Source organism: Lactuca sativa, chromosome 4 (genome assembly GCF_002870075.4).
Source record: "Lactuca sativa cultivar Salinas chromosome 4, Lsat_Salinas_v11, whole genome shotgun sequence".
Lineage (NCBI taxonomy): Eukaryota > Viridiplantae > Streptophyta > Magnoliopsida > Asterales > Asteraceae > Lactuca > Lactuca sativa.
Window position 1 is genome coordinate 382,879,470 of NC_056626.2, and position 72,089 is coordinate 382,951,558.

Here is a 72,089-nt window from a genome sequence, read left to right on the forward strand (position 1 = left end):
TTCTAGTACACTTAAAAATTGAACTCATAAAGATTGTCTATAGATCTCGCTACTCAATTTAGGTGGACAACAATATCCCTGGTCGTCGTCAGATGAATGGTCCATAAGATATAGTATCTAAGGAATTAGGATCAGATATAATTTTTAGGAACTTAAGTTCACCTTGTCTTGTATCAAATAGTATGTCCTAAATCGGTCACAATTTTTCGTGTTTAAGTGGACAACAATACCGACGATCGACCAGACAAAGATGTGAATATGGAAGGTACCGACAAGTGGATAAAGGCTGTCTAAAAACTTTGATCCCAAATCTCTCTTAAAGTTAGATATCATTTTATTTTTGCTAAATTTGTCATAGTTTCTTCTAATTTAAATATTAGGGGAGAATTAAAAATTAAAAACAATAAAAAAATCAGAAAAATTAAAAATCCAAAAGTAGTGTTATTTCTGTTTTATTTCTTGTTAAAAAAAATCCAAAAATATTTTTGTTTCCGTTTTAATTTGTGTGCTAAGTTTTCTTTTAGTTTTGTTTTGTCTTGAAAAGTGATTTCAGGTAAAGATAAGACTCATGGAGTTTGTGTTGAAGATTTCTGAGCCAAAGCCTCGTCCATGAGCATCGAAGAATTCACATTCGGAGGAGCAAGAAATGAAGATTATTCTTTCGACATTCAATCCTTCAACCCCAGAAGCAAGGTGAAGCTGCAATTGAAGATTATGTGACGGATTGCATTGAAGCCTCCTCAATCAGTCTGCTGCTATCGTTGTACCTGCTGAAGTGATCCAGAAGATTTAGTTCTCTCTGATGTTCTCTCTGAAGATTCTCAAGCTGAAAGCGCTATTTTTTCAAGAATCAGTACGTCAAGCCTCCTCACCCAACGTGCGTTCAATGTCAAATTCTGAAGAAATTCCCAACTGCTCAAGATGAAGTTATTTATTGAAGATTCATCAAGCTCATCTTGAAGTCGTGAAGAATTTGAAGATTAATGCTGAAGTCAAGTTCCCAATGAAGATTGTCAAGAAAGCCAGCTACTTTTTAGGGGGAGCTTGTTGGGTCAATTAAGAAAAGAAAGCTATAAACCAAGGGTGAGATTGTTAGGTCAAAATATGGTTTATACTTTACTTTTCTAGGCAATTATATTTTTGTGTAATATTTTATGAATTTATGGCCTAGTTTACGTCTGAGTTTACGGCCGTAAACTCATTTACGGCCCATTTGTTTCCGGCCCATATCCAACATGTATAAATAGAGGTGTTAGGGTGAGGAGTAGAGATTGATGAACACGAAGTAGTTTACGGACAGAGAGAGAAATTGTGTGTGTGAATCTTTTGTATCCGGATCATAATTCATATCAATACATACAAGATTCATATTAATTATTCTTCTCCTTCTCTTCTATTTTTGATCTTACATCATCCGTTTGATTGGGATTCCGCACCATCAAATGGATCTGACTGATACACGGGCAAATTAGGGACTTACAATACCCAACTGCAATTTTAACAAATAGAAAAAAAAAAAAAAAACACAACAATCGATTTCAGTTCTGATTAGTGTCCACATCCCACCAAAACATAACTCAAATGATAGTTCATGAACAATCAATTTCAGGAAAAAATTAATAAGAATCTAGCAATTGATTAATTAGAATCAGCAGAGATTAATAAGAAAAACTGATTTTAGGAGGATATAATTAATTTTAAAAGCTGATTTTAGGAAAGGAAACATACATGTTCATGAGGATGGCGACGGTGACGGCGAAGGGAGGTTGAGGCAGCGACGAAGAAGGTCGGGCTACCTAAAGATAGTGTTTTGCCGATGCGAGGTAGCGAATTGATGGTTGAATGGAGAATGAAGCTGCAAATCGAAAGTTGAATGAAGAAGGTAGGTGTGACGGATTCGATGGGGGGAAACAAGAAAGCAACATTTGTTTTTATGTTGGGGCCGATTTTTTAGGTTTTAGGTCAGAAGTGGTTTAGAGAGGCAAAGTAAGTGTTGCATGGCGCAGAACACGCGCATAGGTTTTTTAGTCTGAATACGTTTAAAAAACAAACTGTTGCGGGATGGAAAGTGTTGTGATGAGTTATAAAATAACTCTTTGATCGATTAGATCTTCGTAACAGGTAAGTGATGAACGTAAAAACAGTAAACAAAACACAAGTATGAATCAAAATGTGTCGAATGATTAGATTACTCGATCCTCAGCAGAGCTCGACTAAGAACTTCCACTGTAGAGGATTCTAGGGTTACAAAATAAGAACGATAAATAATCTGAACAATACTTCACTAATCGTTTCTAAACCTTTTTTTTCTAGGATGCATGCAAGCATCTATTTATACTAAACCCTACAAAACTCACGGATGGACAGGCCCATACCGGAGATATATATTAGACTAGCTAACGAGCCCAATAGACGCAACACAAAATACGACCCAACAATCTCCCCCTTTGCGTCAATTTGGAGCGAGACTACTTTTTCTTCTTGCTTGGGCCAGCAGCGGGAACCTTCTTTGTTGTATCAAACAGACGTGAGATAAGTGCAAGGATAGTCTGTCTGAACCGAATGTACCATTGAATCATATCATCAAAGTACTTTATATCATCCGCTGTGTTCTGCTTGCATCGATGGATGATCCCTAAAACGTGTTCCAAACAGGCAGTGGTGTAGAGATGTTTGCCTGCCAAGGCAAAAAGACATTTATGTCCTTCGTTCCTGGTAAACATGACAGAGTTTCTCTTTGGGTCAATCTTCCCCATCTGCATCATGTTGAGATCACTGGCAGAGCCAACATGAGATATGGTAGGCTTCTTCTTCAATACGCTCGCTATCTCCTGATCCATCAAAGCAACTTCCATGACATAGCATACAAGCATCCTCTTAAAGTGGTCGATGATCAGACCATATTCTGCTTCGTTTGTAAGAAGGATGTTGTGCAAGATAATCCAGTCATGAGGATTAAGGTTCGGAAGATCTGCAAGTGAGATGGCATGTTCGGTCTTGGCAGATCCCCGTAGTACCTTGAACCGAACGTTGGTGAAGTTGCCTTCCCTGAACGGTTTTAGGACCCGAACATTGATGATTTTCTGAGCGCTCCAAGTTTGGTATTGTGGTTGAGCTGCCCTCAGATAAAAGTCAACTAAGTCCCGATCAACCTGCGGATGAGGATGGGGGAACTCAGCAATGTTGGCAAAGGCATGAAAAACAAACGCCTTTCGGGTCAGTGGCATGTCGAACTGAGAGTCGACAGTGTTAGAACGATCTAAAGAGATCACAGGTTCTAGCCACAAGATACTTGGTGTTTCGATGGCTTCTTTAATCAGCTTCTAAGGAGTCCACGGAGGAAAAAGAGTTTTCCTGCTCTCGAGAAGGTCGTGGGCTTCTTTCTGTCTTCTTTCGGCTTCTTCAGTCTCTCTAGCCACACGAGCATTAATTTCAGCCTCTTTGTCTCGACCCTGTCGCTTTAGTAGGTCGGCGATTGTCTCCTTGTCATCTTCATCGCTCTCCTCAGCAATCTTCTTGCCCTTGTCTTTCACACCGGAACCGGAGGCTTGGCCTACTGGAGGAGGTTCGGTTGTGTGTGTTGATGTTGAAGAAGGAGGCGGTTGAGACATATTCACTTTTTCTCCCCCTTGTTTTGGAATGGACACGAAATCAAGTAGCCCCTCAATTTTGCTCAGTAGAGATAGGGCGGGAGCAAGCTTCTCTGTAAGGTCACGCCTCACAGAATAATTGAGGATCGGGTCATGTGCTTCAAGGATGTTTGAGATTTCTAAGTGGACATCCAAAACACACGACTTAACCACCTCTCTTTCAGATAGAAGAGACTCAATCTCCTGTTGAGAGTTGGAGAGTTGAATACTCTTGACCTTCAGAGCAGTAGTCTTCCTTGCGAGAGCATCCATGAGAGAGTTCTCAGCAGCTAAGTCTTCTTGAAGCTTGGAGAGATGCTCCTCAATGGTTGTTCTGAAAAGCTGAGTTGTCGTCAGAAATGGTTTGACGAAGTGAAGCGAACGACTTCAGCTCTGATGCGACTGAGTTAGCCAGCTGGTTGACAATGGGTTCCAGCTTTGTCGTGGTGGCTTCAGCGGTTTCCTGTAAAGATTTCAACAAGGAAGAAGCATCAGAGAATAGTTTATCGACTTTTTCGGTCGCTGCCTCACAAGCTTTGGTGGAGGCGTCAATAGCTGCAGTGGCGGAATCGATAGAAACTTGATGACCTTTAGAAAAAGCATCAACAATTTTCTGAATAGCAGCTTCAGAGATGGAGGATTGAGAGGTAGAGGAAGAGGCGATGAGCGAATCAATTTTATCATGTAGCTCCTTGAGATGCCTCTTTGTGACAGGAGCATCGTCATCATCGTCACGTTGAACTTGAAACAGACTGTAATAGACCGAGTCAAAGGTCATGTCCTCCCCGCCAAGGAGTGGTTCTTCGTCCTCTGATGCATGAGCAGGAGAAGATGGTGGAGGTGAAGCTGGAGGTTCGGTAGTAGTAGTAGTAGATTCGGGTTGGGTGTTGTGTTCGGTTGTTGGTGTGGGTTCGGGTGCTAAGGTGGATTTTGGTGCGTCAGTATGAACCCCCGTATCAGATACGTTGGTTCTTACGTCTGTAGTGGTGGTGGTGGTTGCTTCGGTAAATATGGGTGGTGGTACTGGGATGGAGGTGGATGGTATTTGAGTGGTGGAGGTTATGGGGGGAATAGAAATAGGAATTGTAACGGGTGGAGAAGAAATTGGAGAATTGGAAATATGAATCTTTGGTGTAGGCGAACGTGGTGGAGTCTTACCATGTTGAGATCCATCTGAATCAGAACCCTCTTCCTCAGATTCGCTTGAGGAAGAAGCGATGATCAGCTTTCGCTTAGGTTGAGTTTTTCGCTTCTTCATAGGAGGGGATTGGGCGGCTCTGGTGGTTTTCCTCTTCTTGGGAGAAGGTCCTTTTGCTCCCTTTGCAATATGCTTTCCCTTATCATCCTTCTTCCCTCTGGGGGCAGGCTTATTAGCAACATGAATCGATTTGAGCATCTCTTGAGTAAGTTCCCTCGGACCAGAACGACGGAACTCCTTGTACGTTTTAATGATCTGACTGTCAACGGGAATAGTACCATACATTGTTTCAGGTATAGAACCGTTGAAGGGAAATTTGGATGCGTCAGAGACAATGATCTTCGTGGTATGGAAAGTACCAATCGAAGACATTGGAGCACCAGCGACAATGGGGATGTGGTACTTGTCCATCACCCATTTAGTGACAAGCGTCCAAAACCGGACATATGAAATCTCTGAGTGTCGTGAAGTGGAAGAAAGACTCTGAATGAGTTGTTGCCATAGGACCGACCCGTAGTCCATGTTGATGCCATTGTAGATCCCGTACATGATTGATAGGAACAGACGACTTGACCCATCGGATCCAGCACTTCTTTCAGAAAAGCCCTTGAAAAGCACAGTGAACATCCCATTCCACTGAGGGTGCAGGCACGATTTCTTGAATTTCGTGACCGTAGTGAGCACATCAGTGTACCCCATGTTGAAGAACATGTTGAACAGATGACCCATCGGAATGGTTTTAGGATTAACCCTCGACGAATCAGGTTCAAACCCTAACAGCGTACAAAACCTCTGCTTGGAAATCGACGCCTTGTGCTCGAAGACATCGAAGAAAATCCTGTCGACAACCTTGTCGTAGTGAGCTGTAGCAAAAATCTGTGATAGGAACTCCATTGGAACAGCATCAGTCCTGGTAAGAGCAGGAGCGATTGGCGAGTATTTCAGGCACTCGATGATGGGAAACATGAAAGCGTCGTATGCCTGAGGAGTAAGATCGATGATCAAACTCTGCTGGGGACGAATAGGCAAGATGTGAGAAGTTGCGTGAACTGATCAAGAATCCGCCATTGTTGTGATGAAGATGGGAGAGATGATGAACAGTAGAGGTTGGAGGATATTCTTGCTCTCTGGAAATATAGGTGCAGTAAAGAGGTAAACGGTGGTTCACATTGCCTTTTATACTGTAGGTAAAGGAGAGAGAAGAATCTTTCCCAAATCTTCGATTGAAAAATGAAGAGTTTTTCGGAGGCAACTGACGCGTGACAGTTGGGGTTGCCGATGATTACGCAGGAGAGAGCGTGTCAGTCCCTAATTACACGCCTTCCCATCAGGCGCCGTTTGGAGATGAAACGGTTCCTATTCGCACGCTTTGCCTTCTTGCGCCGTTTGAAATCAAATCGATTGGACTCCCGCCTGAGTCATCATTTTGTCACCGTATCCCTTTAGAGTTTAACGGCATCTTTAAAATAAAATCGCCCACCTGGATCAATATTAACCACAACCTTTTTATAAAAACCAATCCAATTAAAATCCCTAGAAATTAATGAAACCAGAATTTTGGAAAAAAAAAATTTGTGCTGAGTGTGTAAAAGAAAAAGAAATAAAGCAACACTTTTGAGGGATTATGTGATGTCAATAAAGACACGAAACAATGGATCCCGGGCACGAATCTCTTCCTTCAAAGTCAAGAGAGACCTTAAAGTGTTTGTGTGGTTTCCCGTTGAATAACGTTCAGACACTTATTAAGAAGTGTTGAAAGGCTTCTTTTAATTAGGCTTATGTGGGTGGCTTTCGCTTCAATTCATAATTCCTGATCTTGATATAAGATAGAAATCGAATGAAGTACTTGTAAGACCAGTGTAGTCTGTTGAACAAGTAGGTTGGAGATAATTTAAGTGGCAAGGTAAACTAATGTAAATAAAATCTCAAAAAAAAAAAAAAAAAACTGGATCCTAAGGGAAGAAATGTTATTGGATTTAACAATTTCATAGGAATCACTCAAAAGAAGAATAGAGATTTCATGTTGTACCCCATGGATAAGTCCGTCAATTCATTAGTGAAAGCTAGAGCAAGTTAATTGTTCAGCGTCAATGCATAGTAGGTATTGAATTGTGGGTTTCACTTAGCACGTAGTGACACGAAGCTAAGATCATGAACACAGAAATTGTACAACCATAAACCTCAGTGGTAATGTCTGAGAGTCTCAAGGGTTACGTTTGTGAAGCGAATGATATGGAGAAAAAGTAATGTAGATGGTGTAAAGAGACCAAAGTACCTCTGTTGTGAAAAATAAGGACTAAGCAGAAAACTCTTATCTCATGTGAGAAGAGAGTTAGGTAGCTCATGATTAGAATAAATATGAGAGCCTAATTGGGAAGACAAGATTTGTTTGTACCAAGTCAGTAAGGCTATTATTCAGAATCAAGTGAGGCTTTGGACACATACAGCAGCATGCTTCTAGGGACATTTAGCTAGTGAAATGATTTACCCACAAAGAGACATAAAAAATTAAAATAAGAGCCAAAATAAATAATAAAAAATAAGATAAAAAAAATATTTTTGGAGTTTTTGAATTTACGAAAGAAAGAAAAAAAATAAAAATATTTTTGGAATTTTTGATAAAAAATAAATAAGACATAAAAAAAATTAATACAAAAAAAATGTTGGAACCGAACCCGAGCGTTCGGTTTATTTTGTTTGAGAAAATTTTGGAACCGAACCCGAGCGTTCGGTCTATTTCAGGTGAGAAAAATTTTGGAACCGAACCCGAACGTTCGGTCTATTTCGGTTGCCAAAAAAATAGGTGTGAAAAAAAAAAGAATTTTGACAATAAGATAAATGAATTTGGAAAGAAAATACAGAAGATTTACAACCAAAGAAACTACCTTTGAGTGATAAGCGAAGATCAGATGATTCAACCGAACCCGAGCGTTCGGTTCATTTCGGTACACCAGAACAAGACCCGAACCCGAGCGCTCGGTCCATTTCGGCATACAAGAGACCCAAACCCGAACGTTCGGTCTATTTCGCTTCTTACTTTTGATCATGAGAGATAATTTTTGGTACTGACTCCGATTCCATCATTCCTAGCCCTTGTAGAATTGTGTTGAAAGAAGCTTCAGGAAGAGCTTTGGTGAAGATGTCCGCCAGTTTATCAGTGGTTCGAACAAAATGAATTTCGACGTTCCCATCTTCCACATGATCCTTAATGAAGTGATACCTCAGTGCTATGTGCTTAGTCTTGGAATATTGCACTGGGTTATGACAGATCCTAATTGCACTCTCGGAGTCGCAATATAGTGGAATCTTTTTCATATTGAGTCCATAGTCCCGGAGCTGGCTTTGGATCCAAATCACTTGAGATGTACAGGAGGCAGCTGCGATGTATTCTGCTTCAGCTGTAGACAGAGATACACAAGTCTGTTTCTTTGATTGCCAGCTAACCAACTTCCCGTCAAGGAATTGGCAGCCTCCAGTGGTGCTTTTCCTGTCTAGTCCACAACCTCCAAGGTCAGCATCTGAGTAAGCTTGAACGAAGAATCCTGAGTTTGATGGATACCATAAACCGAGAGAGGTAGTTCGTTTTAGATACCGGAGTATGTTCTTCACTGCAAGCATATGAGGTTCACGAGGATTCGCCTGAAATCTAGCACAGTAACAAACAGAAAACATTATATCAGGCCTGCTAGCAGTAAGGTACATTAAAGAACCGATCATCTGGCAATATAGCGTAATATCGACTGCTGGTTTATCCAAGGATGGAGTGAGCTTGGTGCCGAACGCCATTGGAACTTTAACCTTTAAGTCTCCCATCATGCCGAATTTAGCAAGGAGAGTCTTGGTGTAGGCTTCCTGGTTAATAAAGATGCCTTCGGGTCCCTGTCTAATATTTAAACCAAGGAAAAAGTTAATTGGACCCATTGAGCTCATTTCAAATTTAGTCTCCATGAACTTTCTGAATTCAGCTGTTAAGCTAGGATTCGTTGAGCCAAAGATGATATCATCGACATAGATTTGAACAATCATAAGGTGGTTTCCTTCCTTCTTACGAAAGAAGGTTGGGTCAACCGAACCTTGTTTGAATTTGGACATCTTTAAAAACTTGGTTAGCGTTTCATACCAGGCCCTAGGTGCTTGTTTCAGACCATAAACCGCTTTATCCAAAATATAGCAGTGATTAGGGTACTTTTCATTGACGAATCCCGGAGGTTGCTCCACGTACACCGTTTCTTCAAGTTCTCCATTTAGAAATGCGCACTTTACGTCCATTTGGTAGACCTCAAAGTTCTTGTGTGCAGCATAGGCAAGAAATATTCGAACAGATTCCAGCCCAGCTACAGGAGCAAAAGTTTCCTCATAATCGATTCCTTCCTCGTGGCAATATCCTTTCACCACTAGACGAGCTTTGTTTCTTATCACATTGCCTTCCTTGTCCATTTTATTTCTAAAGACCCATTTCAGACCAACAACCGAGGCATCCTTAGGAGTTGGAATGAGGCTTCAAACCTTATTTCTTTCGAACTCATTAAGTTCGTCTTGCATAGCTTGAACCCAATCAGAGTGATCAAGAGCAGTGTTTACTGTCTTTGGTTCAACTTTTGAGACGAAATAGTTAAACATGCAGAACTCTACTTTTGAGAATAGAGATGTTTGCTTTGCCTTCAGTTGAGATCGGGTCAATACCTTTTCAGAGACATTACCCACAACCTGTGAAACAGGATGATCTCTAGTACATTTGACAAGAGGAGGGTAATTTTGATCATAGGATGGATCCAATTCAGCATTTACCATCTCTTCTAATTCAGATTGACTGTCATCGTTACTAAACCCTACAAAACTCACGGATGGACAGGCCCATACCGGAGATATATATTAGACTAGCTAACGAGCCCAATAGACGCAACACAAAATACGACCCAACATGTTGCGTGTGTGTTGTGCCACACAACAATAAGTGGTTAGAAGAAGGTTTTTATTTAAAAAAAAAAAAAAAAAAAAGACAAACAACACCTTAGTCTTGATTATATCAATCTCTATCTATTTAGATAGCAAAAAGAAAAGTTTGATAGTATATGAGTCCTTATGTTGGATTCTAGTTTGATAGCTAAAAGCAAAGTTCATATCTTCCATTCTTATAAAGCTATTATTATTATTATTATTATTATTATTATTATTATTATTATTATTATTATTATTATTATTATTGTAGTTGTTTCTGGTAGCATTTGAATCAACAAAGAAATCAATTTTTTGATGCTTTTGTGATTTATAGAATACTTGGTTGCAATTTTTTGGGGAAATGACACAAATGTCCTACACTGTTTTCGTGGCTTTATGAGGGATTTCTAGAATCCAGGGTTGGTGTATTTAGTCCCTAAACTATTTTTGTGGCTTTATGAGGGAACAAACTCGTGAGCAGCTTGTCTATTTAGTCCATTAGGCTTGTTTTAACTGGGTGGGTTGCTTGCCACATCCATAATATTTTCCACATCAGCCATGACATGGAAACCATCTTACTATTTTACCTTAATGGAACTTTCTAGGGTTGAGCTGCAAACAACTCCCAGCCAAGAAAATAGCTTCATGTCCATTCAGTACTTCATATACTTCTGAATTTTTTACAGGTGCAAGTCAAAGTCGAATAATTGTTGAGATTTATCTAAAGATTATTCATGGTCATAAGATTTAAATCCACTTCTGTTACAGTAACAATCTCAGAAGACTCGTTTCGTTGTTTGTGTTCAGAATGTATCGTTAAACTGAGTTATTTTTTGTTGACTATAGATTTATAGTAGATGCTTGATCAACTGAGATTTGTATTTGGTTTTTTTATTTTTGATTATAGCCGAAGTTTCAGAGGATGAATCTTTGTGTTCCTGATTTTGAATGCTTCCGCCTACTTCAAGTTTAAAAAGGCACAAGAAATTAGCAATGTAATTTCATTTGTTCAATTCGAATTTCGAATTGATGATTTCTCTATTCATGGTGTTTTGAAATTAGGATTTTATAATTAAAGGTTAATTTCAATATTGTATTGTATGGGCAATAAAGATATAATGGCGTTACTATGGAAAAATGGTCAGGTGGTAATATAGAGCTAAAACTAGAGATTCGCCGTCGGCAACAAAAAGTTAGAAACAATGTCGTCTGCCACCACTCGAGAGATCAGATCTGGTGTTATCGAGGAAGAACCAACACAGTGCAATGTTTTTATGACAAGATAAATATGAGATGGTCTCTTGGCTTCATTATCCAACTGATTACAACTCTTTAGACCTCTACCTTCATAATAACGAGATCATGTAGCATGCTCTTCCTTCGTCGGCTTCGTAGGACATTATATCATTTCCCTAAATTTGTTTTATCAACTTCGATTGTGAATTAGGTGTATTATTAGATATATAAAAACACAATTGATTTAATTGATTATTACTTAGTTATTATGCTAGATAACTAGAATGAATTTCATTTTTGAAGTTGATTTGGTGTTGACTGTCTTATAATGAGACAAATTCTTTTAGAATGAGGAAATGCAATATTCTTTCAGAATGAGGAAGACTTCGGAATATGGATGGCCAATATTCTTTTAGAATGACGAAGACTTTAAAATGAGGTAGACTAATATTCTTTCAGAATAGGGAAGACTTCAAAATAAGGATGACCACTATTCTTTCAGAATGACAAAGACTTTATAATGAAGAAAACTAATATTCTTTCAAAACAAGGAAGTGTAATTTTATTCACAAGCAACTATGCAAATTGATTAGATATAGATAACTAGAAAGAGGAGGGAAGATTCAGTTTTATTCTTTAAGAATATATATTATTTTAGAATTCTTGTTCTTTATGAACACCTCAAATTGTGGATAGAAAGAAGACACATGGGTGCCACCATGGTGCTTTTACTGGTGCTGGATATGATGGACCATATGGTTATTAGTAAAGTCTTGTTCAATTATGTCAATTCTATAAAATATGTATTTTTATTGTATATTGATACTTGTATGTTCATTATTTAATGTTGATTCTTAAAGTTATGTATGTTCATTCTTGCAAATATACATAATTAGAAAATCATGTTATTGTATACTCGATTCCATATTCTTTAAGAATCATTTCTACTGATTACTAGTATTGTTTCTTGATTAAACTTTAATTACTGAGCGAGCGTTCTTTATAAAAAAAAACCTAGGTTTATAAAAGGTTCAACATTATTTTCGATTTTTGAAAATCAACTCTAATTTCATGCTACGGTTGAAAGGGTTTCCTAAATTTAATGTGTGCTAGAATGTTGGGATAATGGGATTAGTTACCAAAATAAACTCATATTGTGTAACATGTAGCGGATGTAAATGTATCATATTACCCTTTCTTAACCGTTTCATTTAATTAGATGATGTTTTCATATTATTTTTAATTTAATAATATATATATATATATATATATATATATATATATATATATATATATATATATATATATATTAATCACTTTTTTAAAATAACTAAGATGATTGGTCTACATTCAACCTTACATCCACACAATACATAACATCCACACTATAACCAAACCATATATATATATATATATATATATATATATATATATATATATGTGTGTGTGTGTGTGTGTGTGTGTGTGCGCGCGCGCTAAATTTAAAAACAAATGCATTTATATGGTTTCATATATAAAAATAATATATTTATATGATTTGAAATGAAAATGGTTTACATTATATAACATGATATTTGATTTGGAATAAAAAATTGAGTATCAAAATGTAAAAAAATAAAAAAAATAAAAATAAAAATAAAAATTAATGTTTCTTGTGCCATGTTTTTTTAATTTTGACATGTCATCATATTATATTAGTTCCAATAATCAAGTAGTGTCATGTTAATATACCATGTCTTGAAAAAATGATACTTTAGCATGCTACTTTAGCGGGTGACTAGATTAAGTGGTCAAATGGTCCGCATCACAACAACTTAAAAAAATTAATAATTAAATTGTAAGAAAAAAATAATATACTCTCAAATTTCATTTTTTTCAAAACGTAGTGAATTTTATATCATTACCCCAATATATTTAGATATGTTAAAGTATGAAAATAAAATACATGTTTTTAATTAATCAAAACCAATCATACTGTTGTAAAAGAAATACAAAATAAATTGCATCTAATTTTTTGAATGGTTATTGTACTTTTATAATTAAGCTATCGATCATGAACGAACGTGATGTGTATTATATAGGGATGAGCAAAAGGACCGAGGAACCGGCCGGAACCGGTCCCGGAACCGGCACCCGATGGAACCGGTCGGACAGGGACGTATACTCTAATTTTGTGATTATTTGGAACCGGGACCCGGTAAGAACTGACTGTTGGAACCGGCCCAAAACCGGGAACCGGCCCGGCTAAAAAAAAACCCACTTCGTTGACATTACTTGGCTGTCGCTTGGACTTCTGCTTGATCTAGTCGGACGTAACAAAAAAAAAATCGATCGTAAATTCAATTGTGAAAGAAACCCATGGCCACAAAATTGTGAAAGAAAAAACGATCGTTACTCCCGATCGCAACTCCCCAAGACGTGTTCGAACTGTAACAACGCAAATTTTCAAAACAAATTTTTGATTTTAAAAATAAAGTATTTCCATCCAAAACAAGGCATAAATAGTTTAAGTATTATGTCAATACAAATAGTCTAAATCCCAAGATCAAGAAAACATCCTTCAGTGTGTATCGATCACGCCGGCGCCTTCCCACGGTCCTCGCTAGTACCTGAAACACGCACATAACAACTGTAAGCATAAATGCTTAGTGAGTTCCCCAATATACAACTTACGCACATACGCCTTTCCAGGCCCGGACCTATCGGTCCATGTGTCTCAGGGGACTTCCGTCCCTGCTGGGTAAACCTTCCGGCCCTACCCACGCCGACCTTCCGGTCCATAACACAACATATCGCCTTCCGGCCCATAACATATTGCCTTCCGGCCCATAATATAATCGCCTTCCGGCCCATGACATACATAGCACACATATAACAAATAGCTTACCACATATAGCATACATATCACATATCATATCCGACCTTCCGGTCACACAGTCAAACCCTTCCGGGTATAGTATTCACCTCGTAAATGCTGAAAGCTAGCAAATCCTGAAATCACTCGTGCACAATCCGACGAGCTACAACCTCCCTATAACATCACATATCTCATTAACACTTATATCTTCTAAGTGTGACTATCCCTAAGAAGTCAGACTTAGGTCAACTCTGGTCAACGGTCAACGGTCAACTCGACCGGACTCGGCGAGTGCCATGGCGACTCGGCGAGTCTAGACGTCCTCCCCAACTTCCCCTGATGTTCCCTTTCTACTCGTCGAGTATCCCTCTTGGCTCGACGAGATCCTCGTGGAAGAATCGCGGGGCCACCCCGACTCCACTCGCCGAGTCTGAAGAACAGCTCGACGAGTTCCAGAAAATCTCCAAGCTACTCGCCGAGTCTGTTCATCGGACTCGGCGAGTCCATGCCATGCAGTCGATCAAACTGCTTCCTGAGATAAGTTTTGTCCCGAAATACACAAGCATGGGACCTTCTAGACCTCTAAAGGTCCTAATACAGGGTTATAGTCGTTTGGGTAACAATGTATTAATTCATCTAATCACCAAATGGGTCCCATAAACCCTAAATCCATACACACATCAACAATACAGAAAGAATCCGAGATATTACCTGAATAACGCACTCTCTGTGTCCCCAAACCGCAGAACTCGAATCCCTTGCTGTTCCTTTAGCCAAAACTCTTCTCCTCCTTGCACAACAATTTCTTCAAAAGCCCTAATACCCATCAATCTTGCTCTAGATGCCCACAGCCGTTTAGGGTTCTTCTCAGTCGACTAAAGACGAACAATGACGGCCTATAAGTGCCTTATATACATTCCAAAACCAAACGGTTAGGGTTTCCGCTGGACAGCGTCGACTCGCCGAGTCCATATCTGGACTCGTCGAGTCCAGTCGCGATCCCGCGACCAAGTCTGCGATCCTACTCGGCGAGTCTAGGCTCCAACTCGCCGAGTCCCCTCTTAAATTACCCTAAAACATAATTTAATAATACCTGAGATTCCGGGCTGTTACAACTCTCCCCCACTAGGTTTAGACTTCGCCCTCGAAGTCTCATTCTGAAAATAGTTCCGGATGCTGCTCCCGCATCTCACGTTCCGGCTCCCAAGTCATTTCCGATCCCTTACGGTGTTGCCACTGGACCAACACCAGCGGTACCTCCTTGTTCCTCAGAACCTTGATCTTCCGATCCCTGATAGCCACTGGTCTCTCAGCATAATTCAGGCTCGCATCCACCTGAATATCCTCTAATGGAACCACTGCCGACTCATCGGCTATGCACTTCCTCAATTGCGACACATGAAAAGTGTCGTGGATCTGTCCCAACTCCGCTGGCAACTCCAACCGATAGGCTACCCGACCTATCCTTGCAATCACACGAAATGGCCCAATATACCGGGGCCCCAACTTGCCCCTCTTCCTGAATCGAATCACTCCTTTCCAAGGAGAGACCTAAGGAGAACGAAGTCGCCGACTTGGAACTCAAGCTCGGATCGGCGCCTGTCTGCATAACTCTTCTGTCGGCTCTGGGCGGTCAATAACCTCTGTCTAACTTGTTGAATCTGCTCTGTCGTCTGAAGCACGATCTCTGTGCTGCCCATCACTCTCTGTCCCACCTCTCCCCAGCAAATGGGAGTCCGACACCTCCTACCATACAACAGCTCAAAAGGTGGCATACCAATGCTCGAATGATAGCTGTTGTTGTAGGAAAACTCTGCCAAGGGTAAATATGCATCCCAGCTACCCCCGAAGTCTAACACACACGCTCGAAGCATGTCCTCCAGCGTCTGAATCGTCCGCTCGCTCTGACCGTCTGTCTGGGGATGGTATGCGGTGCTAAAATGCAATTTAGTACCCAGCTCCTCATGGAATTTCTTCCAGAATCTGGAAGTGAAGCGCACATCACGGTCTGAAACAATCGAGATCGGCACCCCATGCCGAGATACCACCTCTCTCACATATATCTCCGCCAACTTCTCCGCTGAAGAACTCTCACTGATGGCAAGGAAGTGTGCACTCTTCGTCAACCTATCCACAATCACCCAAATTGCGTCAACTCCCCTAGCAGTCCTCGGTAATTTGGTGATGAAATCCATAGTGATCTGTTCCCACTTCCACTCGGGGATCTCCAATGGCTGCAACTTGCCATGCGGTCTCTGGTGCTCGACCTTAACCCTACGGCAGGTCAAGCACCTCTCAACGAACCATGCCACGTCCCTCTTCATACAGGGCCACCAATACTCCTTCCTCAAATCCAAATACATCTTTGTAGCACCGGGATGGATCGAGAATTTCGATCTATGAGCCTCTTCCATCAAAGTAATACGCGTACCGCCCACGAACGGTACCCAGATCCGACCCTGAAACGTCATAAGCCCTCGACTATCCTTAACAAGCTCTGAAATTAACCCCACAACCCGCTCTTTCTTCTGCATTTCTGGTCGCACAGCCTCTGCCTGTGCCCCACGAATAGCGTCCAATACTGGAGTCATCACAGTCAGTCTCAAGCATATATTTCGCAATGGAGTGCTCTCCGCCCTGCGGCTCAACGCGTCGGCTACCACATTAGCCTTGCCTGGGTGGTACAGGATCTCACAATCATAATCCTTGACCACATCCAACCACCTCCTCTAACGCATATTTAGGTTGGGCTGATCCATCAAATACTTCAAGCTCTTATGGTCCGTATATATCGTACATCGAACCCCATACAGGTAGTGACGCCAAATCTTGAGAGCGAACACTACTGCTCCCAACTCTAAATCATGCGTAGGGTATCTCGCCTCATGAGGCTTTAGCTGCCTCGACGCATAAGCTATCACATGACCCCTCTGCATCAACACTGCACCCAATCCCGAAATCGATGCGTCGCAATATACCACAAAATCTTCCATCCCTTCTGGGAGAGCTAATACCGGGGCTTCGCACAACCTCTGGAGAAGTGTCTCAAAGGAGGTCTGCTGCTCGGGCCCCCATGAGAATGCAACACCCTTCCGGGTCAATCTGGTGAGCGGCACTGCGATCTTGGAGAAATCCTTAATGAATCTCCGATAATACCCTGCCAACCCAAGGAAACTCCTGATCTCAGAGGGTGACTTCGGCACCTCCCAACTCATCACCGCCTCAACCTTGGCCGGATCGACCAATATCCCTTTCTGATTAACCACATGTCCTAGAAATTGGACCTCCCGCAACCAGAAGTCACATTTGGAGAACTTTGCATAAAGCTTCTCCGACCTCAATACCTCAAGGACCTCCCTCAAATGCTCCTCATGCTGCTCTCTAGATCTAGAATACACCAGAATGTCGTCGATAAATACAATCACTGACCGATCCAACATCGGCCTGCATACCCTGTTCATGAGATCCATAAACACAGCCGGGGCATTGGTGAGCCCGAAAGGCATCACCACAAACTCATAATGCCCATATCGCGTCCTAAACGCTGTCTTCTGGACGTCCTCATCCCGTACTCTCACCTGATGGTACCCTGACCTCAGATCGATCTTGGAAAACCAAGATGCTCCCTGCAACTGATCGAATAAGTCATCGATCCTCGGTAACGGGTAACGGTTCTTGACCGTCAACTTGTTCAACTCCCGGTAATCAATGCACATCCGGTGTGAACCATCCTTCTTCTTGACGAACAGAATAGGTGCTCCCCACGGAGAACTGCTCGGCCGAATGAATCCCTTCCCCAGCAACTCCTGGAGCTGCGAGGACAACTCTTGCATCTCTGGAGGTGCAAGACGATAAGGCACCTTAGCAATAGGCGCGGCCCCCGGAACCAGGTCAATACCAAACTCTACTTGTCTCACAGGAGGTACTCCCGGCAGCTCCTCGGGGAAAACATCTGGAAACTCACACACCACTGGGACCTCCTCCACTGACCTCGGTCTCTCGGAAACCTCCCGCGTATCCATCACAAACGCCACAAAACCCTTACAGCCCTGCTGTAGGCACTGCCTCGCCCTAGCGGCCGAACAAAAAGCAGATCCCGAACGGGTACCCTCGCCGTACACCGAAAGAACTCCCCCACTGTGGTCTCGTATAGTCACCAACTGACGTTCACAGTCGATGACAGCGCCGAATCGGCTCAACCAGTCCATGCCCATGATGACACAGACATCACCCATCGCAATAGGAATCAGGTCAATCGGGAATTCAACCCCGAAAATCTCTAGCACACATCCCCGAAGAACCTCCGTGGCATGAATCACTTTCTCGTCAGCTATAGAAACTCTCAAAGGTCGACTCAACGACTCACGACTAACGCTGATATGCTGACTAAAGGCTAAAGATACAAAGGACCTACTCGCACCCGAGTCAAATAACACTAAGGCAGGCACAGAGTTCACAAGGAAAGTACCTACGCATATAATAACATAAGCATAACATCTCGACATTAAAATAATTACATGAATTACAACATACCTGCCACGACATCGGGCGCAGCGCGGACCTCCTCCGCAGTCAGCTGAAAGGCTCTTCCCCGAGCCCTCGGGGTCTCGGCCTTCACCGGTCGAGTCGCAACAGCTCCGGCAGCAGGTGCAGGTCCCTGAAGAAGCTGAGGGCACTCGGCCTTCCTATGGCCTGTCTGGTTGCAATGAAAGCAAACCGTAAATCCCTTGGGGCACTCCCTAGCAATGTGCCCCTCCTTGCCACACTTGTAGCAAGCACCAGATCGACACGCCCCCTCATGACCCTTGCCGCACTTTCCGCAAGTGCGGCCCTTCGAACCTCCTTTGCTCGCATCGGCGGACTTTATCCGCTTGGCTGCCGGCTGGAACTGAGCCGGTCGCCGGTCCACCCGCTGAGACTCGGCCTCCTCCTTGGCCTGGGTCTCCAACTCGATCTCGCGCTTCCTAGCATTCGCCTGAAGCTCAGCAAAAGTATGATAAGTGGAGTTTGACACAAACTCCCGGATATCCCTCCTCAACACTCCCAAGTACCGGCTCATCCGAGCCTGATCAGTGGACACCAGCTCGGGGCAGAACATCGCCCTTTCATGAAACTTCCGCGTGATCACCGCAACAGAATCAGTACCCTGCTTGAGGGTTAAGAACTCCTGAACCAATCGTTCCCTCTCCACCGGGGGAACGTACTCATCTCTGAACATGGCAGTAAACCCCTCCCATGTTACTGCTGTAATCTCTGCCAAAGTGAAGTTCGCCGTCACGAACTTCCACCAGTCCTTCGCTCCCAGACGGAGCTGGTTCAATGCGAACCGTACCCTCAGGTGCTCCGGGCATGAACAAGTGTAGAAGCACCCCTCTATATCCGCGATCCACCTCATCGCGGCAATCGGATCCTGCGTCCCATCGAACTCTGGTGGCTTCGTGTTGCTGAACTCTCGGAACAGCAACGAGTCACCCCCCTGTGGCCTAGCAGCGGCCACAGCTGCGGTAGCTGCAGCGGTTGCAGCCTCAGTCAATGCGGCGTACCGCTCATCGAACGTCTCTATCAGGGTGGTCTTAATAGACCCAAACATCTCCGGGATCTCAGCCCGGATCGCCGCCGCTACCTCCTCGTGAATCATCTGACGAATCTCCTCGTCACTCACACCGCTCGAACTCGCTCCGTGACGCGGTCTAACCATGATATCTCTGAAATACAACATAAATCTATCAGAGATTCCACCGAGTATAATCGTACTCGATACTCAACCCTACTCAGTCCCCGATATCCAGGGATTCTTACTTGGGTCTCCCACTGACCCGGTGTCCTCGGTAGTACGGGCCCAATACTACCGACCACACCGCATCAGCGTTCATCCCAAGTCTTCCTCCCCAAACTCCGGATAGTGAGTACTCTACTTCTGATATGCACTATCTATCCGCATACTAGCAAGGCATCTCATATAGGCAAACTTCCCTAGACTAAGGCATCACAGATCAGGCCGCTCTAGTCCTATCATGAATACCTAGTCTTCTAGCATGCATAACAATTCATATCATATAATATTGTAAGGTATTTTGGGGATCTTTACCGTTCGGGCGCTGACTGATCGTACACACTGCTTCTTTCTTACTTACCACAAAACCATTTACAAAAGTTTATGCCTTTATTTAAAAAGTTTCCTCAAGTCCTCGGTTTGAGTTCAGTTACCCCCGAAGGTGCACCCGAATCCCTCAAACCAAGGCTCTGATACCAATTGTAACAACGCAAATTTTCAAAACAAATTTTTGATTTTAAAAATAAAGTATTTCCATCCAAAACAAGGCATAAATAGTTTAAGTATTATGTCAATACAAATAGTCTAAATCCCAAGATCAAGAAAACATCCTTCAGTGTGTATCGATCACGCCGGCGCCTTCCCACGGTCCTCGCTAGTACCTGAAACACGCACATAACAACTGTAAGCATAAATGCTTAGTGAGTTCCCCAATATACAACTTACGCACATACGCCTTTCCAGGCCCGGACCTATCGGTCCATGTGTCTCAGGGGACTTCCGTCCCTGCTGGGTAAACCTTCCGGCCCTACCCACGCCGACCTTCCGGTCCATAACACAACATATCGCCTTCCGGCCCATAACATATTGCCTTCCGGCCCATAATATAATCGCCTTCCGGCCCATGACATACATAGCACACATATAACAAATAGCTTACCACATATAGCATACATATCACATATCATATCCGACCTTCCGGTCACACAGTCAAACCCTTCCGGGTACAGTATAGTGAGAAGACTCACCTCGTAAATGCTGAAAGCTAGCAAATCCTGAAATCACTCGTGCACAATCCGACGAGCTACAACCTCCCTATAACATCACATATCTCATTAACACTTATATCTTCTAAGTGTGACTATCCCTAAGAAGTCAGACTTAGGTCAACTCTGGTCAACGGTCAACTGTCAACTCGACCAGACTCGGCGAGTGCCATGGCGACTCGGCGAGTCTAGACGTCCTCCCCAACTTCCCCTGATGTTCCCTTTCTACTCGTCGAGTATCCCTCTTGGCTCGACGAGATCCTCGTGGAAGAATCGCGGGTCCACCCCGACTCCACTCGCCGAGTCTGAAGAACAGCTCGACGAGTTCCAGAAAATCTCCAAGCTACTCGCCGAGTCTGTTCATCGGACTCGGCGAGTCCATGCCATGCAGTCGATCAAACTGCTTCCTGAGATAAGTTTTGTCCCGAAATACACAAGCATGGGACCTTCTGGACCTCTAAAGGTCCTAATACAGGGTTATAGTCGTTTGGGTAACAATGTATTAATTCATCTAATCACCAAATGGGTCCCATAAACCCTAAATCCATACACACATCAACAATACAGAAAGAATCCGAGATATTACCTGAATAACGCACTCTCTGTGTCCCCAAACCGCAGAACTCGAATCCCTTGCTGTTCCTTTAGCCAAAACTCTTCTCCTCCTTGCACAACAATTTCTTCAAAAGCCCTAATACCCTTCAATCTTGCTCTAGATGCCCACAGCCGTTTAGGGTTCTTCTCAGTCGACTAAAGACGAACAATGACGGCCTATAAGTGCCTTATATATGTTCCAAAACCAAACGGTTAGGGTTTCCGCTGGACAGCATCGACTCGCCGAGTCCATATCTGGACTCGTCGAGTCCAGTCGCGATCCCGCTACCAAGTCTGCGATCCTACTCGGCGAGTCTAGGCTCCAACTCGCCGAGTCCCCTTTTAAATTACCCTAAAACATAATTTAATAATACCTGAGATTCCGGGCTGTTACACGAACCCTACTTGCTATTCTACCATCAATCGACATCTCTTCATCATCATTCAATTCTTCATCTCCAAGTTTCAATCGATCTTCAAATCTTCATCATCATTCATTGATTTTCATCTTCAATTGCTTCAATGATTCAAACTATGGATGTTCATAAAGATCAAGTAAGAACATATATTTATATTTCATGTTTTAAGATTATATATTTCAATATTTGCTTCAATGATTCGCCAAATAATAGCATATTAGCATGCATGCAAGTTTTTTTTCTTTGCTTTTGTTGTCTCCATTCCAAATATATGCATTCTTATCCCTACTTAATTAAAAGATCTTGATTCTTGATCATAGTCTCATAGTGGAGTACTCATTTACGAATGAAAGGTTGTACATATAATATATGTTTCATGTTTTAAGCCCCATTTAACAATGTACTTTGTAGACATACATGCAAGATTTTTGTTAGATTAGTTTATTGTTTATAGTATGAATGTAATTATGTAAGATTGTCAAAAGTACGAAATTGTTTAGAACATTTGTTATATAATTAATGTGTAAAATTGACAATGTAGGATTTGGATGGGTTACCAAATGTACCATCATCAAGATACCGAAACTCTGATGTTCATGATGCCAATAATGAAGATGGTAATCTGGCTAATTGGATTGGAAAAGACTTTGATGACCAAGTAAGATTAGCATTTAGCTCATTAGCAATATTTACTTCTTTAGCAATCTGTCCAAAATTTGAATTGTGCATAACTCATTCAATTTAACTTTTTTTGACCTAGATATTTTTCCTACATGTAGATTAGGATTTGTAGTTGAGTTTAGACTATAAAAACGCTTGATTTGATTAAAAATTGAATGAGTTACAAGCCCCGCAAGGAAGGGAATCAAATCTGATTTTTTTTTCTAACAGCAATAAAACGTGATCTGATTTTGTTGTTCAAATGTGCATAACTCATTCAATTTAACTTTTTTTGACCTGAATCTTTTCCCTACATGTAGATTTGGATTTGTACTTGAGTTTAGACTATAAAAACGCTTGATTTGGTTAAAAATTGAATGAGTTACAAGCCCTGCAAGGAAGGGTGTCAAATCTGATTTTTTTTTCTAACAGCAATAAAACGTGATCTGATTTTGTTGTTCAAATGTGCATAACTCATTTGATTTAACTTTTTTTGACCTGAATCTTTTTCCTACATGTATATTAGGATTTGTAGTTGAGCTTAGACTATAAAAACGTTTGATTTGGTTGAAAACTGAATGAGTTACAAGCCCCGCAATGAAGGGTGTCAAATCTGTTTTTTTTTATATTTATTTTTCAGCATTTAAACGTAATATGACTTATTGTATGTTTTATTTTGAGAATATAGGATTATGGAGAAGATTCAGAAGAAGATTATATAGAAGAAACACCGGCATGGAATGTTATACCAAGTGATGAATCAAACCAAGAAGAGGAGCCACAAGAACAACAACCTTCAAAAAAACGAAAATTTGCAACCCCACAAAAACAAAGACAACCAAAAAAACCAACACAAACAAAAAAACCACTACCACCACAAAAACGAACACAAGGAAAATACCCAACAAAACCAAAACCCAAAAACAAAAAAAAAAAAAAAAAAAAAAGACTCAAAAGGAGTTAAGGGACCGGATTAACCCAACCAGACGAGGTGAGGGTAGAGATAATTGTACCGCTCATGTTTGGAAATACTTCGAGATCGAATGGATAAAGGAGGACGATGGAATTGAAAGAAAGTGGGCCGAATGTAATTATTGTTTACATTTACTAGCCACGGATCCAAACCGGAATGGTACAACTTCAATAAACAAGCATTTTAATGGGTGCAAGTTAAATCCAGACAACATACCGAAACAAGTTGATGACAAACAACAAAAGTTGTCATTTACGAAAGCTCCTAATGGTGAGGGTCATGTATACACATGGAAACATGATGATACTAGGATCCAACTTGCCTTGCTAGGCTTTTTCACCATCGGGGAACTACCATTTAAATTCATTGAAAACGAGGCATTCATAGAATTTGTAAACGCCCTCAATGGTAGGGTGAAATTGCCTTCAAGGCATAAAATTTCTCGTGATGTTGTGTCATTCTATTTAATGGAGAGGCAGAAGTTGTACAAACATTTGAGCAACCCCAAAACAGCCATCCACTTGACAACCGACACGTGGACATCCTCGTGTCAAAAGATAAATTATATGGTTGTCACGGCCAACTTCATTACCGAAGATTTTGTCATGCACAAAAGGGTAGTCAACTTTAGAGAGGTTGATACTCACAAAGCTGAAGACATGGCCCGGGAGTTGCTAATTTGCATAAACGAGTGGGGGATTAAGAATGTCATGACGATGACCGTTGATAATGCCAAGACAAATGACGCGACAATCAACATCATTGTGAAAGAACTACCGGGTATTTACGAGAATGGAAAACATTTTCACATTAAGTGTATGGCTCATATCATAAACCTAGTTGTGAAAATGGGGTTAAAACACGAAGTTTATCATGTAAAAAACCTACAAGATGCGGTGAAATACATTAGAGCCTCCCCGCAACGGATCAAGACCTTTAAACAAGCCATGAAGGATGCGGCTGTAGAAAGTCAAAGGTTTTTGTATGGTGAAACTCCAACAAGGTGGAACTCTACCTTTGAATTGCTAAGATCAGCATACGATGTGAAAGACGCATTTCTTGAATATAGCCATCAAGGTAAATAAAATCGAATATATTTCAGCACTAAAATTAGCAATATTTACTTCTTTAGCAATCTGTCCAAATTTTGAATTGTGCATAACTCATTCAATTTAACTTGTTTTAATTTGAATCTTTTTCCTACATGTAGATTAGGATTTGTAGTTGAGTTTAGACTATAAAAACGCTTGATTTGGTTAAAAATTGAATGAGTTACAAGCCCCGCAAGGAAGGGTGTCAAATCTGATTTTTTTTTTCTAACAGCAATAAAACGTGATCTGATTTTGTTGTTCAAATGTGCATAACTCATTCAATTTAACTTGTTTTGACCTGAATCTTTTTCCTACATGTAAATTAGGATTTGTAGTTGAATTTAGACTATAAAAACGCTTGATTTGGTTAAAAATTGAATGAGTTACAAGCCCCGCAAGGAAGGGTGTCAAATTTGATTTTTTTTTTCTAACAGCAATAAAACGTGATCTGATTTTGTTGTTCAAATATGCATAACTCATTCAATTTAACTTTTTTTTTACCTGAATCTTTTTCCTACATGTAGATTAGGATTTGTAGTTGGGTTTAGACTATAAAAACGCTTGATTTGGTTAAAAATTGAATGAGTTACAAACCCCGCAAGGAAGGGTGTCAAATCTGATTTTTTTCCTAACAACAATAAAACTTAATCTGATTTTTTTGTTCTTTTTTGTAGATCCAATGTTTCAGAAAACTGTGGGAAGGGTACCATCACATTCAGATTTTGAGATGATTAAAAAGATGATGGAGTTCCTTGAGAAGTTTAAGAAGAAAACTGAAAAAGTTTCGTGTTCAACAAGCCTATCTTCCATACGTATACCCGGGAGATCCTAGATATAGAGCAACATCTTAGAAAACATGAAACCAACCCAGATTTTATGTTTATGGTACCGGATATGAAAGATAAATATGACAAATATTGGGGTGACTATGATACTATAAGTGATTATGTCTTCTTTGCGACATTGTTAGATCCTCAATGCAAGTCAAAGTTTATGAAAGTTGTTTTTACCCAAATGCTTAAAGCCAAGAACAAAGATAAAAAGATGTCCGCTGATGAGATAGAATCCAAAGCACGTGCAAATGTTATTGATATCGAATGCAAATTGGACAAGTTTTTCAAGAAATACTTGGAAAGGTCAAACATGACCTCATCGTCTCAACAAGAAACTCCCGAAGAAGTTGTTAATTTTGATGACGAAAACGAATTCTTTGGAAGCTATATGACTTCGGGAAGTTTCCCCTCGACTTCGTCAGAAAGTCAATTGCAACGATACTTAAACGAGGACCCAATCGGATTTGACAAAGGATATGATATCCTCACATGGTGGAAAAATAATGCGGTGCGGTTCCCGATCGTTGCTTGAATGGCAAGAGGTATTGACCTTCTTTTACTCTAATTTACATTTTTAATTTATAAATTTGTGTCATGTATTATACACTAATTTGTTTATTAATAGATATTTTGGGGATGCAAATTTCCACCGTAGCATCCAAATCCACATTCAGTAACGGTCGTCGAGTAATTACCGACTACCGTACTAATTTGTCCGTTGTGATTGTGGAGGCATTGATATGCACTCAAGATTGGCTAAGAAAGAGTAGCTTGCCTATATATGACTACGACGAAGTGCACGATGTGTTAGCTGACAATGACCTCGCTATCGGTAATACACTAATACTTGTTACATCTTATTTTTAACTTCTTATTAGTATTTGTTACATTTTAGTAAGTAATAACATTTTTCTTTTGTATTATATATAGACATTGTGGATGTTATACACAACTTGAAGCTAACGGAGAAGAGATCGGGGAATTAGTCAAAATGTCAAAGAAATATTGGAATCCACATATTAGACTTTGTTTTTTTTGTTGGTGAAACTTGGAAGTATATTTTGAATGTCGAAAGTGTATTTTGAATGTTGAATGTTTGAATGTTGGATACTTAATAACATAACTTTGACGACATCCATGTTTAATTTGCTTGTAATAATTTAAATAAAAGATCCATGGTTAATTTGCTTGAATGTTGAATCGTTTATTAAAATGTTGATTATTAAAATGTTGATTATTTACTAGTATTTAAACATCCACTTGTTCATAAATAACCAATAAAACGCAAAGTAATTTAGTCGTTGGAATTACTCGAAAAACCGGCAAAAACCGTACTCGAAAAACCAATAAAACGCAAAGTAATTTAGTCGTTGGATACATCAAAATTTAGCCGGTTCCAAACTCGAAAAACCGACAAAAACCGGACCCGGAACCGGAACCGGTAGAACCGTCGGGCCGGTTCGGTTCTTCATTTTGGTCGAAGCCGGTTTCCCGGTCCGGTTCGGTTCGGGTCGGTACCGGCCGGTTCGGTTCTTTTGCTCATCCCTAGTATTATATTAACAACAAAATTTTTTACATGTTTTCTTATTTTTTCAAAATATAATTTAATTTTGTTTTGTTTAAATTTACCAATAAATTATTGCATTATATACAAATGATTATTAAAGTTAATCGTTTCTTCAAAAATACACTTTTCCATCACCAACTCAATAATATGTATAAATACTACATTTTGTTAGTGTTTTGTGTACAAACGGTAAACTTTAATGGTTATATGCATGGTTTCTAAAAGCCAAAGAACTTCTACCCAACGGTATCAGGTGGTGTTCTCCCTCCTTGAGGTCGAAGCTTCAAGTTCCGTCGTTACCATAAGTGAAATTAGGTGTAGATTATATATATTTATATTTTTCGGTTAAAAAAATGCATGATTCTAAAAGGTGTGTAATGACACAGGTTCGTTAAGCGTGACATTAAAATTATGTGTTAATGTGCGTCTTGTTGTGTTATGGTCCAAGGTTTTTTTTTTCAAAACGTGATTTTTTTTTTCTGATCAGACATGAAACAATTGATTTTTGTTGACACTTTTAAAAAAAATGATATATTTGATATAATTTTATAATTATACAATTTCATCTTTTTTAAAATATATAAAAATTTCAGATCTCAAAAACATCATGACATATGACTTGAGGCTTAACCTTACGTTCGTGTCATTCGAAAATTGGTTGTAACATTGATTATTTGTGCACAAGTATATAATTTATTGATATTTTTATACAAACAAAATTAAATAGTATTTTTATATAATGTTAAGGCTTTGTTATTCTTGTAAAAGTAAATTTTCCTTTGAAAATTGAGATGTTAAAAAAGAGGTAACTAGTCCTTTACTTCTTTATCAACTCATAACACGAAAAATCTCAAATTATGTTAAATACTAGGTGTGAGACCGATGTATTACATGAGTTTATTTAAAAAAAATTAAATATAAAGTTTTAACAATTTGAAAACTTTAAATTTATAAGAAAAATAAGAAATTTTTTGAATTATTAAAATTAATGAGACTTTAATGCATTAGATACATTACATATATAAACTATTTTCTAATAAATACCTTATATATATATATATATATATATATATATATATATATATATATATATATATATATATATATATATATATTACCTTATATATTAAATGTGGATTTTAATTTAATAAAATCAAAAATACAATAAAATGACAAGTGGAAAATAGAAAAATTTAAAATTTTAAAAAATGTCATGTGTCCAAATGAATGAAAAAAAGACATGTGACAAAGTCATTTTCATTTATTAAGATACATTGAAAACCTGTTAAAATATTTATGACAATATAAAAGTGTGATTTGATCATCATAGAAATAAAATAATAAAATAAGGGGGGCGAAATGACTGCACCTTTTGTTTGTCTTTCCCGGTGGGGGGGCCTTTTTGAAAACTTTAAAACTATTATAATAATAATAATAGCTACGTGTTGAAATCTTATTGGATTTGATATAGTGGACGTTAATATCACTTACTGGCAATACCACGTGTTGATATGACAAGTGCACAACGATTACACCGTATTTCCAATAACGTACAACTTCAACCCTTCATTGATTTTGTACTTCTTATTATTTCCCCCTTTTATATTTTTGCACATCTTTGCCCCCTGTAGAATCTCGATTTTTAACATTTTATCCTTTTTGTCCTGGATGTGGTATATTATATAATTCTTTTGGGACAGTAAACTGAACAGATATGACCACTGAAGACCAATGTCATAAAACACGATTGTACTACTCCGACCAAATTTGATATAAAAATTATAAACGGTTTACATTCTTTTTAAAGAAAATTACTATTATCAACCACAATTGTTTGCATTTGGTTAAAAAAGGGAAATTACATCTGAAAATGTATTTTTTTTAGTTCATATATTAATGCATTTATAGTAGCATACAAGATAAGTTTATAATCAAATGATCAAATCTAACTATCTATGCAGGTAAATCGAAATTACTAGGTGAAAACTATTGATTATTTAAACAGACCAAGTTATTAGATTGTAGTGGATCTATATCTCTTATAAAAGACTTATAGAACACAAAATTTATTAAAATTTTAAAGACAATGGGTAGGTTAACAAAAATACAATTAGAAGTGTAAAGTATATTTATGTTAAACCATGTTAATTAACTTGTTAGTTTTTTAATGCACTAGACATTCTTATTATTTTAATTTTAAGCTATAACTCTTCCACTTTCAAACACATTTTTTTATGATATAATATTGTGTTAAACTGAACAAAGTTCAAAAGATTTTTAGAATTAATATATGGAAGAGAGAAACCAATTGTGGGTATTTGAAAAAGCCATCATTGTGGAGTTTAAAAATCATCATACATATATAATGTTAAAATTATTCTAGTGTAATAATAGTTAAATACATAGTTACATTGAAAATTATTCATAATATTAAAATGCAAAACTCATGGGTAAATATAATTAAAATTGTATGGTTATTTATCTTACACTACATAATTAATTTCTAAATTACATTTACATTAAAATATTTATCCTAATAAATAAGAATGATTTTGCCACATGTCCTTTTCTCATTCAATTTGCCACATGTCATTTTGTCATAATTTAGAGATATATTTATTTTCCACTTGTCATTTATTTCATTTTCCATTTTTAATATATTATTAATTAGTTTCCATAAATTAAACATACCATAATGATATTAATTTCAAATTTTAAATTTTAAATTTCAATTTCAATTTCAAATAAATTTACAGTTTAAACCTTTGTGTTTAATATTTTGTTATAATTAACATGTTTAGTATACGGGTCTGATAACTAAACAATAATTTTAATTTATTTATTTTTTGCATGTTTTTTTTCTCATAATTTTTATTTATTTCAAATTTCAAATTCAAATAAACTTCTCATTTAATCGTTTCTATTTAATATTTTGTTTTAATCAACCCGTATAATATACGGGTTTCACAACTAGTTACAAACATATATTTCAGCATTCCGTATTCTAGTTATGAAATGTTTCTTTCTCTTGTCATAATGTTTTAAATTATATGTTTAACTTTTTAGTTTTTAATAACATATATTTATGAATATTTAAAATTGCAAAATTCTTTTTTTATCAACACCGGCATTCATCTAGTTTTAAGTAACTAATTGTTCGACAACCCCTTTGGCATATATATATATATATATATATATATATATATATATATATATATATATATATATATATATATATATATATATATATATATATATATATATATATATATATATATATATATATATATATATATATATATATATATATATATATATATATATATATATATATATATATACTAAGCCATAAGCTAATAAATAACACTTTAGCAATTGTTCAAATTAGTTTTGATAAATAAAAACCCTTTGATAAAAGTAAACTTTAATTATAGATATTAGATAATGTCAACTTTTTCGTAGTTTGCAAACACAAAAGTACGATTTATATGTTTTACTTTAAATTTAGGGTATCGATCTAATATAACACGTTCTTTGCACTTTGGTTCTAACGTTTAAAATGTGTAAATCTTAATTAAGGTTATGGTCTGAACCATAAATTTGCAATAAGACATGTTAGTGTTGATGTTTAAGGGCGAAAAATACCATTTTTAATATAAATTATAATACCATATCATGTTACTATAAAAATCGTCTTGTAAATAGTTGACACAGACTATTATAAGATCAAATACAGAAATACTTCAACTTCATATAGTACATTATCTTAGGCTCTGTCTTTTTCACTGAAAACTCATTGTACATGAAAATGATGATTATTTAAGGTAAGAAAATCATGATAAATTTAGAACCAAAAAGTTATAAAAAAAAATGTAGATATGATCATCTTAATGCTAAAAAGTTTTTATTTTATTTTATTTTTTATGAAAGACTATAAAACTAACTTTTACAGCTTCAGTCCATAATATCATACAGCAAAAATTGTACGTATAAAAGCATAAAAAGAAAAATAATACAAACAATAACAATAAATAGAAAAGAAATCCTATGATTTGGACCTGTCATGAGCTGACACGTGTGATACCTATTTAAGGTTGGTGACATATGTTGATGTATTTTATCTGTAAAAACTAATAATTCACCATTGACTCAACGACGCGCTCACCTCAATCACTTACTCTTACAAGCGTGTTGAACACGCGCTGTATTGCGAGTGGGATTCGTCTCCGTCAGATGATGCTTGCTTGTGTTTCTCAAATAGGTTAAAAAGCATGAAGCTTTGAAGATGCAAACAACACCAACCCTAAATTTCATTTCTGGGTATCAAATATGAAAGAAAAAAAGTCTTGAAAACCCTAAATAGAGAGAATCCGAGATTCAATCCACAACCCATCTCTGTTCGTGTGTGTGTTTTTTCTCAAAAATTTCAAGATTTTTTTTCTTGTATGATCTTGACGCAACATCACTACAAGTTTCTTTCTTTCTTTCTTTCTTCTTTATTTCGACTTCAGTATTGATTTTGATTCGGTTTTGGGTGTTGAAGAACTTCAAGATTTGGGTTTCTTGTTGGTGAAATCTTGAAGAGATATGGGGAGGGGAAGAGTGGAACTGAAGAGGATCGAAAATAAGATAAATCGGCAGGTGACTTTTGCTAAAAGAAGAAATGGACTTCTGAAGAAAGCCTATGAACTCTCTGTTCTTTGTGATGCCGAAGTCGCTCTTATCATCTTTTCGAATCGTGGGAAGCTTTATGAGTTCTGCAGCACTTCCAAGTACACATCTTTACTCTGTGTTTGTTTTTGTGTGTGTTTCTTTTTGCAGATCTGATGTGGGTTATACGTTTCTTGATGATCATGGATTTAGATTCTTTTAAGCTTTTTTAGTGATTTGATATAACACCCACAACTTGAATAACTAAATGGTTTGTGTTTTAACAAGTTAAGGTTTTCTCTTTTCGAAATTTTATACTTCAGGGTTGAAATTAGGTTTAGTAATCTAGGACTTGAGTAGATCTCATGTGTTTATGAAGTAAAAACAAGAAATTGGGAAGAATTTTACTTTTGATTTTGGTTTTTATTTGGAAATGAATTATCTTTCGGGTCTTGATTGATACGATTCAGTTTCGCAACAAAAGTAAGATTTTTTTTTATATTTTAATGTGAGTTTTTTCGCATCAAAATCGATGAATCGTTGTTGTTTTTAAGAAACTAACTACATTTATCAATAGCAATCATCACCGATCTTTACCTTTTGTTAACGATCTTAATTTCGTTCTAAATCCTGTTCGTTTGATCGGTTTCTTTTTCGTTGTTGTGTAGAATTAATTGGTGGTTATTAGATTTTGTGGGGATTAGAGCTGAGAGTTCATTGAATTGATAGACTGAAGAACAAAATCTTTACCTAATTTTCTCTTGGAACCCTAATTTTCAGCACAATTTTCAAAGACAAAATCATCCAATCATAGATTTTGTTTTGTCCTTTTCTCATTTCAAATCAATGTAACATGCTTTTTGGATTTGGGAATTAATAAGATGATTTAGCATATAAAAATCATTGATCATTGTAATAAACCCTAGCTACTCGATCACTACCCACTTTATCTAGTTCATGATCATGGCTAGTGGACTTTTTCTCTTTTATATTATTTTAAAATTTCCCCCTATTTATAGAGACTAGGGTTGTGTATAGTAAAAAACGTGACTGATTGAATCATGGGTTTTCGAACTTTTGATATTGAAGAGTCGAATCGATACGTACACACTTTATTTTACTTCAAGTTTGACAAATACAAATATGTTATGCAAGTTAAGATTAGAAGGTTTAATGGCATTGCGTTAAATAAAACATGGATCTTATATGTCTTAAAAAGGTATGATACTTAGATGATCATAATTTTGTGTTTTTGCAATGATACGATGGATCATGTCTTATATACTATAATAAACATTTGAAACAACATGGACCAATAGATCTTCATGGGACAAAAATCCACAAAAGTGAATAATTATTTAATTAATGTCTTAGTGAACAAGTTTTCATGTTTTAAATGAGTTAATTTCAAGAATCGAATGATTTCACCTTTCGATTAGAAACTTAATTTTGAAATACTCTTAGACCAATTTTAACATAAAATAAACGAACGCTAATGAGAAATTTTCTTTGTTATAATTTTATTGTATCTCAGTATGCTCAAGATGCTCGAAAGGTATCAGAATTGCACTTATAGTTCAATGGAAGTGAATCGGACCGCTAATGATGCCGAGGTATGATATTATTTTTTATTTCTATGAAAAAGACAGTTAGTTATTTTGGATTAACTGTCGTTTGTGATCCTATATCTAAATTTTTCTTAGCACTTTAACCATTTTTTTTCTTTTGCTTACTCTTAGCTAGTTCTTAAAATATATATGTATTTTGTTTTCGGCTACTAAAAAAATTATTTTTTATTTGTGTTGCCATTTTATATCATGTTAATGGGATCAAGACGCGTATCTTTACTATATTCGACTCTCGTATTCTAAATGGTTTATTCTTTTGATAATTTAGCAAAGCAGCTACAAGGAGTACATGAAACTAAAAGCCAAATACGAGTCTCTACAACAATACCAAAGGTAATTAGTGTTTTTGTGACTATAGTAAAGATTTAATTTGTACTTATTTATTTATTGAGGCTAACAACATTCTTATCATATAGGCAACTATTTGGGGAAGATTTAGGGCCACTAAATCTAAAAGAGCTCGAGCAACTCGAGCGCCAACTTGACTCCACTCTGAGGCAAATTCGTTCCATAAGGGTAATTAAAAGTCACCAAATATTTTTTGAAAATTTTCTATAAAACTTCATAATCTTTGGGAATATTTGGATATGCAATCAAAAAGTGTTACGATTTCAAGATTCACATAGAGTTAATTATTCGACTAAAAAACTAAGATATTTACAAAACTTTACATTTCATTTTAATAATCAGTTTTCTTACATCAATTCCTTAATTACATACTTCTCCGATTTCTAAAAAAATCCAAATATTTATTTTTGGTGAAATTTAAAGTTTCTTAATGGTTAAACCGGATCTATTTTTGAAAATGTGTACAAATCTGTATGATCGTATGCTTAAAAATGCAGACTCAATCAATGTTGGATCGTCTTTCTGATCTTCAAGTAAAGGTATTGTACTTCTCGTCTTCAAGATTCAAATTGTCTTCAAAATAAAAATAAATAATATTATTATATTTACCTAATTACAATTAAATCGATCATGAAATCACAGGAAAGGATGTGGCTTGAAGCTAATAAAGCTTTGCAGAATAAGGTATAAGAACATCCATGGATCAAAGTATTTACTATTTAATCATAATATAATCTAGAAACAATTGTTAGAGGAAAATAACTAATTTTTTTGTTCTTGTAGTTGGAAGAATTTTATGCAGAAAACCAAGCAGGGCCTTCATGGGCAGGAGGAGAAAATGGTAATTCATTTGCGCAACATCATCAACATCACCAGGATCAGCATCCTCAACCTCAGGGCTTCTTTCAGCCTCTAGACTGCAACTCTAATTTGCAAATGGGGTATTAATTCTTGACGCCAAAATTACTAATTTGCCCAATTTCCGATAAATTAAAATTAGATCTTTTGAGTATTATTTATTCAAAATTTAGTAATTAAAAGGGTTAAACGCATAAATGACAACCTATTTTCTTTAAAAAAAAATTAATTATACTATTCTTTTTAGTAATTCTATCCAATTGTATCGATATCAATTTATCAACCTAAATAAAAAATCATTCAAAAACCAGATGTTAAGGTTATATTTGTCCTACTGAGAAAAAAAATACAATGCTAGAAATTAGAATGTTGTAATAGAAAAATAAAATTGGATGTTATAATACATAAGTAAATAATAAACATGATACTTTTATCTAGCATTTAGACTTTTGTTAATATGAGAACTTGATGATAAAATATATAACTAGTAAACAAAATTAAATCGGAAATGAAATCGATTATGTTGTCACCTCATCTTTGATCTTTGATGATATATATATATATATATATATATATATATATATATATATATATATATATATATATATATATATATATATATATATATATATATATATATATATATATATATATATATATATATATATATATATATATATATATATATATACACTGGACGTCAACGTGGTTTTAAATAAAATCAGATTTTTTTTTCTGATGTTTAAGAAATTCGACATATTATTTTGATCGATACTTTCATTAGAGAATGAGGATAATAATTATTTAATTAATGAATAATAATTAGATATTTACAAAAAAAAAAAAAAAAAAGCACACTTGACACATATCAAGAATAAGAATTTTTATATTAATAAAAAAAAAAGGAATTTTTATGTGAAATGGTAGGAGGGTGTTGGGTTTCTGTAACAAAATGATTAAATTTATCAATCGTTATGTAGTTTTATATTTTACATCATTACTTGCTTCGTAAAAAACCATGATTAAAGTGTATCTTAGACAATTTACATATAATTTGTACTTTGTGCTTGGGTTTATTATTATTATTTTTTTATAAAAATCAAAATTAATTTGCAGGTATAACACAATAGGTTCAAGCCAGATAGCAGCATCAACAAGTGGACAAAATGTCAATGGAATAGTGCCTGGATGGATGCTTTGAAAATGGATTTCAGTTTGACTTTTCACATTGACATGGTCAATGAAGCTCTATTAATCTGGTCAACCCTCTCGATCCTTTTTTGGTGATATAAAATCTACAATAAGCATGATCTATAATAATTTTGGCTGAATTATGTGTGATATGTAAGAACCTAGTACCATTGAAGAAACACAAAAAGGAACAACCTTTTTTTTTTTTAATTTACAAAGTCTTAAGTTTTTTGTGTGCATATTATAATTTCCCTAAACGTTGGATATGTTCTTTGTTCATGTTTCCATGGTTGTTTTAAAAAAGAAAATTTGGCATCATATTATCTTGTGATAGTTATTAAATAAATTGACGATCTTGGTTTTGGTAATGAACGGTATTTAGACATCGTTGTGAACTTGTGATAGTTATAAAACAAATTGATGATTTTGGTTCGGGTATTGAAGGGCATTTTAAAGATGTTTATAGTCTTATAGATACTCAAACATTTGCACATCTAATGGCCATAAATTGGACTATCTTGGATGTCAAAAGGGTCATGTTAATTAGGCTAGCGAAGCATGATTTCAGTCCTAATGTGTTGGGTATCATGAAATTTGTTCATGAATAATCCAATGAAATATGGCAATTATAAATTTTGGCACAAAACTGGAAATCCTTACTAGAATTGCGTAAAAGGTCTATTTGATAATAGATATTTCAATTTTCGAAGAGCCCTAAAATACTTTTATATATATATATATATATATATATATATATATATATATATATATATATATATATATATATATATATATATATATATATATATATATATATATATATATATAATTTCATTTGAAGTGATAACTTACAAAATGTTCATTTTAGGTGGTTTAAGGTAGTTTTTCACAATTAATTTCACTACCTAGGTCCGGTTTTAGGACCAACCACTTTCTAAGAGTTGAGTTTCAACACCTTAACTTTTCTCATTTTGGTATCTCGCTCCTTGCGGTTAATGTAACGACTTTGGGCATGACTAACTCTCATAGTAAGATGGGCAGTGTGTACAAAGCTCAGGAATATATACACCATTGTATTGTTGACCGGCGATTAGTAGTGGTTACGGCTTCATGCACACGAGTTGCAGCCTGCAATCTGAACCGATGAGGGGTTTTTGGAGTTATCTTACCCTTGTAGGATGGCCACCCTTTATCCCGGCCATTATAGCATGTAGTTTGCCAAAGGAATAATGGGCATGATGACTTGGCATCATCCATAACTTCCTCCGGCTTATCACCGACAGTCTGTTCAGGGTTACAAACTCAATGATTGCAACTAAACATGAGGGTTACACTCATTGATGGGCTTAACCCAACACCTTACAACACGAGCTGATTACAACCATGCACCATTAGTGTTTGCCTTCTCGAAGGCACCCTTATCTTTCAAAAGGCTTTGTGACGCCAAGTACTACTTGTCGCTGAAAATGAATTTCTTGGACCCTATATACCGAAAATGAATGCAATTACCTCCCTTCCATGTATCCTCATAGCGCACCTAATATCTATCCTAAACTCAGTAGTGACCACACAACTTTTGGAATTTATGTAAACGTCATAAGACAAATAAAAGGTGAAGTGTAACGACATAGAGTAAACTTATACGTTAAAAATGCATAATAGAAAGACCTTCTAACATACACCTATGAGTAGATAACTATCTAGTACCCACTTATCCATATAGAATGATATATAGTTTTCATCATACTCCATTGATGACGAAACAACAAACCACATAGGGTAACGACACAACAAAAGTCATGAACACTTAACAACTCACAAAAAAAATCACTGGCTTCATCTATAATATGAAATGAGTAAATGAATAGCTAGTACTAAGCATAGTCAACTCACACCAAGTAACTAACATGTCAACTATACAACAAACAATAGTAGCAACGATAACACCAAACAACAACATTAGCAAAACAACAATTTCAACAATGCATAAACTACAACTAAACTATCCATAAACTACATCAAAGAAACAACTAAACTACCCATAAACTACATCAAAGAAACAATTGTTGTTGCAATCGTCACCATCTCTCCCGACGATGTTAATGCATTCTATGACATGTTCACCGAATGATGGATGTGAAAATTATTCCAAATTAAAAGCCACTACCAAGTTGTTGAACTAGAAATTAAACTTTAATGTTTCCAACAACACTAACCATCAAGTAGTGGTTGATGCAGAAGTAATTGTAGCTTTTGTAATGTTTTTTACTATTTAAAATGGCTTTTTTACCATTGGAGAAGATGAATTTTTTGAATAGTTGCTCGAGTTACTCAATATTCTCAAACCCTTTAATTATCTTTTAAGCTTTTTCCATTTTTTGTCCTTGCATTTCATAACAAGTAAATTTATATCGTAGTTATATGTAAATATTAATTTATATATTTTTATTACTTAATATATATATATATATATATATATATATATATATATATATATATATATATATATATATATATATATATATATATATATATATATATATATATATATATATATATAATCTTTTATAACCAACAAATAGTGTGTTATTATGTAACCTGATTTAGACCACTAGATGAAAGAAAAGAATAAATAATCATGATGATCATAAGATGTATGTTATTAAGATGGAATAGCATATATCATATAATGACATTAAAATCATATAAAAATGTATTATAGACATTTTTTTGTTTAATTATTTATAGAATGTGCACTAATTATGGGATGGGTTTTTTACTATTTTTTGAATAATTATTTGATGGATTTTTTATACTATTTTTAGGAATTTATTTTTTTGTAAAAAACATAAACATTCTTGGATAAATATTTTTGGAAGAACACATATTCTTGACAGAATTCATTTTCAATCTTGAAAAAGTATGATATTTTTTTTTGGAACAAGACTTTCGTAACGGAATATCAACAGGAAATAAATAAAATCTACAAAAAAAAAAAGTAAGAACAATCTACTAAAATCTATGAGGGTGTTTGGTATTTCTTTTTAATTATCTTTTTGACTTTTAACTTTTTCAAAAAGTTAAAAATTACTAAAAGTTGTTTGACAAATTAAAAAGATTTTTTAAAACCAACTTTTAGTCAAAAAGGAAAAGTTGGCTGGAGAAAAGATAGGAATTCCTATTTTTTTGTGACTTTTAGCTTTTATCACTTAAAAATCATAAAAGATAAGTCAAACACATTTTAAACACCATCTTTTAGACAAAGTTCTTTTACAAAAAGTCTTTTTACAAAAATGACTTTTATGTTCAAAAAGCAATCCCAAACACACCCTAAAACCATTCTTCTGAAGTTAAGCTTCAATTTTTGACAAAATTACAAAAAAAAAATAATAAATTATATTCTTGAAAGAATTACATAAGAAATAACGATGAAACCATTCCATTAAACTAAAAGTTACATCAAAATAAAAAATATTCTATAATCTTCATAAAAAAAATACAATTTGAACTAAGAATAAGAATCAACATAATGGTGTAAAGAATTGGTTTCCATCTAATAAGAATGTAAAAAAAATATAATTGTCTGTCTTTTTATTTTTTGTAAATGAATGTAAAATAGAAATATAAAACATAAAATTCTTCTAATAATGAAAGAATTGAAAGAAAAAAAGTCATAATTTGTTTTTAAAAAACTATGTCATTCTTATGAAAATACATTTGATGGCAATCAATTTTAAAGATGTTATAGGTTAGGTGTTTTCTTTCTTCCTTTACTTGTAATCTCCAAGAAACTGAAAAAAAAAATCAAGTACAAATCATTTCCTCTTAATCTGCAAAAATATTTATATAATAAGATTTAATATTTTTTTTTGTTGAATATCTTTCCTAATATCATCATCAAAACAAAAACATAAAAGATTAACATTTAAATTAAGCGATAAACTATAAATTTTCATAAACTAGAACATAAGCTTTTTGATTTTATAATCAAACCACTTTCCAAAATGATACTTCATGAATGCATGCATACATACAATATTAAAGTAGCAAGCAAAATCATTCAAGTCAAACTCAACTAAATTCAAAATAAGGTAGGAGATGTGTATTTCTGGTAACTCACCTCAACTTGTAGCTCCCAAAACCACTTCTTTTTCAAGTGACGTTTATCCTCAACTGCTAACTAAATGATTTAAGTTAAGCTTTTAAAAATGACCAAAATACCCGTTTAGGTATACACAAGTTTTATAAACTTAAAATGTCATTTTTATATCCTTATATGACTTATAGAAGCAAATAGACCCTAACCGGAAAGCCAAAATGTAACAGCCCAAATTCTCAATAAAAAATTTCATTTTTAAATAACGAATTTATTTCCATAAAATATAAAATTCTAATCACAATTGTTGTCAAAATCCATAACATCAGATAAATTATTCATAAAATCAGAGTGTCCCCAAACAAAACGCCAAAGAGTTCATGTCGCACCATCACGCCGGACTCTTGCCCTTAGATCCTAAAGTACCTGAAACAACCTACAAATTGTAAGCTAATGTTTAGTGAGTTCCCTATAACATACCCCATATAATCCACATAATCACAAAAACGTATCAACCATATAAGCTAAAGAAGTCATGCATACAAACATATAAGGATGCCCTGGACACCCTCTAGGGTCTTACTCCAGGATGTCATGGGCACCCCCACATGGTCTTACACCTATGTGTCATGGTAACCCCCCATGGTATTACTTGGAATGCCATGGGTACCCCCATTTAGTCTTATAATCAAGTGCCATGGACACCCCCACATGGTCTTATAACTAAGTGTCATGGGCACCCCCATGGTCTTTACCTGGAACATCATGGGTACCCCCACATGGTCTTATAACCAAGTGTTATGGGCAACCCCATGGTCTTTCATGTAAGTATCACAAAGACAACTAGTATATAACATACCACATAATCAACTAGCATACCACCTAAAACGTAACCAACTAGCATACCACATAACACATAATGGGTGGCCTTGGTGCCTTCGACCCATTGGTATGGTGAGGAGACTCACCTTAGTCTGATGAACCCGAAAGATGCTCGCGTAACAGTCCAAAACCACCCGTGCTGAACAATAATGTCATTAACCCAAAATTAGGATTAAATACAATCTAATTAAAGAGCCCAATTACCTAAGCCCAAATCCTTCCATAATGGCCCAATAGTCTTTCCTTTGCTAATGGGCTTAAAGTCCATGTCCAAAGCTATTAATGGGCCACATGGCCCAATAAGGCTCAACTAAAACAACCATGGCCCAAAACAAATTAATCGGGCCACTAACCCCAAAATATGACCAGGCCCAAAGGGCTTACGAGCCCACACGAAGCCCAAAATCAACTGGGGTGCGTATGCTTAATGTACCACTCCAATATGCTTAGCGTACTAGTGCCTTAATCAGTATGCACTGCGTATAGGCTGCTACGCGCGGCGTGCAAGTCAGATACGCACAAATAACCATGAAGCTCTTAATGCTTGGGATATTAATGTCGAGCTTTAGATCTGAGTCCATTAAGACGTTCTAAGGCATAAAGTTGGCAACTTTATGCCCTTGCATGCTCCATATGTTCCCAACAACCCCTTATAACCCATTAATACCTTTCTAAGGGTCTTAACTCATACATGAGGTCAAAACACTCATCAAGACTGCATTTTTATGGTATTAATGAACTAAGGGACCTCATATCTACTCTTCCTAAGCTTTGGGTTGCTCAAACTCTCAAGAGATGATCCATGAACAAAAATGGGGCAATATAGAAAACCCTAGTCCAATCTAATGAATAAGATGGCAAGATTAAGACTTTATACCTCTAGAAGCTCCTCAAGGTGAACTAGATGCAGAATCTTGAAGCCCAATGCCACCCCAAGCTTGCTTACAAACTTCTTCTTCTTGAATAAGCTCCAAAATGTCCACCAACACACTTCTATGCTCCAAAATCACATTCTCAAAGGGAAACTGAGGTAAAGGGACGAAATGAGACTCTAGATGATGGTTAGGGTTTGGTCTAAGAGGCTTAAGGATGTTTAAATAGGTGTCAAGTCTGAGACTTAGGGTTTTGTTCTTCTGTCGCGTACTCCCCATGTACGCGGCCACCCTCTACGATCATTCATCCTTAGTACACTAAGCGTACTCCTGGAGTACGCCCCGCGTACTAATGCACCATTATGCTATATTTTTCATTTCAAGGGTTCAAATGGTAATTACCTTATTTGGAGTGTTACACAAAACCCAAGAATGAACAACACATGAAAATTTCTTAGAAGATTTAACAGGGCCCATGTCAAAATAACACACCTTGTGTCAAAATAACATGTCCCTTGTCAAAATAACATGTCCCGTGTTCAGACTGCAAGCCTTCATTCATATGGTTTCTTTCTCGTTTTCCCATTCTTCCTTTCATAAATGTTTTGGATTTTTGTATCAACATTTGTATTTCTCTTGGAATTTTTTAACATTTCTAGAAGGTTTTGAAACCCTTAGAATACTCTTGACTTAATACTTTAACTCCATAAAGTCAAAGGGTTCCCAAAACACCAAAAGGAGGTGTTATGAGCTTATTTTCATGTAAGCTCAATTGTGATTCAGTTAACCCACTCTAATATAAATAATACACACTTGGACTAATTTAAGTGCTTAATAACTTATTCACAATCCAATTCCAATGATATTAGGTTCATATTTCAATTATGGAATCATTATTCTATTTCTATAGTTTCCCAAATTATCCTTATGACTAAGAATCATTAGAAACACCTTTGGATCAAGTAATTCTTCTTGTCTTGGATTCTAAATCATATCTAATGTATCAATTCTTGAATTAGAATACCATTTAAATAATAGATGCTTAAAATCAAATGAATCCATCATCCAACCATTTAATCTCTTCTCCTAATCATTCAATCTTTAATTTCTCTCATTCTTGTAACGTGCAATTTTCACAATAAAAAATTTTCATTTTATTTAAGTAAAGCTTCCAAATTATAAATAAGTTATGGAGAAAACTGTTTATTCTAAATATATTTATTAAAAATAAGAGTAATATTAAAGCGTAGAATCTTTATTGTTATTGATGAATGTGTACAGTCACGCCTTCGCCTTCCCATGACGATTGATGATACCTGAAATAATAAACAACTGGGTAAGCACAAAGGTTAGCGAGTTTCCACCAAAATACCCCATACGATAAACATACAAGCATGCATCGGGTCCACTCAACCATCAAGATGGAATACCAAGGGTTTGTTGGCCTACGGCCTCAACCAAACCCCTCATCCCGAGCGTTCGTGCCTTCGGCTTACAGTCGGCCCGCACTAGGTATCTTAGCCTACAACACAAATTAGTATGGTCTCAACCCATTATTACCATATGTCGACATATAAACAATCAGGATCAAGTAGGCACATAATATAGGAAAACAACAATCATACAGCTCACTACCACCTACTAATCCTCTCATAGCACACAGTCCCGCTACCAGCTAACCTCCATTAAATGTGTAACCATAAGTACCCAAAGGTGAGATAGCTACCCGAAAAGATGATACTATTAATCTAGAGCCACAACCAAACGAGGAACAAGAAAGAAAGCCTAGATTAAGAGTTCTCAGGCTATCCTACATGACTACATACAATCCTTAGGGCACTCCTTTAGATGATAACCAGCAAGTACAGATAAATAAACAGTTCTACAGACCATTCCCGCATAGCAACATCCTATATACTAGGATACCGATATAACAGATCACTACAACATAAAAAATCCTATATACCATGATATAAATCTAACAGATCACTACAACATAGCAACATCCTATATACCAAGATACAGATCTAACATATCACTACAACATAACAACATCCAATATACCAGGATACTAATCTAACAGTTCATTACAACATAACAACATACTAAATATCAACAATCTAGGGAATGCATAATCATATATACTTAGAGGCGAGATAGGCACCCAGACAGGTGATCCTACTCTAAAAGCACAACCAAACGAGGAATAGGTAAGACAGCCTAGATCAAGAGTCCTTAGTTTATCCTACATGACTATATATAGTCCCTAAGGTATCCCTATACTAACAGCTAACCAAATCTAGTGAGCCAGCATTGCTGCCTTCGGCCCACGGGTACAGTGAGGTGAAACTCACCTGAAATGAAGAAACCTGAGAACACTGTGACACGCTCCCTACTACACTACTTGCTTCCGTCGACCCACTAACATCATAACCAAATAAAATCTTAATCACCAATCAAAATCCTTAAGATTGTCCTAAAGTCAAACTTGGTCAAAAATTAAACGGTCAACGTAGTCAACAAAAGTCAAACACCAAGGATTGTTGAGTACGTCGTGCGTACTCAACTTAAGCTTCGCGTACATGGGATGTCTTAGTACGCCCAACATACGAAAATTACGCCCAACGTACTCAAGTTGGTTCCATCCTTTCCATTAAGCACTTAATCCCTTAAGGAATTTTCACCCAACTCAGATCTAGCCTCAAAACATTGTTTTAAGTCATAAAGTTTCCACCTTTACGACTTTCCATGGCTAGGGAAGTTCCAAAAGCTAAAACCCTAACTAATTAATCCGTTAAGACATCACAAATCTTACATGGAAGGGATAGAAGGACCAAGATCACATTTTTATGGTTCCTAATAACTCCATAATGGATAAAGTTTCCAACTTTATCCATTAGAATGATCCTAACAATCAAGATCTAGTCTTTAAGTCATAAAATGGACCAAAAGTGAATCTTTTTCAACTTAATTCATTAAGTCCAAGTCTCCAACCATCAGATCTGAATCAAGATGATGTTTGGAAGGATAAAGTTTCCAAATTTATCCATAATAAGGTCACAAACTTCTAAGATCTAAAATTTATGCACTTAAAGTAACGAAAAGCTCATAACACCCAAAACTAGAGAGATCTAACAATTTCATCATCAAGATTTAAACTTTATACTTCAAGAAGAAAGATCAAGGTGAACAAGGTCTGGATCTATAAGCCCCAATGCAACCAACGCTTCTTCAGTGAGTTCCTTCTTCTCCATTGTGCACCAAGAACACTCCAAATCACTTAAAAACACCTTCTTTTTGCTCACAAGGCTCAAACTAGGGTTAGGGTTTCAAGAGAGGGTGTTGGAGAGATGGAGGCTGAGAATAGAGTGGGTTTGGGGAAGTTAAGGAACTTAAATAGGGCTTAAACCATGAAAATAGGGTTTGAGCACTTATCGCATACGCCCATTGTATGCAATTTACGCAAAATGTACTAGGGATGCACTAGTACGCCCAGCGTACTCGGCTTACACAAAAATTGTCCTAACTTCAAACGGTCGTAACTTCTTCGTTCCAACTCTATTTTTGACGTTCTTTATATCCACAGAAAGGTATTGAAGAGCTATACAATATTATCTAAATATATTGGAATAAAAACTTATTGAATAAAAAATATTTCATGCAAGAACCCGGCCTATGACTTTTCCTGTTCTACTCTTCGGTCCAAAACACAATTCAAAGGTTTAGATTTCATAAACATCATTGCCTCCTTCCAAAAGGTCTAAACATTACCTCCTTAAGGCCTAAAGCCTTTAAACAATCGATTTCCATCCCACGAACCTGAAATAAGAAATGACAGGAAACAGGATGTTACAATTCTCCCCCACTTAAATTAGATTTCGTCCTTAAAACTAGCTATCTCTTCTACTTCATGATGCACCCCTCCCCCCACATCAACTAAACTAACCGTAAACCCATAGATTTGATTGGCTTCAAACCTTCTCGGCCAAACGTTGTCATGCTAATCCCACGCATAAGTGCACAATCACGATGAGAACCAACTGGTCACATACCAAACTAGGCTACACTCCTACTTGGCTCTGACAACACCACTTAGCTATCTACTGACAACACTTAGGCTCACGCTTGGTCCACTAACCAATGAAAATGCTCGATCCCAACAAGACTTAAATGACTTTACTAGGTCTTCGGGTTGTGACTCGGACCTCCAAGCCCCAATCAAACAAGAACAGACAAGGGAGCCCTCATCACATCCCTCAACCCGGGCTCCTAACACCACAACTAAAACTAACACGACTTGAAGGAAAATACAACAAATGATGATGATCTTGATGCAAAACCAGAAGATTCAACAGATTCGTGAAAGTCTTGAGTTTGGAGAAATTCTACTGAGAACCAAACCTTGGCACAAGGTCTTTTTACTGCAAGATTTCACTCTCCCTTACTTGAAATATGATAGAATCTGACAACTTCACAGTCCTTAGATACTCAGACTAACCTGAACTCCATACTCGATCCCAACTACCAATATCCATATACACATGAGAATCTAAACCAACAACACATTCACAAATTCCAACTAGCATACAATCGAGGGCAAGGATAATTAATCCATTCATAATAAGAAATCAATTAAAACAGAGCAAATAAGGAAATTTCATTCAATTGATCATCCAAGGTTACAACTGAACTTCAAAACATAAACAAGAACTACAGATAAATACCAATACCGCAACAATTGCTAAATAGAAGAATTGCTAACTCAAATCTCGGTCTCCGAGACTCCGACCGTCCAATGACGACTGTCGGGTAACTACTAAGATATGGGCGAGGGATCCAAAACCTCACAGAAAAAGAGAAAAGGACAACGAGCTCTGATGTGGCCTTCCTGGCCGCAATGGAAACAAACTCAAGCACTTCGCCTGTAATCTCTACTAAAATGGCCCTCCTCACCACACATGTGACATACAAAAGATCTGCACCTCCCTTTAGTTGATCCTGAACTCTGGTCGGCAGAATTGATCTACTTCGTTGCAAGCTGTGACATAACCGGAGCCCAACGTTGCTCCTTCGTCTGGGTCTCTATCTCAATCTCTCGTCTCCCCGCGGCATCCTAAAGCTCAGCGAGGGTAATGTATCGTCGGGTAGATACAAATTGTCGAATCTTCATCTTGAGCATACTCAAATACCGAGTCATTCGAGCCTGATCTGAAGCAGAGAACTCAGGGCTGAATAAAGCCCTATCAGTGAACATCTTGGTGATCTCCGTCACCGACTCGGTCGTCTACCTTAGTTCCAAGTACACCTGGGTCAGTCTCTCCCTTTCCACCAAAGGAACATATCTCATATGGAACTTCTTCGAAAATCTCTCCCAAGTCACCACATCCCTCTGCTCGAGAGTGTAAGAACTAGTCACCAATCTTCACCAATCCTTCGCCCCCAACTTGAGAAGTTTTAGGGCGCACTTGACCTTCTGGTCATCCAGACAAGAACATGTGAAGAAACAACCCTCCACATCAGCCAGCCATCTCATCACAACAATCAGGTCCTTTACCCCATCAAACTCCAGAGGCTTCGTCTTATCGAAGTCCTGGTACTGGAAAGCTCTCTCTCCTCGAACCCTTACAGCAGCAACAACAGACTCAAAAAGTGCAGCATAACAATTATTGAATAGCTCGATTATGGCAGTCTTGACCAACCCAAACAACTCCAGAGTAACCTCTCTGATCAGCTCATCCACTTTTGCAACAATAATCCCATAGATCTCCTCCTCACTCAGGCCTGCCCTCTCAGTGCTGTCAGCTCCAACTCCTTAACCTCCAATAGCCACCATATTGAATATATACCAAGGAAAGATAAGATATCACAACACAATACTCAACATACTAGGCCCTACTCCTATTAGTTCCTTAGTAGCCTCTAAATGTCTCCTACATCTTATACGGATCTCGTGCTTTTCAGTATTAAGGTCCCATACTACCTTTTACACATATCCGTAGTTGATTCATAATTCATCCCAAGGTCCTAAGTCACTGCACTAGACCACTCCTAGGTGTGCTAACACGAACTTCTCCTACGAGCTACAACTAACTTACTAGGCACTCTTGCTAAGATTAACCGCGCTCTCGTACCACTAGTTGCTTTTGTGCATGCTTGTTGTACACAATACAGGTTTAGATAGACCGTCGAATAATCAATTCTTCCCTAAATCCACAACCAAAAAAGGAACATGAGGTAAGGCCATGTTGATCCATCTAAGGTTATTCAATCCCGACCATATACAACTAATCAACATACACGTAGCAATCACATAATCAAGTAACTCCCAATATCATAAGGTAGTACTGGACTCAGGCACTTCTATTCAACAGTTTCTTAAAAGAACCTTATCCACCAGCATGCTTTTCTAAGGTAGTGTTTGTTTTTTGTCTGTAGATCTGCGTGACCTCCTCTTTCTGCACTGCATAGACCACGTGCATACATTAGCCTTCGCAGACTGTTTGTTTTTTTTTAAGATTGCAGACCTAAAAATGTCTGCGCGCCCTCTTCTTGGCGTAGATGTGGATCATAGTCTTCTAACATCTTTAGACATCTTCTAGCCTAAAAAAACATATATATCTTTATTTTTTTCAATTTTTTTTAATTTATATTTTTTCCAACTTTATTAATGATAAACAATTGGAAAAAAAATTACAAAACTTAAAAAAAAAAAACGTTCGACGATACAAATATGATATTTTTGACAAATTTATAAATAAAGATTTATTACAATAATAGTCGTTGAAGTTGTTTATATAAATATGAGAAAAAAAATCATAATATATTCTTATAATTTTTTGCCAAATTTTGTAAAACATTATTTAATACAGTATCGTCAATTTCTCGAGAAAATATTTATGGTACGTTTATAACGGATTTAATTGAAAAAATCGAAGTTTATTTTCATCCATTTATGTATCAAATTCTTTGATCACTAATTATAATGTTTAGTTATAACTTTGCAACTAAAGTTGTTGGTTTTTATCAAATAGATACGTTAATTCATACCATTTTTATTTTTATTTTTATACAATAATACATAAAAGTTGATCTAGATTCGTTAATTATTTATAACAAAGTCATAAAAATATTAAAAAATTACTTTGAAGTTTGTTGGGTCGTGTTTTGTATTAAGTGTTGCGTCTATTGGGCTCGTTAGCTAGTCCGTTTTTGTATCTCCGGTATGGGCCTGTCCATCCATGAGTATAGTAGGGTTTATTATAAATATAGGTGCTTGCATGCATCTTAGGTTAACGATAGTAACGATAGATCAGAGAATTATTCAGAAGTCTTAATTATCGTTCTTGTAACCCTAAATCCTCTACAGTGGAAGTTCTTAGTCGAGCTCTGCTGAGGATTGTTTGAATTAATCATTCGACATATTTTGATCCATACTTGTCTTATTTACTGTTTTGTGTTCATCGTAATACCTGTTACAAAGATCTAATCGATCTTCAAGTTTGTTTTATAACTTATCAATTGGTATCAGAGCAGGAGGCTGTGTAATTCATACACTTCTTTTCTGTGAAAAAGGTTGCGATTAGGGTTATTCCGCATTTACTGATATTTATTGAGTCGTTGTCCCATAATTGACGTAACTCAACATTTATTTGTGTTGCCCTAATTTAATATATTACAAGTCTGATCTTTTAAACAGGTTATTCGATCAAGCATGGACGAGTCACAATCCAATCCCATCAACATCTCAAACAGCATTGGATCAACGACAAAGATTCCCATCCTTTACACCCAAGATTACGAGGTCTGGGCACATCACTTTGAAGATTATGTTATCGGATCTGAGGACAATGGATATCTCATCTGGTAAACAATCGTATCAGGACCATTCACTCATTCAGCAACTTCAAGAATTATTAAAACTCAGAAGGAGTATAATGATCTTCTGAAAGACGTTAAAGATATTGCTCAAGACGAAAAAGATAAATTTCAATGCAATATTAAAGCATTGAGACTAATCAGATTCACTCTTCAATCTGACACTTTCAGGCTAGTGAGTTCATGTAGCACTGCCAAAGAAATATGGGATAGGCTGCGAGAGTTATATTCTACGGACGAAGATCTCGAGCATTCCATTCAAACCTTGCTTTTGTCCGAATTTGGTGAATTCAAGCAGAGTCCTGAAGAAACTGTAACTCAGACGTTCGATCGCTTCAATCATCTTCTTAGTAAGATGATTAAACATGATATTGAAAGGAAGCTAATTGAACAAAAGGTTACATTTTTAAACGGTCTCAGATCTGCGTGGAGAGCGGTTGTGTCCACTGTTAAAGCGCATGAGCAATTCAAATCTTACTCTTTGGCAAAACTGGTAGGGATTTTGAAATCTCAAGAAAAGATTGTGTTACAGGAGAAGAATGTGGTTTCAAGCTTGGGATCATTGGCCCTTCTGTCCAAAAGCAAAGTTGTGATGGAAGATGAAGATCTCAACCTAGAGGATTATGATCTTACCTCTGAAGACTATGCAATGATGGTCTCAAACCCAAAGAGGTTCATCAAGAAAAGGTTCCCTACAAATAAGAACCGAAATTGGCAGGGAAGTTATAGTTCTGAAAAGGTTAGGGAAGAACCGAAAGCAGAAGAACCAAAGAAGGAACCGGAAGCTGAACGAGATTCGGGTGTGAGCTGCTATTATTGTGGAGGAAAGAACCACTATGCCAAAGATTGTGTTCTCAAGAAAATGGCAGAAAAGGATGAAGAAAAAGACGAAGAAACTGTGTTGTTGAAAAAGCTGGAAGAGGTTAAAAGAAAGAAATCCACTGCTAACCCCTCTATGAATGCTTTAATTGTGCAGGGTTCGGTAGCGGATGATGAGTTCGGTGGCGTGGAGGTCTGGTCAACTGATTTTGAGGACGATGAAGTCAGGAAGCCATCTCATGGAAAGGCCTATGTTGCAAAAGGTGAAGGGAGCGGTGGAAAGTGTTTAATGGTGTCAGACGTGTCTCAGATGAGGGGATACAACACAGATGGTGGGAATGAAGACACAAAGGAGCGAGAGGACTTGTGCTTCACAGCAAAACCTCTCAGTGTGGAGTTTAACGAGCTTGATGAATTAATCAAGAAGGTACAATCAGTTTTTGTTTCATTCAAAGTCCCACAAAGTTCATATGAAAAGGAATTAAAAAATGTCAATTCAAGAATCTCTCATCTAGACAACAGTTTAACTCAAACACGAGTCACCAATTCCAACCTAACTGACCAAATAAGCAGGGTATCTTCAAAGAGTGAGGAACGAAGGATGTGGATCGAGCTAAAGGAGTCGGAGTTAATCAAATCCAAGGATGAAAACATTTATTTACAAAGAGACAATTTAAAACTTTTAAAACAGAGAAATGTCTTTTGTTTAATTGCTAAGCGTCTTTACACTAATATTACTCAACTTCATTTAAACTGTGAAATAGGGCAGAAAATTCATCGCATGATTTTGCCCTTCCTTGAGTTTAAGGAGAATGAAATTGACGTTGAAGCATATAAATGTGAAAGTGTTGTTTTGTCTGAGGATGTTAATCCGACATATATGTATGGTCTAGACAAAATCGAATCTTTCATAAAGTCCAAGGACCATAAAGACATGCTGAAAAATCTTTTGGATGAAAATGATAAACTGAAACTAAGAACCGAAACCATACAAAAGTTTGACTCATTGAATGCCAACCTGAGCTCAGAAAATAAAATTGATGTTGAAAATGCATCTAAGCTCAATGAGGACGATGATATGAGTGAAATTTCTGTTGAAGACACAGTTGACTGTTCAGAGTTTGTCAAGAGCGAACCCAAAAACCACTAAAATCTTATTTCAGAAAATTATGTGGAGTTTGCTCGACTGTCCCAACAAAAGTCCCCGATCCTTGAAGAAAAGGCTGTTGTATACCAAAAAGTAAGAACAACTCCAAATCAGGTGTATAAAGTCACAGGCGTAACAGAACATCAGACAGCCACAGCTATTGTAAACGAAGACAATGCTGATGGTTATGATGAGTTCTTCTGGTCTGCTCCTATTGACAATGCTGACGAAACAGTTGGTCTGTCAGAAAGGACTTCATGGAAAACCAAAGGCAGATATGTGCCAGAGCCTTTGAACAAGCTTGATAGCTTCGACGTGCCAAGTACTAGCGGTACAAAAGTTGTTCCTGAAGAAAAAGAAGTTCCTGCAAAAGAAGTCACTCCTTCAAGCGAAACTTCGTCAGTTCAAAGTGAACCTGCTGACAGAAAGCAAAAACAAAAAGCGAATATCCATCGTCAGCCGAAGCAGGTGAGAAATCAGAAACAACAAAGGAATCAGAGATACAAGAAGAATCTCTCTGAAAGAAAACAGTTCTGGCAATCTCAAAATGCCCACTTCTCTTATCATGACAGAAATTTAAAGTCAAAGAAAAACACTGTTAGGTCACAAGAAAGTCATAACAACCGAAGAGAGAGGTTCGGTTATGAAGGTCAAAACAACCAAAAGGATACGTTCAGTTCGGAAAAATTTGACAACCGAAAGCAAAGGTTCGGTTCAGAAAACACTATCTACCGAAAGCAGAGGTTCGGTTCCGAGAGCAAAAGAGACCAAAGATCTAGGTTCGGTCCCACTAATGATCAAAAACAAAAGGGTCACTTAGAATCTCAAGCCAAGAACTCATCTCAGTTTAACTTCTCTCGTTCTTCTTCTTCTAATTCTTCTAATTCCTCTCAACCTCATTCTAAATCCAATTCTGTTAATGCTCAAAATCCAAAATCTTCAACAGATTTGAAAGGAAAATCAAAGGTTTCCTCAGTCAAAACCGATCAAAAGCATTCCAATGTCCCAGTGCCTAAACCTGAATCCAAATCAACTGTACCAAATCCCAATAAAATTAAGGTTTTCACCATTAAAAAGAAAGATGAAACAACTTTAATAAAAAGAACATATCTTGTTGACATTTCTCTTACTATTCCTGTTCCTATGAAAGGCTCACGTGGACCCAAGAAACTTTGGGTTCCTAAATCTGCTTAATTTTTGCAGGTTATTAGTGACGAGCAGTTTGACGAAGAATGATATATTGACAGTGGCTGCTCACGTCACATGACAGGAAGGAAGGAAGAGTTGAGGGAATTTCGGTCTCTTTCAAACGGTGGAAATGTCAAGTTCGGGAACAACTCCTTCGGCACCATAAAAGGCTATGGAATGATTACAAATGGCGATTTTACGATTAGGAAGGTTGCATACGTTGAAGGACTACAACACAACCTCATCAGTGTATATCAGCTTGTTGGAGGTACCGGTCTCAAGGTTTCATTCGATGATGAGGGTTCGGAAATAATTGAGAAGAAAACGAAAAGAGTCATTCTCAAATCGGAGCGCAAAGGCGAAATGTTTCCCCTGAACCTCAAACCCATCAAAGGGAATCCAACTATCTGCCTGTTATCCAAAGCACAATCTAACGAAAGCTGGCTGTGGCACCGAAGGCTCTCTCATCTCAACTTCAAGGATATCAATAAACTTGTCACAGGTGGTCATGTTCGAGGTCTTCCATTGCTCAAATTCGATCGAGAACATTTATGTGCTGCGTGTGAAATGGGGAAGCAGAGTCGTCAAAGTCACCCATCGATTGTAAACACTAAAGTTGTTGAACCATTAGAATTAATTCACATTGACTTGTGTGGTCCATCATCTATCGAAAGCATCGGCGGTAGCAAGTATATTCTTGTCATCGTTGATGATTTCTCACGTTTTACATGGGTGTTCTTTCTGAAGCACAAATATGAAGCGACGCTCAAGCTGAAGACGTTTATCAAGCAAATTGAAGTACAGCTAAAGAAAGTAGTTCGCAACATTAGGAGCGATAATGGTCTAGAGTTCAAAAACAAAGAATTCGAAGAATTCTTAGCTGACAAAGGAACCAGTCATAACTTCTCAGCTCCCTACACTCCTCAACAAAACGGGATTGTCGAAAGACGAAACCGATCTTTGTGTGAGGCAGCCCGAAGCATGCTAAGTTTTGCTTCTCTACCTTTATATTTTTGGGCTGATGCTATTGCTGCTGCTTGTTTTACGCAGAACAGGTCATATCTCAATAAGCGATTCACTCTCACTCCTTATGAGATCATCAACAACAGGAAGCCAAATGTCAAATTTTTCCATGTAGTCGGCTCACGGTGCTTCATCTTCAATTCTAAAGAACATCGTAACAAGTTCGATGTCAAAGCCGATGAAGGGATATTTCTAGGCTATTCTCTCACTTCTAAAGCCTACAGGGTATTCAACAAGCGCTCGAGGAAAATAGAAGAAACCTATTATGTGACTTTTGATGATAGCTATGTCAAAAAGCTTAAGGCCAAAGAAGACACAGTTGGAGAAATCTTTTCTCACACAGGCCAAGTCACAGCCTCGATTGCAAACCTATTTGAGAAGTTCGTCGAGTTATTTGATGAACCAGAGAAGGCAACTCTCTCAGAAGCAAGTGCAGCAGACAACAAAGTAGATCATCCGAAGCAACTCATCGACGATACTGCAAAGAGAATGATTGAAGGAGGATCAAGTTCTGACGACCCTCCACAGCACGATACTTCAGTTGAGGGGGAGGGCACATCTTCGTCATCACAGGCGAGCTCACATGTTGAGGGGGAGAACTATTCTCCAGCTACTCCCGAAAGCTCATCTGCACCTGAAAGTCCAATGGTACCCGAAAGCTCAACACCGCACGAAACTCCTATAGCTCCAGAAACTCAAGACACACCTGAAAGCTTATCTGTCGAGGGGGAGAATGCAGATATGTCTTACGACTATGATAGTCAATCTGAACTAGAAGAGATGGTAAACGCTGAATTGGATCCATCTTATGATCCAAATTACCCTCCTCTTGTCAAATGGACCAAAGATCATCCTGTTTCTCAGGTTATCGGTAATGTCTCTGAAACGGTCCTGACCCGATCACAACTAAAGGCAAAACAAACTTCCTTATTTTCAAAAGTAGAATTCTGTATGTTTAACTCCTTCGTCTCAAAAGTTGAACCAAAGACAGTTAACACTGCTCTTGATCACTCCGATTGGGTTCAAGCTATGCAAGATGAACTAAATGAATTCAAAAGGAATAAAGTTTGGCGTCTCATTCCAACTCCTCAAGATGCCTCAGTTGTTGGTCTCAAATGGGTCTTCAGAAATAAGATGGACAAGGAAGGCAACGTGATACGAAACAAAGCCCGTCTGGTAGTGAAAGGATACTGTCAGGAGGAAGGAATCGACTATGAAGAAACTTTCGCTCCAGTTGCTAGGCTGGAATCCGTTAGAATATTTCTTGCCTATGCTGCACACAAAAACTTTGAGGTCTACCAAATGGATGTCAAGTGCGCATTTCTAAATGGAGAACTTGAAGAAACCGTGTACGTGGAGCAACCTCCTGGATTTGTCAATGAAAAGTATCCCAATAACTGTTACATTTTGTACAAAGCCGTATATGGACTGAAACAAGCTCCGAGGGCCTGGTATGAAACGCTAACCAAGTTTTTAAAGATGTCCAAATTCAAACAAGGTTCGGTTGACCCAACCTTCTTTCGTAAGAAGGAAGGTAACCACCTTATGATTGTTCAAATTTATGTCGATGATATCATCTTTGGCTCAACAACTCCTAGCTTAACGGCTGAATTCAGAAAGCTGATGGAGACTAAATTTGAAATGAGCTCAATGGGTCCAATTAACTTTTTCCTTGGTTTAAATATTAGACAGGGACCCGAAGGCATCTTTATCAATCAGGAAGCTTACACGAAGACTCTCCTTGCAAAATTTGGCATGATGGGATATTCAAAGGTTAAAGTTCCAATGGCGTTCGGCACTAAGCTTACTCCATCATTGGATAAGCCAGCAGTTGATATTACGCTATATCGCCAGATGATCGGTTCACTGATGTATCTTACTGCTAGCAGGCCTGATATCATGTTCTTTGTTTGTTACTGTGCTAGATTTCAGGTGAATCCGCGTGAACCTCATATGCTTGCAGTGAAGAACATACTCCGTTATCTCAAGCGAACTTCCTCTTTAGGCCTATGGTATCCATCCAACTCAGGCTTCTTCGTTCAAGCCTACTCAGATACAGACCTTGGAGGTTGTGGACTAGACAGGAAAAGCACCACGGGAGGCTACCAATTCCTAGACGGAAAGTTAGTTAGTTGGCAATCAAAGAAACAAACATGTGTGTCTTTATCTACAGCTGAAGCGAAATACATTGCAGCCGCCTCCTGTACTTCTCAAGTGATTTGGATTCAAAGTCAACTCCGTGATTATGGACTCAATATGAAAAAGATCCCACTATATTGCGACTCAGATCGTGCAATTAGGATCTGTCATAACCCAGTGCAACACTCGAAGACTAAGCACATAGCACTGAGGTATCACTTCATTAAAGATCATGTGGAAGATGGGAACGTCGAAATTCATTTTGTTCGAACCACTGATCAACTGGCTGACATCTTCACCAAAGCTCTTCCTGAAGCATCGTTCAACAAAATTCTACAAGGGCTAGGTATGATGGAATCGGAGTCAGTACCAAACATTACCTCTCAAACTCAAAAGTAAGAAGCGAAATAGACCGAACGTTCGGGTTCGGGTCTTGTACTAAGGTACCGAAATGAACCGAACGCTCGGGTTCGGTTGAATAATCTGCTTTTCGCTCATCAATCAAAGGTAGTTTTCTTGGTTATAGATCTTATGTATACTTGCTCCAATTGCATTTATTTTACTATCAAAGTTATTCTCTTTTTGAAAATCTATTTTCTTTGACAACCGAAATAGACCGAACGTTCGGGTTCGGTTTCAAAATTTTTCTTACCCGAAATAGACCGAACGCTCGGGTTCGGTTCCAAAGTTTTTTTTTAACAACCGAAATAAACCGAACGCTCGGGTTCAGTTCCAAAGTTTTTTTTAAATTATTTTTTTCTTATTTTCATTACTTCTTTTTCTTTTCTCAAAAATTCCAATTTTTTTTTTCTTTCTCTCTCTGTAATTTTTTTTCTCTCTCTTTTCTTTTGTCTTATTTTTTATTTCATATTTTATTTATTCATAAAAACTCCAAAAAAAAAAATTTTATATAAATTCAAAAACTCCAAAAATATTTTGTTCTTTATTTTCTTTTTGGCTTTAATTTTATGTGTGTGTTCGTTTATGGGGAAATTATTGAATTAGCTAAGTGTCCCTAGAAGCATGCTGCTGTATGTGTCCAAAGCCTCACCTAATTCTGAATAATAGGCCTTACTGACTTGGTATAAACAAACCTTGTCTTCCCAATTAGGCTTTCTTATTTATTCTAATCATGAGCTACCTAACTCTCTTCTCACATGAGATAAGAGTTTTCTGCTTGGTCCAGTTTTTCACAGCAGAGGTACTTTGTTTTCTTACACCATCTAAATTGCATTTCTCCATCACTTTCGTTTCACAAAAGTAACCCTTGAGACTCTCAGAAATTATCACTGAGGTTTATGGTTACACAATTTCTGTGTTTATGATCTTAGTTTCGTGTCACTACGAGCTAAGTGAAACCCAAAATTCAATACTCAATACGAATTGACGGTGAACAATTAATTTGCTCTAGTTTTCACCATTGAATTGACGGATGTACCTCCTTGAAATCTCAAATTTTCTTTTGTGTGATTCCTATGAAATTGTTAACACCCATAACATTTCTTCCCTTGGGATCCAGTTTTAAATTTTTGTTGAGATTTATTTTATATTCCCAGCCAGTTTACATTATTCCCAACCTACTTGTTCAACAGACTACACCGGTCTCACAAGTACTTCGTTCACTTTCTATCTTATATCAAGATTAGGAATGTTGAATCGAAGCGAAAGCCACCCTAATAAGCCTAATTAAAAGAAGCCTTTCAACACTTCTTAACAAGTGTTTGATCGTCATTCAACGGGAAACCACACCAACACTTTAAGGTCTCTCTTGACTTTGAAGGAAGAGATTCGTGCCCAGAATCATCTGGTTCGTGTCTTTATTGACATCACATTTTTTCCCAAAAATTATTGCTTTATTTCTTTTCTTTTACACCCTTAGCACGAAAATCTTTGATTTTCCAAAATTTAGGTTCTATTAATTACAAGGTTTTTTTTACTTGGATTGGCAGTCGATTAAAGGCTGTGGTTGATTTTAATCCACGTGGCGATATTTTTCAAAAGATGTCGTTACAATTTAAAGGGATAAGATGAAGACATGCTGACTCAGGCGGGAGTCCAATCGATTTGATTTCAAACGGCGCTAAAAGGGAATGCGTGAGAATCGGAAACGTTTAATCTCCAAACGACGCAAGAAGGGGCGCGTGTGAATCTGAAACGGTTCATATCCAAACGGCGCTTGATGGGAGGTGTGTTCTTTGGGATCTGACACTCTCTCTCATGCGTGATCATCGGCTACCCCAACTGTCACACATCAGTCAACTCCAGAAAACTCTTCGTTTTTCGATAGAAGATTTGGGAAGATCTTTCTCTCTCCTTACCCCACAGTATAAAAGGCAACATCCTCCACCGTTTACCTCTTTACTGCAATTAAAATTCCCAGAGCGCAAGAAATCCCTGAACCTTCACTGTTCATCATCTTCACCACTTTCTTCAAACAATGGCATATTCATCTTCTGTACACGCAACATCCCACATTCTGCCCATTCGCCCACAATAAAGCCTAATCATCGATTTATCCCCTCATGTTTACGATTCCTTCATGTTCCCCATTATCGAGTGCTTGAAGTTTTCGCCGATTGCTCCTGCACTTACAAGAGCTGAATCCGTTCCGATGGAGTTCTTGTCGCAGATCTTTGCGACTGCTCACTATGACAAGGTCGTTGATAGAATTTTCTTTGACATTTTTCAGCACAAGGCTTCGATTTCAAAGCAAAGATTTTGCTCGCTGTTAGGGTTTGAACCTGATTCCTCGAGGGTTAACCCAGAATCGATTCCAATGGGGCATTTGTTCAACATGTTTTACAACATGGGTTATACGGAGGTCCTTTCTTCAGTCGCCAAGTTCAAGAAGTCGTGCCTACCGCCACAGTGGAACGGGATGTTCACTATTCTATTCAAAGGGTTATCTGAACGCAGCGCTGGATCTCATGGTGCCAGTCGGTTGTTTTTGTCAATAATGTATGGTGTCTACAATGGCATCAACATGGATTATGGGTCTATTTTGTGGCAACAACTCATCCAGAGTCTCTCCTCTACATCCAGGCATTCTGAAATTTCTTACGCCAGGTTTTGGACTTTGGTCACGAAATGGGTGATGGACAAGTACCACGTCCCTATTGTCGCTGGTGCTCCAATGTCTTCGATTGGTACATTCCATACCACGAAGATCATTATCTCGGACGCTTCCAAGTTTCCATTCAACGGTTCAATTCCGGAAACCATGTATGGAGATGTTCCTGCTGATAGCCGGATTATCCAGACGTACAAAGGATTCAAGCGTTCTGGTCTGAGGGATCTCACTCCGGAGATGTTGAAGTCTATTCATGACGCCGACAAGCCTGCTCCAAGAGGCAAGAAGGCTGATAAAGGGAAACGGGTGGCGAAAGGGGCTAAAGGCCCTTCTCCAAAGAAGAGAAAACCAACCAAGCCTGCTCAGTCTCTGCAGCCAAAGCGTCGAAAAACTCAGCCCAAGAGAAAGTTGATCATCGCTTCCTCCTCAAGCGAGTCTGAGGGTGAGAGTTCGGATTCCGACGATTCTCCAAGAGGCAACACTCCACCCAGATCTCCTATTCCAGAGGTTCATGTCTCTACTTCTCCCATTAATTCCCCACCTAGAACCATTCCTATTTCTATTCCCCCCATAACTTCCACTACTTCAATACCACCCACTTCAATCCCAATACCAACACCAATATTCACCGAAGCAACCACAACATCCACTGCAGATGTTAGAGCCAACGTATCTGATACGGGGGTTCATATTGATGCACCCGAAACCACCCCAGCACCCGAAACCACAAACGCATCCGAACCTACACCTATACCCGAAAATACTCAACCTGAACCTACCCATACTTCAGCTCCACCAGCTTCACCACCACCACCTTCTCCTGGTCATGTTTCAGAGGGTGATGAACCTTTCCTTGGCGGGGAAAATATGACGTTTGACTCGGTCTACTATAGACCGTTTCAAATTCAGAGTGATGACGATGACGATGCTCCCGTTACAAAATGACATCTCAAGGAGCTCCATGACAAAGTTGATTTGCTCATTGCCTCATCTTCCACTTCTCAGTCATCTCTTTCTGAAGATGCAGTTAAGAAGATTGTTGACGCTTTCTCTAAGGCTCAGCAAGATTCTATTGCTTCTACAACCTCCGCCATCAACGCCTCAACAAAAGCCTGTCAGGCTGCGACCGAAAAAGTCGATAAACTATTTTATGATGCCTCTTCCCTGTTAAAGTCTTTACAGGAGAGTGCAAATGCTGCAAAGACTACGTTGGAACCAATTGTTCAACAGTTGACAACGTCCGTCTCAACTGAGTTGAAGTTCTTCGCTTCATTTTGTCAAATGCTTTCCGACGACAACTCAGCCTTTCGCACCACCATAGACGAGCGTCTCTCGAAGCTCCAAGAAGATTTGGCTGCTGAGAACTCTCTTATGGATGTTCTTGCCAAGAAGACCACTGCTCTGAAGGTCAAGAGTGTTCAACTCTCCCAGTCTCAACAGGAGATTGAATCTCTTCGGTCCGAAAGGGAGGTGATAAAGATGTGTGTTTCGGATGTCCACTCAGCCATTTCAAACATCCTCGAAGCACATGATCCTATCCTTAACTATTCTGTGAGGCGTACCCTTGCAGAGAAGCTTGCTCCCGCCCTTGCCCTATTAAGCAAAATCGAAAGGCTACTTGATCTCGTGTCCATTCCGAAACAAGGGGGAGAGAAGGAGTCGGTATCCCAACCACCTCATTCCTCAAAGGCAACTCACACTACCGAACCATCTCCAGTAGGCCAAGCCTCCGGTTCGGGTGTGAAAGATAAAGGCAAAAATATTGCTGAGGAAGAAGAGGAAGAAGACAAAGAAACCATTGCTGACTTGTTGAAGCGTAGAAGTCGACGCAATGAGGCTGATGTCAGTGCTCGTGTAGAAAAAGAGGCTGAAGAAGCTGAACGAAAACAGAAGGAAGCCCACGACGTTCTTGAGAGTAGGAAAACTCTTTTTACTGCTTGGACTCTTGAGAGGATGATAAAAGAAGCCATCGACACACCGAGTATCTTGTGGCTGGAACCCGTAATTTCTTTTGATTGTTCCAATATGGTCGACTCTCAGTTTGACATGCCACTGACCCGAAAGGCATTTATCTTTCATGCCTTCTCCAACGTTGCAGAGTTCCCTCATCCTCATCCACAGGTTGATCGAGACTTAATCGATTTCTATCTGAAGGCTGCTCAACCTCAGTATCAGACTTGGAGCGCTCAGAAGATTATCAACGTTCGGGTCTTGAAGCCGTATACTGAAGGGAACTTCATTAACGTTCGGTTCAAGGTACTTCGGGGATCTGCCAAAACCGAGCATGCCATTTCCCTTGCAGATCTTCCGAATCTCAATCCCCATGATTGGATAATACTGCACAACATCCTTCTCACCAACGAAGCTGAATATGGTCCGATTATCGACCATCTCAAGAGGATGCTGGTGTGCTACATCATGGAAGTTGCGCTGATGGATCAGGAGATAGAAAGCGTTTTTAAGAAGAAACCAAAAATCTCTCCTGTTGGCTCGGCCAGTGATATGAACCAAATGCAGATGGGCAGAATTGACTCAAGAAGGAATTCTGTCATGTTCACTAGAAACGAAGGACAGAAATGTCTTTTTGCCTTGGCTGACAAACATCTGTACACTACTACCTGCTTAGAGCATGTTTTGGGGATCATCCACAGATGCAAGAAAAACTCAGCGGATGATGTCAAGTACTTCGATGACATGATACAATGGTACATTCGGTTCAGACAGACTATTCTCGCTCTTATCACACGTCTGTTTGATACTGTAAAGAAGACACCCGCTGCTGGCCCAAGCAAGAAGAAGAAGTAGTCTCGCTCCAATTTGACGCAAAGGGGGAGATTGTTGGGTCGTGTTTTGTATTAAGTGTTGCGTCTATTGGGCTCGTTAGCTAGTCCATTTTTGTATCTCCGGTATGGGCCTGTCCATCCGTGAGTATAGTAGGGCTTATTATAAATATAGTTGCTTGCATGCATCTTAGGTTAACGATAGTAACGATAGATCATAGAATTATTCAGAAGTTTTAATTATCGTTCTTGTAACCCTAAATCCTCTACAGCGGAAGTTCTTAGTCGAGCTCTGCTGAGGATTGTTTGAATTAATCATTCGACATATTTTGATCCATACTTGTCTTATTTACTGTTTTGTGTTCATCGTAATACCTGTTACAAAGATCTAATCGATCTTCAAGTTTGTTTTATAACTTATCAAAGTTTAAAAAAATCAGTTTATTTAGATTTCAGTTTATTTTAGTAGTCCGTAGATCTTAAAAAAACAAACAATCTTCTTTTTTCAGACTGCAGACGTTTGGTCCACCTCTTCTATTGCAGAGGTCTACAAATGTGGTCCGCAGACTGCAGACATTTTGCCTTAGAAAAAACAAACAACACCTAACACTTTATATATAAGCAAAATCAAAACCTGACAAACATAACAAGTATGGGTATTTTCGTAACCACTCTCATGTTCAGGCTCTAGCTGACTATACACACCGCATCTTCCAAAAAAAGTCAAAATTAGGTCAAGGCCCACGTTCCCAATCCCAAGCCAACAATCAAACAAGAACATGACAAGAGACCAAGCCCATGTCCCTAACCCAAACCTTTTATTACAAATTATTTTTCAAAAACATTTTGCAAAAAATCTCGGATCCTAGTTTGAGACTGGATTCACACAAGTGTTCCTCCAATTCGCTCAAACTAAGGCTCTGATACCAACTTGTAACGTCCAATTTTCACATTAAAAAATTTTCATTTTATTTAAGTAAAGCTTTTCAATTATAAATCAATTATGGAGAAAATCGTTTATTCTAAATACATTTATTAAAAATCAAAGTAATATTAAACGCATAATCTTCATTGTTGTTGATGATTGTGTACAGTCATGCCTTTACCTTCCCATGATGACCGATGATACCTGAAACAATAAACATCTGGCTAAGCACAAATCTTAGTGAGTTTCCCCGAAAATACCCCATACAATAAACATACAAGAATGTATCGGGACTACTCAGACATCAGGCTGGAATACCTAGGGTTTGTCGGCCTACCGGCTCAACCCAACCGCTCATCCCGAGCCTCCGTTCGTTTGGCCTACAGCCAGCTCGCACTGGGTATCTTAGCCTGCAACACAAATCAGGACTACCTCAGCCCACTACTACCATATATCGATATATAAACAATCAAGATTAAGTACACACATAATATAGGAAAACAACAATCACACAACTCACTACCACATACTAGTCCTCTCACAACACATAGTCCCGCTACCAACTAACCAGCATGAAATGCATAACCATAAGTACCTAGAGGTGAGATAGTCACCCAAATAGATGATCCTACTCTAGAGCCACAACCAAATGAGGAACATACAAGAAATCCTAGATCAAGAGTTCTCATGCTATCTTACATGACTACATACAGTCTCTATGACATTCCATTATATGATAACCAGCAAGTACATATAAACATATAGTTCTACATATCACTATCGCATAACAACATCCTATATACCAGGATACTGATCTAACAGATCACTACAGCATAACAACATTCTATATACCAGGATAAAAATCTAACAGATCACCACAATATAGCAACATCTTATATACAAGGATACAGATCTAACAAATCACTACAACATAGGAACATACTATATACCACGATACTAATCTAACAGTTCACTACAACATAACAACATACTAAATATCAACAATCCAGGGAATGCGTAACCATATATACTCAAAGGTGAGATAGGCACCCAGACAGGTGATCCTACTCTAGAACCTCAACCAAACGAGTAACAGGTAAGAGATCCTAGATCAAGAGTCCCTATTCTATCCTACATGACTATATATAGTCCCTAAGGCATCCCTCTACTAATAGACAACCAAAACTAGTGAGCTTACATTGGTGCCTTTGACCCACGGATACAGTGATGTGAAACTCACTTGAAATAAAGAAACCCGAGAACACTGTGATACGCTCCCTGCTACACGGCTTTCTTTCGTAGATCCACTAACATCATAACCAAATAAAATCTTAATCACCAATCAAAAATTCAACGATCAACAGAGTCAACAAAAGTCAAAGTCTAAGGCTGGTTGAGTATGCTCTGCATACTCAACTTACACCCTGCGTATATGGGATGGCTTAGTACGCCTAACGTATGAAAATTACGTCTAGCATATTCGAGCTGGTTCCATCCTTTACATTAAGCACTTAGTCCCTTAAGGACTATTCACCCAACTTAGATCTACCCTCAAAACATTATCCTAAGTCATTAAGTTTCCACCTTTATGACTTTCCATGGCTAGGGAAGGTCCAAAAGCTAAAACCCTAACTTATTAATCCATTAAGATAACACAAGTCTTGCATGAAAGAGACAGAAGGACCAAGATCACATTTTTATGGTTCCTAATATCTCCATAATGGATAAAGTTTCCAACTTTATCCATTAGAATGGTCCCAACAATTAAGATCTAGTCTTTAAGTCATAAAAGGGACCAAAAATGCATCTTTTTCAACTTAATCCATTAAGTCCAAGTCTCCAACCTTTGGATCTGAATCAATATGATGTTTAGATGGATACAATTTCCAACTTTATCCATAGCAAGGTCATAAACTTCCTAGATCTAAACTTTATGCACTTAAAGTGACCAAAAGCTCATAACACCCAAGACTAGCTAGATCTAACAATTTCATCATCAAGATGCAAACTTTATACCTCAAGAAGAAAGATCAAGAAGAACAAGGTCTGGTTCTACAAACCCCAATGCAACCAATGCTTCTTTAATGAGTTCCTTCTTTTCCAATGTGTACCAAGAACACTCCAAAGCACTTTAAAACACCTTCTTTTTACTCACCAGGCTCAAACTAGGGTTAGGGTTTCAAGAGAGGGTGTTGGAGAGGTGGAGGCTGAGAATGGAGTGGGTTTGGGGAAGTTAAGGAGCTTAAATAGGGCTCAAACCACGAAAATAGGGTTTGGGTAGTGATTGCGTATGCCCAACATACTAGGGATGCCCTCGTACGCCCATCATACGCGACTAACCCAAAAATCTTCCTAACTTCAAACAGTCGTAATTTCTTCATTGCAAATCCGTTTTCGATGTTCTTTATATCCACAGAAAGGTATTGAAGAGATCTACAAAATTAACTGAATATATTGGACCAAAAATTTATCAAATGAAAATCTATATTTCATGCAAGAACTCGACTTATGAATTTTCTCGTTCTACCCTTTAGCCCAAACACAAATTCAAAGGTTTAGATCTCATAACCATCATTTCCTCCTTCCAAAAGCTCGAAAAGTTACCTCCTTATGGCCCAAAGCCTTTAAACAATCGATTTCCGACCCACGACCTTGAAATAAAAAATGACAGGAAATAAGATGTTACAATTCATTTAATTTGTGCATGAATGATGGATTTATTGCCACAAAATACATCAATGATCATAGAATTATTTAGGAATACTATTTAAAAATTTTCATGATCATAAATGAAGATTCTAGTGTTTGTGGCTACAATCAATCCCAAACACCAAATCAATCGAAAGAGTGATAGGGATTAAAACTAAATCAACACTCTTAGAAATGTTAGAAAACAAAACCCTCGCTAACAATTCATCATGAAAACGAACTAGGGTTTCTACCCTTTCACAAACTCGAATATGAGATGAAATTGTGAGGAATTTTACCTTGCAAACCCTAGTATGCTTCAAATCTTTCTTCAATTGACTAATATCTTCTTTAATTTAGACTTTATGTGGAGAAGAAATGAGAAAATTGATGAGGCTATGCATCTTATTTCAAGTTTCCCATATTATATTTTGACCACAAAGCTTTTATATTTTGAAAAATAGACAACATGCCAACTACTAGCAACTCATACATAGGACACTTACACTCCAAGCTCCTCTTCATTATAATCATAGCAATTCTAGTCCCAAATTAGTTGAGTCAAAGTCAACCCATTTTTCATCAATTTGATGGTTTTTGCCTGTAAGATCCATTCTACCAACCAATAGTTTTTAAGCTTTGGGAGTTAACTCAATAATTCCTTGCATTCCAAACGTTATAATTTGATCTTTAACGTTTCCAATTATCATTTACATTATTATTATGATTCAAATTTATAAATCATGTCTGTTCTAACTTATTTATTTATTAAATTATTTTATTAAACCGGAAGTTTTAATATACTAAAATTTATATCCACAAAAAATGGGTGTTACATAGTAACTAAATCCTTTAAAGAAAAGATTTATTAAAGTGGAAGTATAAGTTCAAAATTTTTAATCCCAAAGACAGATCCAATTAGACATAAATAATCAACATAAAACCAACCATAGAAGGTTAAGAGTTCATATTCTTGAAGCATAGGATATCGCAATTAAAGCATATTGTATATGTGGTGTATCTACACAAGCTGATCCAGATGATATTTGGATCTCAACTTGACAAAAGATCAATCATTCTTCCTCATTCTTGCACTTGGCATCGAACTCCTAAGAGATGGAAGAGGTAGTTTTTTTAGTATAGGTAAGAGCAATTAGGGGTTTTGGCTACTTTTGTTTATGTCCAACAATCATTTTCTGGACAAGGATTCCAAATTCTTTTAATGTTCATATTCTAATGGTGTAGGCTTATAAAATAAAAATGGAATTAGTAAACTCCTTCATTAATTATTATGCTCATAAACTAAAACTAGAATTATCAAACTCTTTTAATAATTATTAAATAAAATATTTATTTAACTCTTTGATCTAATAAATAAATAAAATAACTATTTTATTTTTCTTTATTTATTTTAGGTGACAAATAATAAAGTTTATCAAATAAATATTCATTGTATGTCATTGATATTTCCTGGTTTTAATCACTCATTTGCTAAATATCGGTTTTCAGTATGGCCATGAAATACATCTTACCCGATCCTACCAAACGACCCAAGCAATATCATACTCTAACTATTTGAAGGAACAAATCGCATATTGACTATATGTGTCCCTTTATAAGTTTCATGTCATACTGATACCAACATTTATAACTATCATGTTTCATCTTAGAGTGTGATGCACTTTTAAGCATAACATTATGTTTAACCTACATATATCCCAAGTCCATGGCCAAAGAAACTTAATGTATTTTTTTTTTTCAAGATTAACTCGATAACACTGATCCATTAAGTGAGATGTTTAAATGGGTTAGTCCAATATCTATCTCTATTAATATGTGTGAATCTTGGATCTTCCACTAAGATACATTCTCCTTCTAGATCTCTCCAAACCTTCACATTAGTTTCATCGCATAAATACTCCCATAAATGCAACCAACTATGGAAAATTTAGAACAATTCAAGGGAACTAAACAGGAAAAAATGGAACATGATCTTGCTAGATACTATAACACTAACGCCCAACACATTAAAATCACAATCAAAACAAGACTGTTAAATGTTCTAGATATCCAAATGCTAAATACAAATAAGATATTAATAGAATAACAAAGTATAATATTCTTATGATATGACTCTCATTCTTTGTTCTGGAATGCAATTGGTGAATATATTTGATAAGTTGTAATCTATGTGAACTTTAATGGTTGAAACCATTTTAGATTGGATAACCTCATAAACATAGTGATACCTCCGCTCGATATGTCGAGATTTCTTGCTTACTTTTGCATTAGTTGTTATGGCTACAACTCTATTGTTGTAATAATATATTTGAGAATCGCTCCCATTTCATTGAACCTCCTCATTCAAAATTCTTCTTGTGTTGTCACAGATATTGTGATATATTTTGACTTTATATTAGAATATGCAATGGTACTCAACTTTGACCTACATTAATCGACTACATCTATGTTCCTGATAAAAACATAACTAGATTAAGAGCGAGAATCATATTTATATTTTTTAAAACCTACATTAGTTTACCTTTTACATTGATCTCACATTCTATACCTCTGTAAACCAATATACTCTTTCATATTTAAGTACTTAAGAATGTTATTCATTGGAATCAAGTTATGTATACTCGTATTCTTTCAAAAATGACTTGTTATACTCAAGGCATTTGAGATGTATGGTTTAGTACATAACATGAAAAACATGATAAATCTAATATCCATAAATTCTAATGTAATCTTGAATCTTCAAGTCTTATTTACATCTTTCTAATTTGAACCTTTAATAAAATACATCTTTCACCAACTTGTGTCTTCACATATTTGTTAAACCAATATAAAGTTATAAGCATTCATGCCAAGTTTTCCTGTCCTTAGGTAACTTAAACAATTGTTGGCAAGAGTTGTCTAAGTTGGCCTACATCAATTGAGACATTAATAGAAACTTAATCAACTTAGGCTGGCAACTAATGGTAGCTTATAATATAAACTACTTAATTATCATTAAATCACTAAGCTTTATCCTAATAAGTTCAAAGAAAATTGTGGCTACTAAAGTAAATAGTGGTCGTGGAGTTGGCTACCTTATTTCTATTAATCAAAAGTTACTTTTCAAATGGATTTGGCGATTCCTTGAAGATGTCAAAGTGTTATGGGTTTTATGTTGGAAATCAGGCCCTCAAGTTAAATCAGTAGACACTCACCAATATGTTTGTGTTTTGGTTTGATAAAGAATATGGTAAATATATAGTTGGAAAGAAAGTAACATAGACACTTTTTTTGTTCATTCACGCAATAAAATACTAATTCTTCCTAAAGACTAGGTGAATGGCTGAACCCTTCTACCCAACTACCTCTTAAAATTCGGTGATAGCCTTTACCCAGTTCTATATTATTCAAAAACTAAAAAAGTGACAACCCAATTTAATCAAGATTACCCAACATTCACCCCCTAATCTTGATGATCTTGATCTTGCTTCTCTTCCTATAATCTTGCTCATACTTCGTTGTGTCTCATGCCCCTTTCATTGACAAAACGTTATCAACCTTACCGATTGCTTCACCTTCAGCTTGCTTCATCTTGCTACTTCCTTTCTTTCTATCTTTCTTATGTTTTTTTACTCCCACTTGTTGTGATTTTGCTGCTACTTGCTACAGATTTCTGGTTTGCTACTTGCTACAAACCTCGTGCTTGCTATCTTGCTTTTCTTGCTTGCAACCGGCCCTCTCCTGCTTGTTAATTACTTGATGCTTGCTTCTTCTTTCTTACCTGCTAACAAACAACAAAGTTTTGTTGCTGCATCTTTCTTCTAATTAATAAAACATGATCTACCTTGCTGCTTATCTTTCATTCTTGCTTTCTTTCTTGTCTGCTACTTGCTACAGACTACTTTCTTTTCTTAATTCTCGCTTTCTAACATAGAACATACTTCTGCTCCGTCTTGCTGCTTCTTTCTTCTTATCACCAAAAATGTGATCACTTCACCTTGCTGCTTGTTTTTTTCCTTATCTTTCTCAGGTAAGCAAGCAACCTGCCTCTTCTTTCTGTCTTTCTGTCTTTCTCCTTTCTCCTTTCTTCTTTATTCTTTCTTCTTAATCCTCTCTTTCTTTCTTTCTATTAGCCTTCGCTGCTATAGCAGCCAATCTTCAATTCTTCATGTGATTAACATGAGATCACCCCACCGTCCTCTTCTTTCGTTCTCAGCCCTGCAGCCAAGGGCTGCTCCTCCTCTCTTGCCACTGACTCTCAAAACTGATTCTTCTAAACGAGCCCTAGGCTCTTATACCAAATGTTGGAAATCAGGCCCTCAAGTTAAATCATAGACACTCACCAATATGTTTGTGTTTTGGTTTGATAAAGAATATGGTAAATATAGAGTTGGAAAGAAAGTAACACAAACACTCTTTTTGTCCATTCACACAATAAAATACTAATTCTTCCTAAAGACTAGGTGAATGGCTGAACCCTTCTACCCAACTACCTCATAAAATTCGATGATAGCCTTTACCCAGTTCTATATTATTCAAAAAATAAAAATGTGACAACCCAATTTAATCAAGATTACCCAACATTCTAGTCATTAAATCTCTTCATTGCGTTGATGAGCATTTGGGTCAAAATTCAGTTGAGAGGATTCTAAACATCCACTAATATAATATTGTTCATGATTCCATACAATTTCAAAGCAAAAATTTGGAGTTGACATGTGCTGTAATTTAGGAGTGAGAAAAGTTCATCGAGTTACATTTTGTCGATGTTTGATTAGGCGGTGTTTCGTTAAAACACTTATTTCCAAGAGTTAATTCCTTGAGGAAAACAAACTTTTTTTGGTGAGAGACTGGGTATGGATGGACACATGACTTTCTATTCTAAGAAGATTTCCCAGGAGAGAGGGAGGGGAATGGAAGGAGCTACAAGGCTTACTTTACTTGTTTGACTTTTCATACCAGTGTGATATGTAGGTGTGTGATCTGCATCCAAACATAGTTTTATGGCATCGTCTCCTATATACTAATGGCACGTTGGTTGAGTCTTTAGAGTCTAATGTTCGTACAAGATGGAACTCTTTTGTTCCAATAAAACTTAATGTTTTTGCTTGGAGATTGTGTCTAAATTGAGTCTTTGTGCATGTGAATTGGCTGATAATGGATTGATATTGATCAACCTTTTGATTTGTGTGTGATTTTTATATTAAGATTTCCAATCATCTTTTCATTGGTTGTCTAGCTGCCAAGCTGGATTTGGATTGCCCACATAACATGGTTGTGGATTGGGTGGATAAAACTAAGCTAAATGTTGTTCAAAAAAATGTTTTCGTAGGAGTTTTCGAAACAACACTTGTTTGGAACGGTTAAATCTAAAAATATATCCCATTCATAATTTTTTGTTATTAACAGGGCCAAAAAAAAAAAAAAAAAAAAAAAGATTAACTGAACTGGTTGATTGCACAACCTTAGTTTAACTATTTCTATTTTATGATATATTTCTTTTCTCGTATCTTGGTGGCCCTCTAATTAATTTCCATCGTTCCGAAAAGTAAACAACTTCAAGCATGAAAACCATATACCAAACAGTGAAATCCACAATCGATACATTTATATATATTTTTTGTACTAAATTGTAGATGAAAGGAATGTAGTTTACATATATATATTTTTTTTTATTTTAGTAAATTTATTTTTAAAATCTACGCTTATGAGTTTATGTTGTAAATTAATAATCAAATAAAGTATTAGTTTTTACTAATAAGTTAATATTTTGATGTAAGTGATCTAGGTTCTTATTTAATTCTGAATTTTGTAATATAGATTATTAAACGTTGATTTTAAAATACGTTAACTAACATGAAAATCAGCCAACGATAAGTGTTTGTACCTACAACTTGACTTGATATGAGTTTAAGACATTCTACCTATATTGAATTTGATATGTTGAATATTGAAGACAAATTGTTGTTTCTAAAATGGTTAGAAATTTAGAATTACCGAAACTTCGAGTCCAAACTCATAAGTCCAAAAGCCCATAAACATTATACATAATTCCCAAAGCTCATAAACACAACAAATAGTAGAAAAGTACATTTTTACTGAAAAGTTAATATGTTAAGAGCTAAACAATATATATATATATATATATATATATATATATATATATATATATATATATATATATATATATATATATATATATATATATATATATATATATATATATATATATATATATATATATATATATATATTAAACATCATACGTGTTATAGAAATAATCCAATATTACTGTTATAGTTCACTTTTATCTCTACAATATATAGATAAAACGACTAAAATAGCCACTTTCATTAATCACTTTATCAAACATAGTAAAAATTTTACATATTACGACCATAGTCACATATTTCATAGTAGCTTATTGCAAACGGTAGTGGTCACTATAGAATAGTATACGATGTCGTTTTCTCGAATATAGACTATGAAATAGGCCCAATGCTACATGGTCCCAATATGAAATGCGCTCACCGTGCCAATTGCGAAATAAGTTCACTACGTAATATCACTCCGTGAAATGATCCTACTTGAAATGGACCCGTTGTAGAATGGTGGGCCTTTTATGAAACAATTTTTTGGCATATATATGAATAATATTTGGTTTGAAACTATTATAAAACTAAAACAATGGGCCATATCTTAATACGATCTCTTTAGGTTAAATGTAGTTGGTTCCCCTTTGCGTTAATATCCAACCAAAAGTGTCGCATGTTAAGAAAAAGATCACACAGGTGTTGTAGGCCAATGACACAGTCTGTAAAGGTGTGTAGGCTAATAACCATAAGTGTTGTATTCGACCATAAAAATGAAAATATATGCAATAAAAAGGATAACAGAAGTTGGTTAGATGGAAAAACTCAAGATATAAGATCTCTAACATCAAAAAAGTTATCTACTTCTTGGTAAAAATCTATTGGTGATAGCTAATGAGTCAGCATTGATTAAGGGATTAATCGGTTTAGAATGTTATTATTCGTAGACCCTAAATTATAAATGAATTTACTTAAAAACAATTAAATATCACCAAATAGAATAT

The 72,089-nt window shown here is 36.9% G+C and overlaps 1 protein-coding gene across 1 annotated transcript; it reads left to right on the plus strand.

The window, feature by feature from the left end:
- Positions 1-31,113: 31,113 nt before the first annotated feature.
- On the plus strand, positions 31,114-35,774 carry LOC111885686 (agamous-like MADS-box protein MADS2). Its single transcript, XM_023881933.3, has 8 exons — positions 31,114-31,586; positions 32,999-33,077; positions 33,361-33,425; positions 33,509-33,608; positions 33,938-33,979; positions 34,083-34,124; positions 34,224-34,381; positions 35,415-35,774. Exons 1-8 carry the CDS (start codon positions 31,402-31,404, stop codon positions 35,497-35,499), a joined length of 756 nt encoding a protein of 251 aa, XP_023737701.1. The 5' UTR covers positions 31,114-31,401; the 3' UTR covers positions 35,500-35,774.
- The last annotated feature ends 36,315 nt before the right edge of the window (positions 35,775-72,089 follow it).

What these genes read in the sequence shown, in the direction of transcription:
- LOC111885686 (XM_023881933.3), top strand. Translation starts at nt 31,402, where the DNA reads ATGGGGAGGGGAAGAGTGGAACTGAAGAGGATCGAAAATAAGATAAAT. An exon ending in GGACCGCTAATGATGCCGAG is followed by an intron (nt 33,078 to 33,360) that starts GTATGATATTAT and finishes TTGATAATTTAG; the next exon opens with CAAAGCAGCTACAAGGAGTA. An exon ending in TTTCTGATCTTCAAGTAAAG is followed by an intron (nt 33,980 to 34,082) that starts GTATTGTACTTC and finishes ATGAAATCACAG; the next exon opens with GAAAGGATGTGGCTTGAAGC.